This window comes from Pleurodeles waltl, chromosome 3_1 (genome assembly GCF_031143425.1).
Source record: "Pleurodeles waltl isolate 20211129_DDA chromosome 3_1, aPleWal1.hap1.20221129, whole genome shotgun sequence".
NCBI classification, from domain to species: domain Eukaryota; kingdom Metazoa; phylum Chordata; class Amphibia; order Caudata; family Salamandridae; genus Pleurodeles; species Pleurodeles waltl.
In genome coordinates this window covers 581,623,296-581,695,384 of record NC_090440.1, presented here as the reverse complement: position 1 = coordinate 581,695,384, position 72,089 = coordinate 581,623,296, and positions in this window count along the sequence as shown.

Sequence of the window (72,089 nt, the reverse complement as noted above, 5' to 3'; positions counted from 1 at the left end):
AGAACTGCGCAGCATCAATTCCGCAATGGGTACAATCGTGGTGGCACTCAACCAGATTGTCACCACATTGCGGGACCATGTGGCCCCCCAAAGGGCCCCTGCCACTAGCATGGAGGAAGAACAGCCCACCACCTCCGCCGGCGCTAGTGGTCAGGAGGCCCCGACACAACAGCAACGGGCCACCCGGACCCCACCCCCTGCAGAACATGAACCACCCCGCAAGAAAGGCCTGAGAACTAGGAAGAAGACAGAGTAGGATGTCAAGACCCCCGCCATGCACGGATCCCCCCGGATGTCATCCCACTGTCCCACTTGTTCACCCTGCCCAACCTTGAACTGCCCCTGCTCCACCTTCCACAGGCATATGGACAATGCACCTGTGCGAACGAGAGTCTGGACTCTGCCATGGACATGCCTCCACCATCACCCATCACCCTTTTTGAACTATACACCAATTTTTGCACTTCAGTAAACACAATTATTGCACAAAAACCATCTGGAGTCTGCTATTTATTTTTTTAAACCAAATGTATTCGATATAACCAACCAAAAATGTCCAATTACATTGTGATGACAACATACCAGTGTCACACAGCGGTAGTCCATGGGGAAATAAACCAGAGGGCACTCCATGGGGACCAGATCACTGAAATAGGAAGGCAAATTCACAACTAAGTTACCATACATTGGGGTGAAAGGTCAGACAGTAGAGAGCCAGTACTGTTACAGATATAATAAAATGCAGGAGTAGATTCTTGCCTGTGTGTTACTGGAAATACTGCAGTATCACTCTGTCCTTGTTGTCTGTGTCGTCCTCTTCGTCTTCCTCCTCTTCACTCTCCGCAGGCTCCACAGCGGCCACAACACCACCATCTGGACCATCCTCCTGCAGGAAAGACACCTGGCGTCGCAAAGCCAGGTTGTGAAGCATGCAGCAGGCCACGATGATATGACACACCTTCTTTGGTGAGTACATTAGGGATCCACCTGTCATATGCAGGCACCTAAACCTGGCCTTCAGGAGGCGGAAGGTCCGCTCGATCACCCTCCTAGTACGCCCATGGGCCTCATTGTACCGTTCCTCTGCCCTTGTCCTGGGATTCCTCACTGGGGTCAATAGCCAAGGCAGGTTGTGGTAACCAGAGTCACCAATTAGCCACACACGCTGTCTCTGTAGCTGTTCCATCACATAAGGGATGCTGCTATTTCGCATGATGTACGCGTCATGCACTGACCCTGGGAACTTGGCATTTAAATGGGAGATGTACTGGTCAGCCAAACAGACCACCTGGACATTCATCGAATGATAATTTTTTCGGTTCCTGTACACCTGTTCATTGTCTTTTGGGGGGACCAAAGCCACATGGGTACCATCAATGGCACCAATGATATTGGGAATGTGTCCAAGGGCATAGAAATCACCCTTCACTGTAGGCAAGTCACCCACCTCAGGGAAAATGATGTAGCTCCGCATGTATTTCATCAGGGCAGACAACACTCTGGACAATACCCTTGAAAACATAGGCTGAGACATCCCAGATGAAATGGCCACTGTAGTTTGAAATGATCCACTAGCCAAAAAATGGAGTACTGACAGCACCTGCACTAGAGGCGGAATCCCTGTGGGTTGGCGGATGGGTGACATCAGGTCTGGCTCCAGCTGGGCACACAGTTCCTGTATAGTGGCACTGTTGAGTCTGTAGGTGAGTATGACATGTCGTTCTTCCATTGTCGACAGGTCCACCAGCGGTCTGTACACGGGAACATTCCTCTGTCTCCTCGCAAGTCCCAGCGAACGGTGCCTAGGAAGGACAACATGGAGCACAGAGTCAATCAACCCACAGGTAAGTTCCCACAGCCTGCACAGTACACGAATCTCTCTGGATTGAATGGCTCGTATGAGTGTCGATGCAAGGCCTAGCCATGTGTGACGCAGTAGGAATTAAGCCATGTGGGCCCTTGAAATGGCGGCTGCCTGACCTGTGAAGTGTGACAATGTGAAGTGAGGTCATTGCGCTGGCGTGGCACGCTGTGGCGGTAGGCGGTCGAAGACCGCGGCGCAAAGCAGCATTGGTTAACATTGAACCCTATGGGTTTCAGGAGCCAATGACGATGTGCGCCGGCGGTCGCGGTACGCACCGCCGCAGTACGCACCGCCGCGGGGGTGACCGCCATTTTCTCTCTGCTTAATCACACGAGACCTGAGCATCCACAGGAGAGGACCTATACTGCAAGTGCTGCTGTGACCTCAGTCTGGAAGTGACAATGGCTGCTGCGACTGGGGAAAGGGCCCCCGCCTTCAGTTCCGAAGAGTTGGAGAAGCTCGTGGACGGGGTCCTCCCCCAGTATGCGCTACTCTACGGTCCTCCAGACCAACAGGTGAGTACACGGGGGCCAATGCATAGTGGGCAATGCCTGTGATGAGTGGGGTGGATGTACGATGGAGGGGAGGGGAGCGAATTACGAATGCATGGCACGACAGATGAGAGCATGTGCCACATGGCAAGTTTGGGGAGGGGGGGCCACTCACATCGAGCATGCAGAAAAGTGATGATGTTTCTTTTCCCCCCCTGTACATGTCACATAGGTCAGCGCCCATCAGAAGATCGATATTTGGCGTGCCATCGCCAAGGACGTCCGGGCCCTGGGGGTCCACAACAGACGGGGCACCCACTGCCGCAAGAGGTGGGAGGACATCCGCCGCGGGAGCAGGAAGACCGCCGAGGCTCTGCTGGGGATGGCCTCCCAACCTAGGAGGGGTGCCAGTCGTACCTTGACCCCCCTAATGTCCCGGATCCTGGCGGTGGCCTACCCCGATTTAGATGGGCGCTTGAGGACATCACAGCAGACACAAGGGGGTGAGTACCAGCACATTCAGCTATATTTGCGTGCAGTGGAGGTGCCTAGGTGGGGGGAGGAGGGCTGTGGGTATCCCTAGGCCAGGGCGATTTCTGTAGGCTAGGCCCCTCCGTGAGGTATGGTCCTGTGCCCCCGCCCCCCACCTCTGTAGGGTGCCAAGTAACGCTATTCATGGACCTGTGTATTCTGTGTGGGCAGTTGTCGCCCATAGGCTTGTAGGGCATGTCCCAGTGAATGAGTAGTGTACCCCAAGTGCGCAGCGTAGTGCAGGGGGCTTCTGTGTCTGTCCTCTCCGCCAACGGTGTCCCCAATGCATGCACTCAACTTGTCTTTATTTCTCCACCCCCCCCCCCATTTTCTTTGTTTTTCTGTGAATGTGTGCATTAGCATCATCAGGCGGAGGAGAAGTGGCATCAGCGCAAGAGGGAGCTGCATCTCACATGGCCCCGGAGGGCCATGCAACGGACTCCGACATGACCAGTGAGACGGAGGGTGAGGGGGGCTCCACCACGGGGACCCGTGCAGACGTCAGTGACACCGACACGTCCTCGGATGGGAGCTCCCTTGCGGTGGCGGCAACATCCGTGCCCACCGATACTACAGGTACAGCCGCCACCCAGCGCACCACCTCCGCCCTCCCAGCAGCCCCTCGGCCTTCGGCCCGTGCCCGCACGGCCAGGAAGGCGGCCATCTCCTTCACCCCAGGCACCTCAGGCCCTGCCCCAGTCACCCCTGCTGCCCTCAGTGAGGAGGTCATTGACCTCCTGAGGACCATCATTGTTGGGCAGTCTACCCTTTTGAATGCCATCCAGGGTGTGGAGAGGGAGGTGCATCAAAGCAATGCATACCTGGAGGGCCTTCATTCGGGTCAGGCTGCCCAGCAGCGATCGTTCAACGCTCTGGCCTCAGCACTGACGGCAGCGATTGTCCCGGTCTCCAGCCTCCCTCTTCTAACTCCCTCCACCCAGTCCCACTCCCCTGTTCCTCTGCCTATCCCATCCACACCTACAGACCAGCCTGCACACACCTCAACACCCAAGGGAAGCTCATCCAGACATAAGCACCACAGAACACACAAGCATTCACACAAGCAACATACAGATGCAGACATGCCAACAGCCACTACCTCCTCTGTGTCCCCCACCTCCTCGTCTCCCTCCTACCTCCCTGTGACGTCTACACTCACACCTGCATGCACACCACCATCAGCCAGTACACCCATCACCAGCACACCCTCCAGACCAGTCCGCACACGTGCAGTCACCACCCCCACTGCCATGTACACGTCCCCTGTGTCCTCTCCCAGTGTGTCTGTCACCCCCGCTTCCAAACCACACAAACGCAGGCAGGCACCCAACCAACAGCCATCCACCTCACGTCAGCCTCCAGCCCAAGCACCTGCACCCAAAGACACCAGACTTGACTCTCCTACAACCACATCCTCTTCCTCCACTCCCATACCTACTCCAGCTACCCTTCCCATTGCTCCTAAAAAACTATTCCTCTCTAAACTGGACCTCTTTTCCTCACCTGACCCACCCCCTCCATCTCGTGAGAGTTCCAAAAACACCTCAGCCACCACCAGCCCAGCAACTCCCAAGAACGTCGTGCCTGGTTTTTGGAGTCCGCCCTTTCCTTGGGCAGGGACATCGGCCAGCAGCAAAGCACAGCCAGCCCCCCCCCCCCCTGGGAAGAGGAGCAAAAAACTGAAGGGCAGGCGCGACAGGCCTGATACGCCTGCCCCCAAGGAGGGTAGCCTTGCACCGTCACCTGCCACATCGGGTAAGGGAGCCAAGGGCCACGGAGTGTCTGCCAAGGAGGGCAAGGGCAGCAAAGCGCAAAAGGCAGGGAGCAGCCGACCTGGCCATGAGGGCCCCACCAGCCCCATTCCGGGGGTATCGGAGGAGACCCAGGGCCCCAGGACGCCATCACAGGAGGGCCGCGCAACGGAAAGGTCCGATGCTGACTGAGCGGGAAGTATTGGCCAGGTGTGGTTCACTCGAAACACAAGACAGGCACCGCTGAACAGGGCCCCGCCGTGAGGAGCACCGCTGAACAGGGCCCCGCCGTGAGGAGCACCGCTGAACAGGGCCCCGCCAAGACAGGCACCGCTGAACAGGGCCCCGCCGTGAGGAGCACCGCTGAACAGGGCCACGCCGTGAGAAGCACCGCTGAACAGGGCCCCGCCAAGACAGGCACCGCTGAACAGGGCCCCGCCGTGAGGAGCACCGCTGAACAGGGCCCCGCCGTGAGAAGCACCGCTGAACAGGGCCCCGCCAAGACAGGCACCGCTGAACAGGGCCCTGCCGTGAGAAGCACCGCTGAACAGGGCCCTGCCAAGACAGGCACCGCTGAACAGGGCCCCACCGTGAGGAGCACCGCTGAACAGGGCCCCGCCGTGAGAAGCACCGCTGAACAGGGCCCCGCCAAGACAGGCACCGCTGAACATTGCCCCGCTGTGCGGAGCACCGCTGAACAGGGCCCCGCCGTGAGAAGCACCGCTGAACAGGGCCCCGCCAAGACAGGCACCGCTGAACAGGGCCCCGCCAAGACAGGCACTGCTGAACAGGGCCCCGCCGTGAGAAGCACCGCTGAACAGGGCCCCGCCAAGACAGGCACCGCTGAACAGGGCCCTCCTGTCAAGCACTGCTCCGCTGGGCCCTCATCTCAAGCACCGCTCCGCAGGGCCCTCATCTCAAGCACCGCTCCGCTGGGCCCTCATCTCAAGCACCGCTCCGCTGGGCCCTCCTGTCAAGCACCGCTCCGCTGGGCCCTCATCTCAAGCACTGCTCCGCTGGGCCCTCATCTCAAGCACCGCTCCGCTGGGCCCTCATCTCAAGCACCGCTCCGCTGGGCCCTCCGGTCAAGCACCGCTCCGCTGGGCCCTCATCTCAAGCACCGCTCTGCTGGGCCCTCATCTCAAGCACCGCTGGTCCATTGGCAGGCCTGGTTCTGTGTCGGGCAGGGCTTCACGAGGCACTCTGCCCACCATGCCTCCTCCATGACCAGTGGACTCTGTAATCCACCTGATGGACTGTGGCTTTGCACCCCCCAGGATGGAACAGTGGGCAATCCACCCACTGTAGAGACTTGAGAGACTGTGGCTTTGCACTCCCCAGGATGGCACAGTGGGCAATCCACCCACTGTAGAGACTTGAGAGACTGTGGCTTTGCACTCCCCAGGATGGCACAGTGGGCAATCCACCCACTGTAGAGACTTGAGAGACTGTGGCTTTTCACTCCCCAGGATGGCACAGTGTGCAATCCACCCACTGTAGAGACTTGAGAGACTGTGGCTTTGCACTCCCCAGGATGGCACAGTGGGCATGGAGGCCCTTCGTGGATCTGGCATCGTGGACTTATGTGGCTGAGGTGCCCCCCCTTCCCTTCCCCCTGAGGTGCCAGTATTTTATTTTTGTGATGCCCCAGCAGTGTTCTCTCCAATGGATTCGATCTCGTGTGTGGGCTTTGCCCATGTGTTGCTGCACATTGGCCCACGGACATTTGAACTTTGCAAAACTGTGCCGGACTTTTGCTACTTGTATATATATAGTTCTAGATGTGTAATAATTCTTTATATATTGCTAAGTTCGCTATACTTAATTATTGCTATAATATAGTTCTATTTTTACAATCATTGCCTTTTGTCTTAGCATTTTTGTTTTGGGGGTTTGGGGGTGTCACTCTGACTTTTTGATCTGCATTGGTGTGTAGGTATTTCGGTGGGGGTGAGGGTGGGGGTGGGTGTGTGGCGTATGTGTGTCCGTAACCTTTCCTCCTCCCCCCTCCCCTGTGTCGTAGGTGCAGTACTCACCGTTGTCGTCTGCGGCGACGTTCGTGATCCTGGAAGAAGAGCAGGAAGGCAATGGCTGGGAGGATGTGGAGTTCCGGTTCCATGCTGTCCCGATTCCGCGTGGAGTGTGTCGAGGTGAGTGTTTTCCATTGGAAATGTCTGTTTCCGCCGTGTTTTTATCGGCGGGGCTCCCGCCCCGGAAAAGGTGGCGGATTGGTGAGTCGTGATAGGGTGGGCGGTACATTGTCTGCCGTCTGGCTGTTGGCGGTGACCGCCGCGCTGTTGGTTTGTGCCGCCGTGGCGGTCGGAGTGTTAAAGCGGCGGCCCGTGTTGGCGGTTCCCGCCAGGGTCAGAATTCCATTTTTTGGACCGCCAGCCTGTTGGCGGGTTGGCCGCCGCTTTAACACTGACCGCCAGGGTCAGAATGACCCCCTTTATCTCAAAATAACTGATGCCAAATGTTCAGCAGATTGTTTCAGAACTTTGGTTGAATCGGTTAATTTCATAGAGCTCTGGTTTGGCAAATGCATTCCTAAGGTTAAATATAACGAAGTGTTCTATACAAAATAGACAGAGATTTGATCTTAAAATTAACAGTACTACTTTTAGCACTATCCTTTGCTTCTCTGCAACCTTTTTATTACCGCCATACACCATTATTCTAACTCCGAAATCCAGACTAAACAGATACTATTTAAAAGGCAAACGGCTACTCAAATTTGTTCCTAAAAAAAGGTGAAAGGAATTACACTTTTCTATAAATATGCGGTGACTGTGACTTTAGACGCCTCTCCCTGGAGAGAATGCGTATGCACTCCCACCGGTGTGAAAATAGGAACCCGACAGCAGACTTGACTCACTCTGTAGAAGATTCCAGAGCATCCCTCGGTGCTTTCGCTGCTTACTCAGGTAAAGGTCAGCGCGGAAACTCTGTTTCAGAAAAACAGCAAAGATGAAAGATAAGGCAACATCAGGCAGAGCGCGGTGCAGAAATAAGAACCCATTTCAAGGTCAGTGCTAAGGTTAACAATAAGAAGTAGCGCCAGCCCTTTTCGATTTCTCAAGACGGATTAAGGTGCTACTTTCAATTGTATTAAATGTTAAATATTAAATATTTTGTTTGAGGAGGTTAAAAAAACACATTATTTTAGCTAAGAAATTGATAGGTTTAGGAGAGCAGCTGTGTCTACATTCGTTTCCATTCTTAGAATGTAAAGTGTATTTTTTATAAACTACTTTTATTACTTGGATAGATTAGAAAAATTAGTAAAAATGATTTATGTAGGTCATTGCGGGTAGTTAAATCAAACTCCACGTGTTTAGCAGCACTTAAAAGTTAGAAAGTATCCCTCTGGTCTGATTGCATTCCCATTATTTAAACCATTCTAGTTAGTACAATTGTTATTTTGGGATTTGGAAATACTACCACGAACGGATGTTCCAAATTTTGCGATGCTTATGTAGACAGCCTCGCTTTATTTTTTAGTTCTTTAACCCCTTGACTGCCAAGCTTTTTCCCCCCTAAGGTGTTAGGCCTTTTTTTGGCTATTTGGGGCAGTTGGCGCTTAGGCCCTCATAACGTTTTTTCCACATAAGCTACCCACCCCAAATTTGCGTCCTTTTTTCGCTACATCCTATGGATTCTAGAGGTCCCCAGAGTTTGTGGGTTCCCCTGAAGGAGGCCAAAATAGAGCGAAAATTTCGTGTTTAAAAAAAAAAAAAAATGGGAAAAAAGGGCTGCTGAAGAAGGCTTGTGATTTTTTCCCCTTAAAATGACATCAATAAAGGGTTTGTAGTGCTATAAGCAACATCTTCCCAGCTTTCAGGAACAGGCAGACTTGAATCAGAAAACCACATTTGTCAACACAATTTTGGCATTTTACTGGGACAGACCCCATTTTTACTATTTTTTGTGTTTTCAGCCTCCTTCCACTTAGTGGCAGAAATGGCTGTGAAACCAATGCTGGATCCTGGAAAGCTAAACATTTCTGAAAACTAGAAATAATTCTGATTTCAGCAAGGGTTCATTTGTGTATATCCTACAAGGCTTTCCTACAGAAAATAGCTGAAATAAAACAAATATTGAAATTGAGGTGAAAAAATCAGCATTTTTTTCCATGTTTTACTCTGTAACTTTTTCCTGCGATGTCAGATTTTTTAAAGCAATATATATTTACATCTGCTGGACTCTTCTAGTTGGGGGGATATACAGGGCTTGTAGGTTCATCAAGAACCCTAGGTACTCAGAGCCAATAAATGAGTTGCACCTTGCAATGGGTTTTCATTCTATACCTGGCATACAGCAATTAATTTGTTGAAATATAAAGAATGAAATATAGGTATCAAGAAAACCTTTGTATATCCCAAATTGACACACGATAAGGTGTTGAGAATCAGTTGTTATTTTCACATCTCTGAATTCCGGGGTGCCCATACTAGCATGTGAATTACAGGGCATTTCTCAAATAGACGTCTTTTTTACACACTGTCTTACATTTAGAAGGAAAAAATGTAGCGAAAGACAAGGGGAAATAACACTTGTTCTGCTGTTCTGTGTTCCCCCAAGTCTCCCGATAACAATGGTACCTCACTTGCGTGGGTAGGCCTAATGCCAGCGACAGGAAACGAAACATGGCACATCACAGTTTTACATAGAAATATGATGTGTTTTTTGGAAAGTGCCTAGCTGTGGATTTTGATCTCTAGCTCAGCCGACACCTAGGAAAACCTGTGCACTTTTGAAAACTAGACACCTAGGAGAATCCAAGATTGGGTGACTTGTGGGGCTCGCACCAGGTTCTGTTACCCAGAATTCTTTGCAAACCTCAAAATTTGGCCAAAAAACACTTTTTCCTGACATTTCGGTGACAGAAAGTTCTAGAATCTGAGAGGAGCCACAAATTTCCATCCACCCAGCGTTATCCCAAGTCTCTCGATATAAATGGTATCTCACTTGTGTGGGTTGGCCTAGTGCCCGCAAAAGGAAATGCCCCAAAGCACTATCTAGACACATCATAATTATCAAATACAAAACTACCTGTTTTTGCTGGGGGGGAGGTAGAGGGGAGCACCTTCGTTTTTGGTCCTGGGCTCAGCAGCCATATAGGGAAACCTACTAAACCCAAAAAAAATTTTAAACTAGACACCTGAGGGAGTCAAGGGTGATGTGACTTGCATGGATCCCCCAGTGTTTTTTTACCCAGAATCCTCAGCAATCCTCAAATTTAGCTAAAAAAATCAAATTTTTCCCACATTTCTGTGTGGGATCACCACACCAGGACAAATTTCCTACCACCCAAACATTCCCCTCAGTCTCCCGGTAAAAATGATACCTCAGTTGTGTGGGTGGGCCAAGTGCCGGTGACAGGGAAGAGCCAAAAACATGTCAAAATTGAGGGGGAACCATAGCGGGTCCAAGAGGGCAGTTTAAAATAACAAATTTTTAGGCTGACAAGTGGGGCACAATTTTTATTCTGATAGATGCGACAATGCTGAGTGGTAGGAATTTTGTGGATTCCTGAAGATTCCGGAAGGTTCCATCACAAAAATGTGGGAAAATGTGTGATTTCATACAAAATTGGAGGTTTGCAGGGCACTGTGGGTAAGAAAATGGTGCGAGTGCATGTGAAGCACACCACCCTGGACTCACCCAGATGTTTAGTTTTCAGATGTGTCTAGGCCTTGTGGATTTTTCTACATGGCAGCGTCCCAAAGTCCAAAAAGTGCAGCCCTCACCATTCCAAGTGGGGCGATTTTGAGAGTTAGACAAGCTCTCATGGCCCAAATGTAAAACCAAAACCCAAAATAATCAAATGTCCTCTTGCTTGCCGTGGGATAACATGTGTTAGTATGCAGGGGGGAGCTGAAAGACTGTTACCCCCTTCAGTTGGGCTGGGGCATAACCATGCCCATACTGGTTGGTAGCCACCACCCCACTATTTTTTTTTATTTTATTCCCTGGCATCTAGTAGGCTTTCTGCCCCCCCCGGGGAGTGGATCGGGTTTAATTGCCCCATCTGCCCACCGGTGGGCAGAACAACTTTGGCCCCATTTATTTGGGGTGAAGGTATGGCCATACCCCCACCCTCTTTTTTTTAAAAATAAATCTTCCCTGGTCTCTGGTGGGCGTTCTGCCAAGGGGGCAGATATGGCCAACAGTAATGTGCCCCCATGGGGAGTGACCCTTGTTCAAGGGGCTGCCCCCCCAAACAAAACGCACACATACACAAACACCAATCCCTGGTGCCTAAGTGGTTTCTGCCCCCTCTGGGGGTAGATCGACCTAATAGAAATAGGCCGATCTGCCCCCAAGGGGGCAGAAATGGCCTAAAATAAATTTGCCATCCAGGGTAGCAACACTTGCCTAAGGGGTTGCTCCCCTTGCGTGAAATTGGCGCAAAAAAAAATCCCTGGTGCCTAATGGTTTCTGTCCCCCTTGGGGGCAGATCGGCCTAATAAAAATAGGTGGGCAGAAATGGCCTATAATGAATTTGTCCCCCATGGGAACGACTCTTGCCTAAGGGGTCAGTCCCGTTGCGTGAAACTGACCTAAAAAAAAAAAGGGGGCCAGAAATGGCCTAAAGACAATTTGCCTCCCAGGGGAGCGACCCTTGCCTAAGGGGTCACTCCCCACATATTGAAAAATAAAATAAACCAAAAAAAGATCCCTGGTGTTTAGGGGTTTCTCCAAGGGGCAGATTGGCCAAAATATAATAGGCCGATCTGCCCCCAAGGGGGGCAGAAATGGCCTTAAATGAAATTAATTTGACCCCGTGGGGAGCTCCCCTTGCCCAAGGGGCCGTTCCCCTCATGTATAAATACAACAAAAAAAATCCCTGGTGTCTAGTGGGAATTTCTGCTGCCCGATCGCATCGCGATCGGCCTGCAGAAATGCAATGAGAGACATGAAAGGCCTTTCATGTCCTTTCATGCCTCTCTCGCCCCCTCCACTAGATCGGAGAAGAAGTGCTTTTTCATTTCTCTTCCGATCTGCGCTGGAAGCTGAGCTTCCAGCACAGAGGGGGCAGCCTCTGATGAGGTCAGTGCGCGATTGCACGCTGGGTTGGAAGGGGAAGCAATTCCTCTTCCATCCCTGCCCAGGGGAGGGGGTGCCAGTCCCATGTGGGGGCCCATAGCAGGATGAGCTGTTCTCGTCCTCGGCACCAGAGTGCCACGGCCAAGGGTGAGATTAGCTCGTCCTGGGCAGCCAAGGGGTTAATAAACGAGCATTTGCCTTCAGTCATCGGGCAAGGTGTCACTCCGAAAAGACACTCTACACCAATGTAAAAAGTAAAAGGCCACTTCAATAGCACAGGTATGGAATAGGAACCTCCCCAAGTCCCGAGGCAAACTGTTATACAAAAGTAAATGCTTCACTAAACAATTCCTCAAAAATCTCACTTCTTACAAAAAGCCCCCCTTATTACCCCTTATCCTTTACACACACACACACACACACCTGCGATACTGCTTTTGCACCCACTGACGTCACCACTCGCTCCACTGTCACCATCACCCAGTCTATCCACCTTACTCCTTGACAATAGCCTGACCTCATTGGACTATGCTCCTTGACAGTTTGAGTCCCACATAACAACAATTGTCCTGTTGACACCGCTTGACAGAAAAAATCCAGACCTGACTAACAACAGCAGTACAACAGACCTGTGGCATCAAAATAATCCCATAAATAAAGTAAAAAACAATAGATCTCACCTGCAGCTAAATAGGTCATTGCCCCCACAACCTATTTAAAACACAGCACTGCAGAAAGTAACAAATGGACCCACATTGCCCCCAGAACACCAAATAAGAAACTGAAAATTAGAGACAAAAAGGAGGGGGGTAGACACCTGACACTGAGATGCTCCTCGGTGTGAAGACAGCTACGAGACCATCCCACAACTAACCCCCTCTTAAAATGCCACCCATTTCTCTATTCACTTTCCTTCTCTGCTTCTGTATTGCATTGGGCACCTTTCCAAATCGCCTTTGCACCAACTCCATCTACACCATATGTGTTCCTGCTCAAAGATCCTTGAGCCTGGAGAAATCTGCTTTCATTGCTTTCAGCAACCCCATGCTATGCCCTCTGATAAGCTCTTCTTGTGACTGCTGCCACCGACTTTTCAATCAGATCAAGGATCATCATCTCGGGGTTCCCAGAAGGCCTGTGACATCTTGGATCTCTCCTCCTGTGCCACTGGTGCTAAACCATGGAACATTTGCCACTGTGAATGACGTAATGCATCTGTGATATTATTATCTACCCCAGATAAATATCTTGCTCTAAAAAGAATGTTAAACTCCAAAAATGCCAATATTAAACCCCTCACCAACTGCAGCACTCTCTCATCTTATGCCTTTTGAGAGTTCACCAATGCCACCTCTGTCTGATTGTCCACCCTGAACGTGACTTTCTTGTTAGTTAGCAGTTTTCCTCACAACCACATCATTACAACAAGGGGAAACAATCCACAAAGGCAATGCTCCTTTTTCAGCCATCCAATCCTCTAGCCATGACTCTGCCACACAACAGGCATCCCAAAAAAGACCAAAATACATGAAAATCTGCACCATCAGGAAAGTCTGCACCTGCCGCAACCAGTAATCCTGACAACACGGTCCCACCGTTAAATTCTTTCAGAAATGTGATTCACATCTGTAAATCCTCTCTCAAGTTTACTTTGAAGCGCAATCTGTTTTTCCGTTAATGTGAGACCAGGCAAAGTAAAACCTAGTCCCTTGCAAAAAGCTCTCCCCAGTCTAACTACCTGACAAACAGATTTCAAGTGACCCAAAAACAGTACACCTTCTTCAATTCCAGCTTTTTGTCGACAACTGCTTTCTCCAGTAACTGTATCATCACCTGTACTTATTCTTGAGACAAACGGATCTCCATGCCTACTGAATCCAAGTCAATTCCCAGAAAAGTCAAACTAGTCAAAGGTCCCTCCCTGTCTTTCTGGAGCCCAAAATACTCCCTTGTTTCCCAGGACCACTTGAAAAGCTGCCAGAGCTTCTCCACATTTTCCAGAGTCCAACTTACTCACAAAAAGAAGACCATGTAAGTGGTAGGTTACTCTTTTGAAACCATTTCAGAACTAAAGAAACACTGCAAAAAAGGTGCCAAATAGTACAAGCAAAAAACAAGAAGGTAAACGGCCAATCAGCAACATACTGTCAACAAATATACCACCTTCGGACTGTAGTCCCACAGTGAAAAATCCTCTGGGTGCATCGGCAAAAGCTGAAAAGCGGATTTGTGCCCTCATTATGAGGATGGCGGTAAATCCCGCTTACTGCGGCGCTGACGGGCGCCAGACGAACCGTTGCGGAGACGAATATCCGTGCGTCATATCATGACACACACAAACCAAACCGACAGAATACTGCCACAAACACATATCTGCCAGACCAAAGGTCAGTGTTAAAGTGTCGGTACTACCACCCATACCGTTATGCCAACAAAACAACGGCAACCACATTATGACCCACGAATCACCACGGCGGACATTCAACGGCAGTAAACGATTGGCCTTATACACCAGTGCAGTCTGAATGACCACCCAAATACAAAACCACACAACATTGGCCAATACCAAAAACACACACCTGACACTGATACAGACGCCACACCCACCCACAGCACTATAAAACACACACCTACATTACCCACAACCCTTTACGAACACCAAAAATTGCCACGAGACAGACACGAATATCACAAAGACAACTACAACTTGACCTCTTCCATCCCCCTCCCCCTCCCCCTCCCCCTCCATCCCTCCTGTCTTGCCTGTAAGAGCAGGGTCCCAACGACCCAGCCCAGCACCTCAGCCAAACAGTCTGCCACTGCTCCTATCAAATCAACAGCTGCTGGCACAAAGGGGCCTCAGAGTGTGATGGATGCCACTCCTACTGTGAGCACACCTCCGCCTCAGAAAGGGAGGAATAGGGTGGTGAAGCTCAAGAGACATGAGAAGGGACAATGGAGGCACCTCCTAGTCGTGGAGGCAAGAAAGGGAAGGTTCCCACTCCACCCCCCAAAAAAGGGAAGGATCCCACTCCACCACCCAAAAAAGGGAAGGATCCCACTCTACCACCCAAAAAGGGAAGGTTCCCACTCCACCAACAAAGAGAGGCAAGAGCCCCCCTCCACCAGAAGTGGGCAAGGAACCCTCACCTCCAGCTGAGGAAGGCAGGGTAACACCTCCACCAGCAGTGGGCAAAGATCCCTCACCTCCAGCTGAGACACAGCAGCCCTCACCTCCAGAAGAGGGCATGTAGGTCACCCTCAAGGGACTTTCATACAAGGATCCCCCTCCAGAACTAGTGGGCAGGTTCCCACCTCAGAGATTGTGACCTTGCACTCCCCAGCAAAGAGAAATGGGCATGGAGCACCCTCCAGAACCAGTGGGCAAGTTCCCAACTCAGAGACTGTGACCTTGCACACCCCAGCAAAGAGAAATGGGCATGGGGCCCCCTCCAGAACCAGTGAGCAAGTTCCCCACTTAAGCTGAGGTGCCACCCACCGCCCTTCCCCTTGAGGTGTCTGCCCATTTCCAACATGATGTCCCTGCACAGTGTAGTGCGGATATTGTCAGGAAACAAGTTGGGGCTTGGACTGTGCCCTGTGGCCATGTGGGCCTTTTGTACTTTGGACTGGCCATTTGCACTTTCTGGACATTTACTCCCATTTTTATTTCACATAGACAATATGGTGGCTGTTGGCATCAAATTACAATATGAGTTAAACCTGAATGTGGTTCTTGCATTATTATGACGTGGGTCCTGTGACACTGGTATTCCTCTGCAGCTGGTTGTGTGTAGGGTGTGTGTTGTAAGTGTGTGTCTCACTCCCCTTTTCCTCCCTCCCTCCTTTGTGTGCTAGGCAGCTATACTCACCGTTGCCGTCTTCGTCACAGTTGGTGTTCCAGGTGGAGCATGGTGTAGAAGAGCATCGGGAAGACTTGCAGTTCCGGTTCCATGGCGGCGTTGGTCTTCTCCTTGTCTCTGATGGTAAGTCTTTCGATTACTTTGCAGTGTTTCCGCCAGGCTTTTGATGGCATTGGTACCGCCTCAGAAATTGTGGCGGTTTGCTATGTCATAATATGGTGGACGGTACCTTGGCTTCCGCCTGGCTGTTGATGGCTGCCGCAGTGGTCAGTGGTGTTAACACCCTGCCGGTTGGTGTGGGACATTGGCTGTCTATGGGAGTTATCACCGCCATGGTCATAATTTGGCAGTAATTACCGCCACTTTAACAGTCACCGCCATTGTCATAATGACCACCTTTATGTCTTGACTTGGCCAGTTCTACACCTTTCCCACGTCTTACCAAAACAACAGTATAATGAACTGAAGCAATCTCACACCAGAGTTCTCTCCCGCTATGAAATCATTGAAAGACCCTGTGGCCAAGATAAATGATGAATTAGTTGGAACTCACCTTGCTGTTTCTTAGGAACTACGTCCAGTAGGGAGATAGTAAAGTTCTCCAAAGGCCATTCTGCAAAAGAACCACTATTGTACCTTCTTTCTCTTCTTTCAGTAATTTTTTCCCTCTCCGCTCTGTGTTTAAATCAGATAATTTTAAATTATTGGCTTACCTACACAACCTTAAAACCTTCTTTGAAACCCCAAAAAAGTGACCTTGCTTCCAAACTCTGTGGGTAAACTGTAAACAATAACTCAGGTCTTCAAATTTAACTAGAGTAGGCCCCTTTTCCTCAATCAGTTTGCTGGCCTCTGCCTATATATTGCCCCCGCCAATTGTACAGGAACTGTTCCATGCATAGCATGATCGGATGCATTCCTCCACAGTTGGAACAGTCATACCTAAATTTACATTTTGTTATTGTTCACATCCTTCTAATAAATGACCAACAGGCTCCATTCAGTTGAAATTGTCCTCTTCCTGAAAACTGCACACTAAAATGGGTGGGGTTTCACTGAAAGGGCTTATAAGATATTGGTAGCATACTTGCAGTATGAACCAGGAGTATAGGTCTAGCAGGCGTCAACCACTGCATTCACAATTCGTTATCCACCATACCCCATTCCTTGCCAGAATTTGCTGCTGTCCGTGCCCAGAACTCTTCACCATACCTGGACCATGCAAAACCACTGTGTAGGAAATCGGGTTGGAGGGTGTGCAAACCTACTCAGACAGGAAACACAATTCCTGTCAGGGTGAAGTCATAAGTAAACCCCAAATTAACCTGTGCTTCACCCGCTGGTAGTTTGGTACAAACCAGTTAGGCTAAACCTAGAAACAATGTGTAAAGTGTATATGTAGCACTTCCAATGGTAATAAAGTGAAAAGACAACACAAGAAAATTCCCATGCCAACATAGAAAAATAGAGTACAATATAATAAATTATTTGACACCAAAACAATAAATATTGAATCAGTAGAACCAGAGATATGCAATGGTAAAGATGAACCCTTTTGCTGCCAGGCCTTTTCCCCTTAGGTGCCAGGCCTTTTTTTGGCTATTTGGGGCAGTTTTGGGGGAAGGCCACCCTAAGGCTGACAGGTCTAATACACTGTAATCCGTTTGTGCCCTGAGCACCACATCCATATGCTTAAAAAGTACAATGCATCGCTCCTGGTGGCATTCACAGTACACACGTCTCTATTTTAGAAATGCAGAGATTCCGTTTTCAATTGTGGCCTTGCCAGTTCCCTCTCTTTTTCCTTTGATCCTTCCTTCCCTTGAATTTCTTTGTGTAACAGTTTGAATACATCCACAAATTCCTTCTCCCAAATGTTTTCCTGTATTGCTTGTGTCTAATGTGCACCCAGCAGCATTGAAATACTCATCTATAGCATTTTCCTATTCTCTACAGTTTTTCCACACCTTTTCCTTAGCCACCAGCCCATCTGCCCCTTTGATCTCCATCATGTTATCTTTAGGGGCCTCAGCTTGATCCTTGTCCCGGTTACCATTGTCTAAGCTACCCTATAGCTTACCAAATTCCATGCCAGTACTCTTCTTCTTCCCTGTGTCACCAGCTGGTTACTTCCCTTTTTCAGAACTTTTACCAACACCCACCGACACCACCCGTAATACCTTCAGCTCTCCGATTACCCTCCTCCTCAATTCTCAACTCCTTAAATCTATTCCTACCTGAATGTACAGTCAACCCCACATCATGCAGCAAACCATCTGCCTTCTGTATCAGTGGCAACTCCTCTGGCCCATAGATTGTTCTCTTGGAACACTGTAAAACACCAACTCTTCACCCTTCTTTAGATGCATCCGGTACCTCATGTTTGCCCATCCTGTGGTTTTACCTCCACACTTCTCATTGTCCTGCTATCTACTATTTCATCCTCCTCTAATGATTGTTCATCATTAAAATCCAGCTCCTTATCAGATGTTTTACTTCATGCTCCATGCAGATCTGTAGTCATTCTTGGCATCTCCCAATCACCAACTTCCTCATCATCCATGTGAAAAAGTCTGTTGCACCTTTTTGCTCAGGCAGGCCACTCCAGAACCCTCCCTCACATCAGCCCAAAGCCCACACATTGCTCCGGATGTGACCATTAACAGGACCCATCTGCTGACCTCTTGAACCAGCAATGTTGATGAGTTTCTGCTCAGCCCACCCAAATTGAGCATCACATCACACCTAGCAGTCCCACTAGCCACATAACTCTGTCCCAGTCCCACCTAATCTCCACTATCTGGCCCACACCCATTACCCTGGCCCTACATCCCCGCCATTACCTGTCTGCACGGCCAACCGTGTCAGTAGTATTCATTCTGATAAGTGGTTTCGACCACCTGATGGTACAGTAACCACTTTGGTAAGTGTTACTGCTCCGTTCCAAAATTTACATCTATGAGCCTTGTTCAACATAGAGCTTTAATACCACTCCTCCACAGGTATTTATGGTTCAAAAACCACTGTAACCCCTTTGTCAAATGCCCTTTCTGTCCTCTATCCACCACCTGTGCTTTATGCCCTTTTCTTCCCGAACTGTTATCACAATTCTTTCAGAGCCTCAGAGTACGTTATGTTCATTGTCAAATAATCTCTGTAAGTGGAGGCCTCTATCTTGGGCGCTGGCAACACGGTTTCCTCTAGTATGTGATGCACACTTTTGGGAGTTGGCAAAGCATCCACCCTCTCCTGGCCAGAACTAATAACCATGCTCTTTGGGCGTGTTCGCATGGACACTCCTGCTCTGTCCCACATACGTGCTCCCACAGAGATCCACCCATTCTATGAGATGACAGGGCCACACCACAATGGACCGCTGACTAGAACAGCTTATGCAGATAGGTCAGCTTGGTCACTGAGAAAACCATGCAAACTTTGAGTGAAGTTGTGAATCTCCTCTCAATTCTGAGATCAAGCTCCCCTTTGTAGCTTACATTTTATTTTACTACACGTGCAATGGTGAACACTAGATCACCGCCATAGCCACCCACTCCACAAATTGATGCATATGGCAGTGTAAACCCACCAGGGCTGCTCAAGAAACCCCACCCAAAATAAGTCCTTCCTACCTTTATGCTGCAGCACCCGCAGTGCTGCCTCCACCTTATTGACCCTGGCCAAAATAACCTAAAGGTATGTTTGATACTATAGAAAATACACCTAATAAATTGAGGAAACCATTCTGCCTAGACACCTGACACTGACCTGCCTTAGGTGTGACGACGCCAAAGAAATAGTCTCATACCAAACTACCCCTAGGGCCATTGTTCTGAGCTCCAGTGTTTTGCTATAACCTGTTTTGCCTAAAGAGCTCCTGTCTCTATCACTTCTTTTTCCCTTTCTGAGTTCATCCAGGATTCCGAATATCATTTGTTTGGGCTGGAGACTAATTTGCCTTTCTAAAACATATGAAATCGTTCCAATGTTTAATGTGAATTGTATTCATTGTTAAAGTATAGTCGAACAATAAAAGATGTTTAGTTATTGTACATTGCTATTGTTAACTGAACAAATCTGTACTGTGTTCCAAATATGGCATTTGGTACCCGAAGAAGAAATTGCACTTCTAATGATAAGAACAGAAAAATAATATTCCTGTGAAGATGTTAATGTTGTGACTCACAAACATAGCACACCTCTGTTATGAGCGCCTGGAGAATGTGTCAGCCCCATTCTGAGAAATCCAGACCAAATGGAAGTGATGATTCCAGCTATAAAATATCATGAAGCACTTCACAGGACAAATGTACTATATCAGGATACTTTTTGAAATCACATTGTAAAATAACTGGGATTCAAGTAATAAATTAACCCCTTACGTTTTTAAAACTATTGTCTATGTCAATGGCTCCCACCCTTTTTACTTCTGTAGACCCCCACTTTATCATTACTGGAACCTGGGAATCCCCACTGAATCGTTATTGGAATCCAGGGAACCCCAACTGGGTCATTACTGGAAGCTGGGGTCTCTGGCCTAAACATTGTTGATGATTTGAACCACAAAACAATACTCAAAAAACAGAAACAAGCAATTCATAAAACACATACCCAAATGATAGCACATTTTATTTAACTTGCAAACAAATATTTATTAGAAAAATAATTTTAGTAGGCAGGTTAGAGCTTTTCTAAATTTAATTGAATTTACCCATTATCTATACTATATTTTGTTTGATGCATGTGCACTGCTCCCACGAATCACCTGGGAATACTAATTTAATTTTTAGCCTCCAAATTTCAAATTCCTTGACATTTACAGTATGTTTTAAAATGTTCAGTTGTACATTTAGCCACTTTATTTATATACACTTTATTAATCTGTTACTATTATTCCCGGACCCCCTGAGGAGGCTTTATGGATCCCTAGTTGCCCTGGACCACAGGTTGAGAACTACTAATCTATGCGAATCCTTAATAAGGTTGACAAACAATCAGAAAATGGTAAAACAGAGCAAAAAAAATATAGTTGATTTAGGTTCCCAGAGTGAAAGAAATATCTTAATTAAAATAGTTAAAATAGAATGAATTGTGTTTGAGAACTCTGGTGAATAAATCATTTGTTAATGCACTAGGTCATCTATTGTTGCATATTGTAATTGAGGACTACATTTCAAACTGAAATATGAGAAATAATTCAAACATTAGTTAGTTGTGTATTTAAAGTGTACAAGAAAGCAGCAGCCTTCCCAAAACAATCTGTGTCTACTGGAGCTAAAGTGACTTACTTTCTCCATGGTTGAGCCTAACAGGAGGTGAAACGCTTCAGATAGGTAAAGTTACATGTTTCAGCATCTGGAGAATGCCTTGAACAAATGCTGATGAGGATGCTTTTCATGAAAGAAAAGGTTCTGCCTGGTTGAAAAAGACTTGTCAGCTTAGTTTACAGTGGGTTTAAATTCCACCCATTGCTTGCTTTATTGTCACTTTTGTTTGCTAGCTTCTTGTTCAATGGCCTGACTTCTCCATAATGTGTTTGTCCTTCCCCTGGAGCACAGCCTCTTTATTTTTGTCCTCTACTGCTCACTTTTAGAGAACTACACGTTTTTTGTTTTGCTTAAGCACTTCATGAGAGCGCATGTGTTTTCTAGTTATCTCCCTCATGTGCTTCTCTCACACTCTGTGTTGTTACCTCTCATCCATGTGCTTCCATCGTGCTCCATGTTGCCCTATCTCGCTAATGTGCTTCTCTTTTTCTGCCCTACACTCTCTGTTGTGCTCTCTCACTTGAGTGCTTCCCACCACATATTCCTCTCGCTGGCCCCTGTGCTTCTCGCCTGTCTCCCATGTTGCTTTCCCTCATCTCCTGCTCTCCCCTTGCCCACTCCCCTTTACTTCCCATCCTTGTCGTTCCTCTGTTGCCATCACCCTTGCTGTCCTTTTTTTAAGTTAAGTTTTCAAAATGTTTATTTAATTTAAAAAATGCCTTAACACTACTTTTTTTAGTTCCTGATCTATTTCTTGCTTCGTTTTGGAGGTTCAGGCATGTGTGGTCACACGTATGTGTTCTGCTTTCCTGCTCTTATCTCATGACCGAGCTTACAGAACCTCTCTGGAATGCACTTCTGAGTTTAAAGAAGACATTTATTGTTATTATTACTTCACCACGAGGTTCCTGAAAGACGAAATTAGTAGATTGGCAGCACACGTTCAAAAGTAGTCGCAGCAATGAAAGCAAAATATATCAAAGTACTTCTCAGTTCCAATGTACACAGCAAATACATGTGATTATATTATAGCATAACTTCAAAGCAAAGCCTAAAAGTCAAAATTGCATCACCGTAGGGCAAGGCTGTAGGGTCTATAACTCGGAAAAACACAGCTTGGTCTATCATGTGGAAAAACACAGCTTGGAAAAACACAGCTCATCTGCAAAGTCTCAACTGCAATGTCTAACTCCACGTTAAAGCCAATAGGCAGCTAACCTAAATACCAAATGTAATGTCTAATGTCATGTTAAAGCCAATAGGCAGCTAAACTGAACACAACATGTAATGTGCTACTGGTGAACATTGAGCAACTAATATGCGCAGTGGTGAAACACAAAGTCATTGGTCAAACACAATTAATAGCATCACAATATGTGCGCACTTACCATCACACATGCGGTCACATACAAAATGACACCTCTGGTCATTGTGCTTTTTTCTCCTTTTGGTCATAGGTTACAGCAGTGGCATTTTTGCTGATGCTATAAGAAAAGGCATTGACAGAGACCATTGTCCTAAATAATGAGATCTTTTGGCTTTGCCAATGCTTGTTGGGTCATAGCCTCAATTTTGCAGTCCAATAGGTTTTCTTCTCCGCCAGGCAATTTAACTGATAAGTGCATCTTTGTCATGGGCTCAAGACAAATTGATTTGTCTGTAGATGCTTCTTCTGCTCCTTTAATAATGATGGGGCAGGGATTTGTTCTTGAACTGGAATATCTTAGGCTCTGAATAGAGAGTTAGGAGGGTTAGATAGTGATGCTGGCAGAGAGCTAGTTTCAGCAATCAGGAGCCTTGTGTTTGAAATCTCTCTCACATTTCACTGTATATTGTTTCAGAGATGGTCATTTTGTGGAATGAAGTGATCCAGAGTGGTTTGTTAGAATTGCCATGTTTACTTTATCTGATTGTGGTTCGAGGGTTTGCTTTTCAAAAATTAGAATGTAAACCATATTAAGGAGGTCTTTTAGCATGTGACAGGCCAGGTGTTAAACATATGGGAAGGGGAATATAGCAGGTTTTCTGGCCCGCCGTGTTCCAGTGACAGACCTCCGCCAGGTTTGACAGGGCAGTGTGTCTCTCTGCCCAATAGGTACACAGGAAGGGGCAAGCCTGGAGTATATGTATGAGGTCTGCTGGGTCGTTGTCGTATATGGGATAACTAAGGGACACCGCCGGAAATATCTGGTTCAGTTTTTGAGGTGTAAGTTAGGCCCTTTGAAGTAGGGTGATCTGGATGAATTTAAACCGGGAATTATTTGAGATTGTTGTGGGATATTCAAGAAGGAAACCACCATTCCTTGTCATGAAAGACTCAACCTTTGTGCAAATTTGGACAGTTAATTGAACATGGATAGAGTGGAGCAGAGTCTAGTAGAGTGGCATAGACTGTAGTAGAGTTTTTTAGAATGGAGTTCTATAGAGAGGAGGAGAGTACACTTGAGTAGGGCAGAGTGGGAGTACCTACACTGGCGTGGCATAAAGTGTAATAGCAAAGAGTGGAGTAGCCTAGACTGGAGTGTTGTACAGTGGAATGGCAAAAAGTGTAATAGTCTAGTAGCATACACTGAAGTGGTGTACACTGAAGTGGTTTAGACTGGAGTGCTGTATTGTGGGGTGTGACAGAGTGTAATAGCATATAGTAGAGTAGAGTTTTGTACAGTTGAGTGCGATTGACTGGAATACCATAGAGTAGAGGGGTAAGATTGAAGTTGCGTACAGTGTTGAAGCTTTGAATGGAGTGTCGTACAGTGGAATAGCGTAGAGTGAAGTGCAGTGGAGCGGTGTAGAGTAGAATAGCATAAAGTGGAATAGGGTAGAGTAGAATACATTAGAATGATGTGGCGTACAGTGGAGTGGTGTAGACTGGAGTATTGTACAGTGGAGTAGGGTAGAGTGAAATTGCATATATTGCAGAGGCGTTCAATAGACTAGCATAGAGTGGAGTGGCATACAATGGAATAGCGTAGAGTGGAGTGGTGTACAGTAGAGTGGCATAGACTGGAATACTGTATAGTGGAGTAGCAGACAGTACAGTGGCATACAGTGAAGTGGTGTAAACTGGAGTGGCGTACACTGGAATGGGGTAGAGTGAAATAGCACACAGTGGAGTGGCGTAAAGGGGAGTGGTGTCCAATAGAATGGAGTGGGGTAGAGTGAAGAGGCATACACTGGAGTGATGTAGAGTGGAGTAGCATACAGTGGAGTGGCATAGAGTGGAGCAGTACAGAGTGGAGTGGCATCCAGTGGAATGGCGTAGTGAGGGATAGCATATACTGGAATAGCTTATGGTGAAGTGGCATACAGTGAAGTGTTATCCACTGAAGAGGCTTAGAGTGGAGTTGCATACAGCGTAATAGCGTAGAATGGACTGGCATAGAGTGGAGATGTGTACAGTAAGAGCGTAGAGTGAAGTGGCATAGAACGGAGTGTTGTACAGTGGAGTGATGTAGAGTGTAATAGTGTATAGTGGAGTGGTATATAAAGGAGTAGTGTAGACCGGAGTGGCGTATGGTGGCATGGGGTAACATGTAATATCATACACTGGAGCGTAGAATGAAGTGACGTACACTGGAGTGCCATACAATGGAGTGGCATTGAGTGGAGTAGCGTACAGTGGAATGGCATACAGTGGAATAGCGTACTGTGGAGTATTGTAGAGTGGAGTGGCATACAGTAGAATGGCGTACAGTGGAATAGAATGTAGTGGAGCAGTGTCCAATGGAGTGACGTAGACTGGAGTGGCATGTATCGGTGTTGCATACAGAGTAATAGTATAGACTGGACTGGCATAGAGTGTAGTCTCTTACAGTGAAGAAGCATAAAGTGAAGTGGCGTAGAGTGGAATAGCGTATAGTGGAGTGGCTACAGTGGTGTGGCAAACGGATGTATGTGAAATTTAGCAGGAGGTGGATTATGATGTGCAGAGGAACGCAAAACAGCGGGGCCAAACCTGGGTGCCTTGCATTCCTTTGTAAATCTGACTTTAATATTGCATTGCCCATGCAACACCATGAGCTTTACACAAGGGTACCGCAATCCAATAATGCAGCTGGGACTTATATTTTGGGTCATGGTATAGGATGATAACTTTGCAGTATATTGTGGTACCTGGAGATGACAAGACATTATGGGGGTCATTCTAAGTCTGGCGGGCGGCGGAGATGACCACGGTGAGTACCGCACCTAGCACACAAGGGGGGGGGGAAAGAGAGTGACACACACATACAACACGCAACACCCCCAACAACATACACACAAACAGATGCAACAACATTACATATCCACCCCGTAACCCTCAGGAATAACGCAAGGACAAAAGGAATAGAGTGTAATAATATAAATTGTGAGAAATACGTCCTCAAAGCACAAAACAATATCTACAATGTATGCAAATGGAGGGACACTGCCCAGTCCAAATTGTCTGTGGCCCACAGGGCCATATCACATAGGCCAAGGCCCCACTTGACTCCTGCCGCAATACGGAGAGAACACTGCTGGGGCATCAGTTCGAAAAAACACAGGCATCTCAGGGGGAAGGGGGGACACCTCAGCCGGAAGATGGTATAACGCCACTGCTCCTGGAGGGGACTTCATGCCCACTGCTTGGTCCTGGGGAGTGCAAAGCCACTTCTCTCAAGTGGGTGGTTTGGCCACTGCTTGGTCCTGGGGAGTGCAAAGCCAGTCTCTCAAGTGGGTGGTTTGCCCACTGCTTGGTCCTGGGGAGTGCAAAACCACAGTCTCTCAAGTGGATGCCTTATTCCAGTGGTTCTGGAGGGTGCTTTGTGCCCTGTGATGCAGATCTTGGAGGGTGCAAGGTCACAGTCTCTCACCTGGGTGTCACACCTACAGTTTTTGCAAGGGCAAGGACCCACTACAGCCCACAGAGGCATGAATTCACACTGCCCGCCAGCGGTCACGGCTGCTCAGTGGTGGTAGTGGGGGTGCTGGCGGTGGTGCTGCCTGTGGTGGGGGGAGGCTCTAGCCCTTCCCCCGCAGCCTTGGACGGCTGCCCACTGGGGCTGCTACTGCTGGCAGTGGTGGTGGCAGTGGTGCTGGTGGCGGTGCTGGCAGTGGTGCTGGCGGCTAGGCTGGCGGCGGTGCGTGGAGGCTCCAGCCCTTCCCCTGCAGCCTCGTACGGCTGAAGTGCCATGGCTGGTGTTGTGTGCCCAGATGCTGCTCCAGCACCAGGCTCCATATCCATCCTAGATGCGCTATCTGTGCCTTTCTCATTGTCCTTGGCAGCTGGTGTTCCCTTCCTGTCCTTGCCAGCTGGTGTTCCCTTCCTGTCCTTGCCAGCTGGCGTTCCCTTCCTGCCCTTGCCAGCTAGTGGTACCTCCTTGCTTCTGTCAGCTGGTGGTACCTCCTTGCTTCTTCCAGCTGGTAGTGACTCCTTGCTTCTGCCAGCTGGTGGTGCCTCCTTGCGTTTGCCAGCTGGTGCCCCCTTTTTGCCCTTGGCAGCTGGTGCACACTGGCTGTGTGGACGGGTGTCTTCACGGTCACAACAGCAGTGGCTGTAGAAACGACAATGGCCGTGGACTGGGTGGCTAAGGTGCTAGCCTGGGTCCAGACCACTCTAACCCGAAGTGAAGGACGGGGGGGAAGGGGCAGGGAATAGTTCAAGGGTGGAGAGGAAAAGCTTTTTAGGGACACTCGGGCTGGAAGAGGGTGAATGTTTGGGAGTGGAGGAAGAGGGAGTGGTGGTAGGATGTGTCTGTCTGCTGTGTTTGGGCATGGGCTGGATGCTGTCATGAGGTGGATGGCTGTTGGGTGTCTGAGTGCTTGCGTTTGTGTACCTTGGGAGGAGGGGGCACAGACACAGTGGGAGAGGATACAGGGGACGTGTGCATGAATGTGGGGGTGGTGACTGCCAGTGAGGGGCGTGTAGTGATAGGCGTGATGCTGATGGTGAGAGTGGATGAGGATGTAGTGCATGCAGGTGTGAGTAGAGACACTACTAGGAGAGAGGTGGACAACGAGGAGGAGGGGGACACAGTGGATGCAGTGGATGTTGGTGTGTCTGCATCTGGATGGTGCTTGTGTGAGTGCCTGTGGGATGAAGTGTGGTGCTGCCTGAGCCACTTCTGTGTGTTGATTTAGGTGCATGCTGGTCTGAAGGTGTGCTTGGGATAGGCTGGGGTTGAGGGGAATGGGACTGGGTAGAGGAAGTTGGAGGGGGGAGGCTAGAGACAGGGACAAAGGCTGCCATCAGGGAGTTGGCTAGAGCCTGGAATGATCTCTGTTGGGCCACCACGCCAGAGTGAATGCCCTCCACGAATGCATTTGTTTGTTGCAATTGCCCTGCCAGACCCTGGATGGCATTCAGTATGGTTGACTGCCCAACAGAGATGGATCTCAAGAGGTCAATAGTCTCCTCACTGAGGGCAGAAGGGCTGACTGAGGCAGGGCCTGAGGTGCCTGGGTCGAAGGAGATGCCCACCATCCTGGGTGAGCCGGTACGGGAAACACGCTGAGGGACTGCTGGGAGGGTGGTGCTGGTATAGGGGTGGCGGCTATACATGTAGATGGGGTGGCCACAGAGGTGTCCGCCACCGCCAGGGAGCTTCCATCGGAGGAGGTGTCGCTGTCAGAAATATCCCCTCCAGTCTCGGCCGTGGAGCTCCCCTCACCCTCCAGCCCACTGGTGCCCTCACCGTTGGTGGATTCGGCCTCATGGGCCATGTGGGATGCAGCTCCCTCTGTCGCTTGTGCCTCTGCTCCTCCGCCAGATTATGCTAATGCACACAAGGACAGGGTGAGAAAACAAAAGGGGGGGGAAGAGACAGGGGATATACTTGATCAATGCCAGCAACAACACCACCGTTGCCGTACACAACACACAGAAAACAGCCCTATGCACTAGGCCATGCACTACCAGTTACAATGCTAGTCCCCAGGCCATGGAGTACAATGCCTACCGCCAATAGCAGCACAGCTGAAACCCACAGGACCCTGCCCAGTAGGAGATGCCCACTAGCATTTTGGGGTTGGAGTGCATCAGACCCTGCCCATCATGGAACCTACCCTCCCATGTTCGTCCTGGCCTAGGGGCACCTACAGACCCACATCCCCCACCGAGATAACATCTCAACATGCGCAATTTTCTGAATCTGAAACTGTACTCACCCCCTTGCGGCTGCTGTGATGCCTTCAAGCGCCCATCCAACTCTGGATAGGCCACCACCAGGATGCGGAACATCAGGAGGGTCAGGGTCCTGACGGGCACCCTTTCCAGACCATCCCCAGCTGGGCCTCGACTGTCTTCCTTGCCCAGCGAAGCATGTCCACCCACTGTTTGCAACCTTGGGTGCTCCGCCTGTTAAAGACCCCCAGGGTCCGCACTTCCTTGGCGATGACATGCCAAATACCCTTTTTCTGATGGGTGCTGACCTGCTGAAAAAGATACATAGAAAAAGGTATGAGTCATACTGCCCGGCTGTTACACTCATGGCCCACCATATCGCTCCCATCCCCTTATGCACATACATTGACCACCAGACATGCAGCACTCTGCCCAGGTCCCCTCAGCCACCCCCCACTTACACGAGGCTTACACACACAGCACTCCATGCATTCATGCCCCATGCATCATGCTCACAATGTACTCACCTGTTGGTCTGGAGGACCATAAAGTAAACGGTGCTGGGGTAGGACCCCATCCACCAGTCTCTCCAACTCCTCCGAAGTGAAGGCAGGGGCCCTTTTCCCAGACACTCGAGCCATGGTCGTTTCCAGACACAGGTCACAGCAGCACTTGCAGTGTAGGTCCTCTCCTGTTGAAGGTCAGGTAGCAAGTGAGTGAACAGGTAGAAAATGGCGGTCACGTTTGCGGCGGTGCGTACTGTCACCGCCGGTGTACATCACCATTGAGTACTGGAACCCATAGGCCCAAAGATAACCAATTAGGTGTTGCACGGCAGTCATCGACCGCCTCCCGCAACTGCGCAATATGCCAGTGGAATTACCTCATTTCCACTTGTCCCTCCACACAAGTCAGGCGGGCGCCATTTCAGGGGGGAACACGCATTGGCACCTAACTGCGTCACAGCACTCATAGGCACATTAACGGAACTACACGTTCACATATTGTTTCTGTCACAACATGCAAAGCATTTTACTCTGAGGATATGTATGAATATGGCCATCTGCTCACCGTTTTTCATCCTAGAGTTCAGCCGCTGCAGATGAATAGGAAATTGAGACATAACCCTGTGTACAGACCGCTGGTGGACCTGGCAACAATGGAGGACAGGCACATTATCCTCACCTACAGACTTGATAGGGCCACAATGCAAGAGTTGTGTGCCCAATTGGAGCCAGACCTGATCTCAGCTATCCGTCACCCCACTGGGATACCTCCTCTTGTGCAAGTCCTATCAGTGCTCCATTTCTTGGCAAGTGGCTCATTGCAAGCGACAGTGGCCATGGCAGCAGGGATGTCACAGCCTATGTTCTCAAACGTGCTGACCAGAGTGTTGTCTGCCCTGATGAAACACATGCACAGCTACTTTGTTTTCCCCCATGTGAAGGAATTGACCACAGTGAAGGCTGACTTCTATGCACTGGGAAATATCCCCAACATCATTGGTGCTATTGATGGTACACGTATTGCCTTTGCCCCCACCTGGAGAAATTAACAGGGTTTCAGAAATCGAAAGAACTTTCACTCTGTAAATGTGAGGGAAAGTGTGCCTGGCGGACAAGTACATCTCCCATGTCAATGCTAAGTATTCTGGGTATGTGCATGATGCCTATCTCTTGAAGAAGAGCAGCATCCCATATGTGATGGCTCAACTCCAGAGGCACCGGGTGTGGCTAATAGGTGAGCCCATGTCCCACCCAGTGGATGTTGGTATATGGGTGTTGGGTTGGCCCTAAGAGTGAGTGTCTGGCTAAATGGTATCCCTCGGTATTTGCAGGTGACTCTGGTTACTTCAACCTCTCATAACTACTCACCCCAGTAAGGAATGCCAGGACAAAGGCAGAAGAACGTTACAATGAGGCACATGGGCGAACAAGGAGGATCATTGAGCGCACCTTTGGCCTCCTGAAGGACAGGTTCAGGTGCCTCTGTCTGACAGGTGGATCCCTGTGCTGCTCACCCAAGAAGGTCTGCCAGATCATCGTTGCATGTTGCATGTTGCACAACCTGGCTTTGAGATGCCAGGTGCCTTTTCAGCAGGAGGATGAGGCTGGAGATGGTCATGTGGCAGCGGTGGAGCCTGTAGACAGTGACAAAGAAGAGGCAGAGGAAGAGGATGTGGACAACAGAAAAACTATAAAACAACAGTACTTCCAGTGACACACAGGTAAGACACTGTAATCTCACCTTCCATTGCTGTTTTGTGAAGTGATTTTTTTCTGGCTGGCTGCTGTTTCCACTACACAGCCCACTTATTAACATGTCTATTTGCAGATATTTGTGCCCTCCAGTGGCTCCTGATGTATTGACTGCAGCGCATTACAGGTCATAACTATGTTTACATCACTGTACTGTCTATTTGCAAAGTCAACAGATTGTTAAACAACTACATCCTTAAATCATTTGACATACTCCATACGTGTTTATTCCAAGGGTGCTTATTTCAGTGCTGAGAAGTAAATGGGGATGTGCAGTGGGCTTGGGTGATGGTGGAGGAGAGTCCATGATAGGGTACAGTCTATTGGTATCACAGGTGCATTGTCCAAGGGGGCATAGGAAGTGGAGCAATGGCGATTCAAGGTGGACAGGGTGACAGTGTGGAACAGAAGGGTGACAGTCAGGAGAGTCTTATTTCCTGGCTGGGGTCTTGGTAATGTTCTCTGGCTTCTGCCTGGATTGCAGGGACTGTTTGCGGGGTGGTTCTCCTTCTGCAGGGGGTGGGATGCTGGTGGCCTGTTGTTCCTGTGGCGGGGCCTCCTGTCCACAAGCGTTGTTGAAGGTGGAGGGCTGCTCATCGGTTTGGCTAGTGTCAGGGGCCCGCTGGTGTGCCACTGCCTCCCTCATGGTGTTGGCCATGTCTGCCAGCACCCCTGCAATGGTGACCAGGGTGGTGTGGATGTCCTTCAGGTCCTCCCTGATTCCCAGGTACTGTCCCTTCAGCAGCCGCTGGGTCTCCTGCAACTTGGCCAGCATCTGGCCCATCGTCTCCTGGGAATGGTGGTATGCTCTGAGGATTCCTGCAAGTGCCTCACGGAGGGTCAGTTCCCTTGGCCTGTCCTCCCCCTGTCGCACAGCAGTCCTCCCAGCTTCCCTGTTGTCTGTGCCTCTTTCCCCTGAACCGTGTGCCCACTGCCACTGACCCCAGGTCCATTATCATACTGTGTTTGTGGGATCCCTGGGGTCCCTGTAGTGGTGGACACACTGCTGATTGATGTGTCCTGGGGACAGTGGTATGGGCCCACTGGGTGGGTGCTGTGGTGGTGTTTCCTGAGGGAGGATGCTCAGTGGTGGTATGGGACTTTGGCTGGGTAACCGACTGTCCAGAGATCCCAGATGGGCCAGGTTGGTCATCCATATCCAGGCGTGCAGAGCTGCTGTCATCACTGTGGGCATCTTCTGGGGGTGGACTGGATGTTGCTGGCACCTCCTCTCCAGTGACATTGTGTGGGGATCCAATGGTTATGTAAATGCAGTGTTGTTGTTTCTGCGTGTGACATATGGTGCATGAGTGTATTTCCCTCTATGGTTGTTATTACCAAGGAAGCTTTGGCTTGTGTGAGTTGTGATTTGGTTGACTAAGTGATTGTCACTACTGTGCATGATGTGGTGATGGGTGTCCATGCAGGTATGTAATGGGTGTCCATGCATTGGTGTTGCATGCAGGGCTTGGTTGTGGGAGGGGTGGGTTGTGATGGTGGGGTGTGTGGGAGGTGATGGAAGTGAGGGTGAGGGTGGGGGTATGTGATGGCATGCAGGTAGGGGGGTGAAAGTAGATAAGATTTGACTTACCAGAGTCCACTACTCCTGCTACTCCTGCCAGGCCCTCAGGATGTATTATTACCAAGACTTGCTCCTTCCATGTTGTTAGTTGTGGGGGAGGAGGTGGGGGTCCACCGCCAGTCCTCTGTACTACTATCTGGCGTCTTGCAACCACAGAACATACCTTGCCCTGTAGGTCATTCCACCTCTTCCTGATGTCATCCCTGGTTCTTGGGTGCCGTCCCACGGCACTGACCCTGTCCACGACTCTCCGCCATAGCATCTTCCTTGCAATGGACGTCTGCTGCACCTGTGATCCGAATAGCTGTGGCTCTACCTGGATGATTTCCTCCACCATGACCCTTAGCTCCCCCTCACAGAATCTGGAGTGTCTTTGTGGTGACATGAGGCTAAAGCATCAGTGCAAGATATACTATCACAGCTTGAGTACCAGGAAGTAATGGAACCCTGCATCTCTGCAATGGATAACACTTTATTTTCTGTAGCAAAACCTGACCATTCATACTGAAAAGGGTGGTATTACAGACACTTAGGGCCTCATTCTGACCCTGGCGGACGGCGGAGGCCGTCCGCCAGGGTACCGCCGCTGAATGACCGCACCGCGGTGAAAAGACCGCGGCGGCCATTCAGACATTTCCTCTGGGCCGGCGGGCGCTCTCCAAAAGAGCGCCCGCCGGCCCAGAGGAAATGCCCCTGCAACGAATGAGCAACAATGACATGCAAAAACTGGTCTGCCACCGGGGGAGCCAGGAGAACCAGTTTGTGAACCACTCCTGCTCAGGTGCACCTCCCTTCTCTCACATGTCTCTTTGCAGTTGGTGGGGAGTGATAAAGTCCCATTGTACATGTCATTGCCAGGCACGAAAGTGCAGCAGAATGCACTAATCTTCTCAAACACCCCACCCTCCTTTGCAGTCGTGAAGTCCAAAGCACACCGATGTTGCATCACCATGAGGCAAATGGCTCCTAGTTCTCCTTTGTTGGCATTAAGGCTAAGCTCATTACTGTTCATCATTTTGAGCAACTCCCACTGTGTTATCTGCACCCAGCCGGCATCTCCTTTTGTCTGTAAGGTGAAAAAGGGTATAGACCCTCCCACTAATACTTGAGCATCAGTGAATAATCTAAACTACTCAAGAATGTCCTTGTACTGAGACCAACCAAAATAATCAGCAGCTCTTCCCCTTTCAGCCTGAATCATCAATGTTGTTTCCTTCCTCAGGGCTGTGGTGGAACAGTTCAGCCAGATCTTCTCGGAGGATGTCCAATGTTGGGGTATGTATGGTGATGAGGGAGCAGAGGCCACACCATCCAGGGACAAGCTGGGTATAAGCGAACTCGCCTCACTGCCAGAGATGTCCATCAGCATGGTGATGCCCCATTGTAGATCCGGAATGTGAAGTATCATGCCACAATTCTCATTCATGGCAAATGGAAGGTTCCTTTGCCTCTGAAGCATAAAAATACAATATGAGTTTCTGTACAATTAGGGGTTTTCCCTTCTCTTCTATCCATGTGAACCTGTCTGCCTTGGTGTCCCAGATCTCCTGACGCGGGGTGTCTGTGCTGTTGTTTAACCCACCCCTACGAGGCCCATTCCCATTGATTTCATTGAGGTGGATGGCCCTCGCTGAAACTCCAGGTCTGGGGTCCATTTGTTTTTAACAAAGACAGCCTCAGACATGCTAAGGGTTTCCCTAGGACCGCAGATGGAAGCGGGAGCGGACATGTTTTTGCACTGGTTAGGTGATCTAGCTTCCTCCAAGAATCTCTTCTCTTGAAAATCCCAGTGCCAGACGGTGTCCTCCCCTTTCTGGCATCCTGTCCAGCTCAGTTTGGATGTCACTAGGTTGGGTGAGAAAATATAGTGCTGTATGATTGGTCTCATAGTGGGTCATATTTACTACTACCCTATGGGGCTCTACCATAGTAGGTTGCAGTGTAGCTTTCATTCTGTACAGGTACAGATGGAGGGGACATTTTGCTTTTTCACGGGTTTCCTCTTGGGATAAGTACAATCTATCTACACCTACTGTATGAGGTATCAGCGAACAGACATAACATGACCCGGCTGATGTCTTAGTGCCCAAGGTGGTCATGTGCTGATGATACCATGGCCCTCATTTTAACATTGGCGGTAAAAGCGGCCTACCGCTGTGGCGACGGCCGCCAAAAGACCATCGCCGCGGCTACCATCCGTTCGCCAAATTATGATCACAGCTGGATTTCCACCACAAGAAGGGTGGAAACCCGGCTGTGGTCATACTGGCGGATGGTGGTAAGGTTGCGCTGCTACCACCAGCCGTGCCACACCAGTAGCCCGCCGCCAGCCATATCATGACACATGATGAGGCCTGACGGTGTTCTAGCGGCCGCTGCTGGCGGTAGCAGCCCCCGTTTCGTTCCATGCTGGATGCAGGTGTTGGGCTTCCAACAGGGGAGGGGGTGGGGGTGCTGTGTGTGTGTGAGGTTGTGTGCATGTATGTGTGAGTGTGTGTGTGAATGCGACTGTATGTGTAGTGTTGTGTGCGTGGGTAAGTGCATACATGTGTGAGAATGCGTGTACAAATGGAAATGTGAAAGTGTGTCTGCATGTCAGTGTGAATGTGTGTACGGATGTGTGCGAGAATGAATGGATTCATGCGTGAATGAATGCATGTATGTCAGTGTGAGTGAGTGTGTGTATGCGTGGTTGCCAGTGTGCGTGTATGGGGAGGTGAGGGATCGGAAGGGGGGGGAGAGTTTGGATGGATGGGTCGTAGGGGGTGTCTGGGGAGTGATTGGGGGGATGGATGAGCTTCCTACTAGTGACAGGGAAGGAGTTCCCTGTTACTGGTAGGGCCTACCGCCATGGATTTTGTGGCATTGCAAATGCCACTAAAACCATGGCGTTAGGCAGGCTTAAAATTCCGCCAGTGGTACAGTAGCGGCCGCCAGGCTGGACATTGTTATCTCCAACCGGCAGCTTCTACCCCCATGGCGGTAGGAATGGTAAATTGGAGGAAATTGTTTGAAATACATGGATGTGGTAGCATCCAAAAGCAACCAGAGAAAGTATAAACGCAATATTACACATAACTTAGGCATCATTGTAGTTGTCTTGTGGTTTTCTCAGTGACAGTGACAAATTATTGTTAAACAGTTTGGAAAGAGTCCTTGGGGAAAGGTGTAGTACGGGATCCCATTGGGGTATGAATGTGAAAAAGGTCCTTGGAGTGTGTTGTGGCTCTTGATCCTGCTGATATTCTGGTGCTGCCGCTGAGAAGATGATGGTCCACTGTAGGGGTGGTACACCTAACTGCTTGGCTGCAGACCTGTTAGGCAAGAGCTATGTTTGGTCGTTAAAAGAGAAAAACATTGCACATCTGTATGTTGCTAATTATTCCTTAAAGAATTTCTGTGCTCTTCATGTATTCAGGTGCGGCACGGGGATGGGTGGCCTCAATCGAGATACCTGGTTCTGAATGAAATAGGTTATTTATAAACATTACATTTTAACACATTGTTGGGTCTCCCCCCTCTCCGTGCTTGGCTAAGTATACAGTATGATGACATTTTTTCCAGGGTTATGCTCATGTAACAGGTGGTTTTTAGCCTTCTAATTGGCGCTATGTTGGCGTTACCAGCCCTTTGGCACTCGGTTGTGTGCAGTGGGCAGTGCCAGCAGCACAAGGTGGTGTTTCTGCCTTACATGTTGGGGGGATGCAAAATGGGGAGGCCTCTCACACTGAAAGTTTGTCGGTAAACACAATGTGCACCCTTCTGGGCTCAGCACGTGGCAAGCTCCGTGATCCTCCCAAGTGGCACCAGGTGTCCTAACTACTACTTCTTTCTCGTGGTTTCATTTAGGCTAGCTTGGGGCTTCTTCATTTTTTAATTGGGCATTTCCCTTGACCTCTGAACTCTATTGTGTGTATTGGGGGGGTCTGAGTGTTTCTCCGTAGTCCCTGTGTCTCTCATCTGCGGAGTGTGATACTGGAATCATTGCTCCCTTCAATTAGTATGAGGCCTTGTCTGTCGCCCTATTTCTAAACCTGTTGTGGAGGTGTGCTTACACCTTTGTTCTGCTCTGCTCAGGGCTGCAGTGGATGTTTTGGACTCCTCTCCTTTGCACCCCTCTCTCCCTTGGACCATATCATTTTTGGCCTACTATTCCTATTAGGAAGTCCTGAGGGCAAGGAGGAGACAGAAGACATTGCTGTGTGGGGAGTTTGGAGCAAGGCCGGGGATGCACCGGAGTTCTGCCCACATTATGGAAATGTACTGGGGTGACTGGATATCCTAGTGAGCCCCCATTCTACTGACTCAACGTTGTGTGGTGCCTTGCTAGAGCTCATGTAAACGTTATGTGAATTTGCTACCCGGGCGCACGCAAGGCCTGGCTTCTTACACAGGAGGACAGCTTTGTTTTGGAACAAAATATGGGGGCCCTCTTTTGGCTGGTGGCCGCCGAGGACGCTGTTGCTGCTGGGGCTATGCGGCAAATACATTTTGGTCCCGGCTGGGGGTCCGAGAATGGGGACCTTTTGACTTGGTAATAGGAACCTGTCACACTTTGCAAATGTGTTTGAGGACCTGGGGTGCCCACCCTTTAAGCAGCGGTTGGGGAGCCGCTCTGCCCCTCTCGGTCAGACTGCCCTGGGGGACAAGCAGCAGAGCGGAGCCCAGGCTCTGGTGGGACCCCAAATGACGAACTCTGGTGTGGACTCCTGATTGACAACCACCAAGCAGCCCAGGAGTCTAGCGCGTATACCTGGTCACCAGCCCCACTATCAACCCTGACTGTTCCAAGTACAAGTAAAAAGTTGAAATCCCTACTGTTATTCTAATTTGCCTTTTATTTTGAATCCTACTGCAGTGAATTTTAAGAGGTGCTCAAAATGTATACTTTGTATTGGGTGGTGGTAGGGCTTACTGCACATTTGCGTTCTGTGTCTTCATGAAAATATTGCTTTCCCAAACAGCTACCGTTCCCTGTTGCGGCTGTGGCCCTGATCCATGATAGGCCTTGTTCGCCTGTTGTGGTTGCTGATGCCATGCGCTGGTTCAATTACCTGACCCCAGCTGCTGTGGTGTGGTAGTGGATTCATTTTTATGAAACTGACTATAAGGTGCTACTATGTTTCTCCAGGGCTTCATTCTGTGGGTGGGAGTTCTGTGGGGCTGGTCTTGGCTTATTGATTTCTGCACATGGTGTGCCCTTAGCCAGCATCTGTTGGCCATGTGGCCCATCCTGTGGCAATAGTAGCGCTGTATGGTGTTTGGCTGCTGTCAGCCACCCTGGTTTCCAGCGTTCTTGGCCATTTTGGAACCCTTGAGGATCCAGCGGTGTAGGTCCCTTCATGACTGTGCCATTTGCATGCTTGCTGCCAATGTGGCCCCCCTCAAGGGTGGTCTTCCTTAGCTTATGTTGACCAACTTAGCATTGTCCCTCTGGGCCTGTTCCTGCTTCTCTTTATATTTCTTTTGTGTCCTTTTGTGGAAGTTCAGTATGTGTGCCTGTATTTCACACCAGGGTTTAGTTTCTATCCCTACTACATTGTCCAAACCACTGTGTATGACAGAGGGCAGCTCCTTTTTAAGGATGTTATAAAAAAACAGTGACTTGAGGGCCTGTATCTGTCCACGGCTGCCCTGGCTTCTGTCTCCACCATTCTCTCATCCTATCTAGGAAGTCTACTATAGTCTCTCCAGGTTTCATGGTTTCTGCCATCAGCCTACCTACGTCTGGGCAGTCAGGGAATATTTCCCTCAGGACTGTCAATATATGGTGCCTATAGGAATTAAATGCGGGCCGTCGTGCTTTGATTTGGTCAATCGGACAGTCAGGGTGCGAGCGCGGGCAAACACAGTGTTGATCTGCTCACTGACAATGCTGTTTAGGAGACTCTTAACATTGGCGATTGCTAGAGTGATCATTATGGTGTTTTTCCCAAAGCATTAGACCAATTTCTTGGCAGCTTGGTTCTTAGCCCCTCTTTATCCATCTGGGCCCATGGCACATAGATGGTCCCTGACATGCCTTTCTGTAATAGCGGGCATAGTCTTACTCCGGACATCTCTACTGGTTTTCCTTCTAACCCGCATTCCCATCTCCTCAGACACTTCTGCACTTGGGATCTCTGCTGGATACAATCTTTGGCAATTGCTGTGCCCGCTGGATGGAAGGATCCCTCCTCCATCCAGGGTCTATCGGACTGATCACTTCTCTCGGTCCAGCGAGTTAGCAGGTGAAAAAGGTTTGGGCGAATATTTCACCTTCCTCCTGAGCAACTATGTCCCTTGGTGTTGGTCTACCTGTCTTCCACGTTTGGGGTGAAAAGCAGAATTCTATCGCTGCTCTTCTTGTGTGCATGCATTTGTGCCATTTTGGTCACCCTGTGTGTGAGCTGGGTCCGCACCAGGCTGCCTTGGTCCCTAATCTCCTGGTCAGCCCTATTCTTTGCTGGAAAGTGGTGAGTTACGGACCCCCATTAAAAGTTTTCCTTCTGACTCTATCTCGGATTCTTCCATGACCGGGGCTCCATACTTGCTCCTGCTCTCCTCAGGTGGAGGGAACGCTACCATGCTCTAATGCAGGGCTTCCAGGGCGCAAGCTCTCTCTCTCTCTCGCCTTCGATCATGCCTTCGATCATGCCTATCCTCTGACTTCCATTTAGATCGCCTCCTTTGCTCGGAGGTATGTGTTGTCTTTCTAGGTTGGGACCTGCTCTCTCATGCTCACTCTCTGTGGTTTCCTTGGATAACTGAGCGTACCCGGTGGTTCCCTCCTCACTACCAGATCTCAGAAGACTGGGTCCTCTTCCCTCACTTTCGCTATCTAACTCACCAGCCAAGACAGCTACAAATCTTCCCTTCACTTACGTTCATTCCCCAGAACCAGCAGGGGTGTATGCTTCCTGCACCACTGAGGCTCGGTTTGCCGACCCCGACAGATGAGGGGTCGAATTTCAGGCATTCTAGCGCTGGACTGGGGTGGTGCCAGGAGTGTAGGGGCCTGTGGTCTTGATGATCCACCATACCTAGGCATAGCAGCCTGCTGTTTGGTGGGGACCCCTTGAGCTCCTTTGACTGATGGGTGAGTGTATGCCAACACAGGGATAGCAGGCCTTTGGTAGAGCACCTCCATACCTACATATGGTGGAGGCGGTGCAGATGCCTTGCTTACTGGTGATGAGTCAACATTATCGGTATGGACTTCCTCGAAAATGACCCAGAGCTCTGGCAGTGCATTCTTTTTGTCCATCTTTTGCCCTGTATAATTTGTACGTATGTCCTTGAGTCTGTGATTATATTAGTGTTGAAGGTTCCCTCTTTAGGAAAACGTGTGACTCTTGGTATGTGCGTGTAGCTTATAGCAGAGTTTGCGGTTTGTTTAATTAAACATTATGGTCCTCATTACAACCCTGGTAGTTGGTGATAAAGCAGCGGTAATACTGCCAACGGGCTGGCGGACAAAAAATTGGATCACGACCACTGCGGAAACCGGCAACATAGACAGCCACTTTAACACACCAACCGCCACGGCGGTAGCAATAAACACCACGGCGGTCACCGCCAACAGACAGGCGGAAGACAATGTACCGCCCACCGTATTACAACGCACCAATCCACCAGCTTTTCCGGGGCGGTACCAACGACATCAAGAGCAAGACGGAAAACGTACACTGAAGGGGAACTACTCACCTTTCGACACTCAACGAAGAACTAGGATGCCATGGAGCCCGAGGCGATGACGACGGTGAGTACTGCACCTAGCACACAGGGGAGGTTGGGGAGGAAAAACAGAGTGACACACACACACATGCAACACGTAACACCCCCACCCTCACCCACAACACCATACACATTAACAGATCCAACAACATCACAGATACACCCCGTAACCCCGTGGAAGAACGCAAGGACAAAAGGAATTGAGTCAAATCTGTGATATTTAGAAAATGCATATAAAGTTAACGATTGCAAACAACTGTATATACAAATATGTACAATATGTACAGATGGCCGTACACTGTCCATTGCAAATGTCTGTGAACCAGTGGGCCAAAAAATCATGGGTGAAGCCCACACTTGACTCCTGCCTCAAAACGGAGAGAACACTGCAGGGGCATCACGTTGAAAAACACAGGCACCTCAGGGGGAAGGGGGGCACCTCAGCCGGAAGGTGGTACTACACCACTGCTCCTCGAGGGGGCAACATGCCCACAGCAATGTCCTGGGGAGTGCAAAGCCACATTCTCTCAAGTCTCTCAAGTGGGTGGTTTGCCCACTGCTTGGTCCTGGGGAGTGCAAAGCCACAGTCTCTTAAGTCTCTCAAGTGGGTGGTTTGCCCACTGCTAGGTCCTGGGGAGGGCAAAGCCATAGTCTCTCAAGTCTCTCAATTGGGTGGTTTGCCCACTGCTTTATCCTGGGGAGTGCAAAGCCACAGTCTCACAAGTCTCTCTAGTAGGTGGTTTGCCCACTGCTTTATCCTGGAAAGTGCAAGGCCACAGTCTTTCAAGTGGGTGACATGTTCCACTGGTTCTGGAGGGGGCCTTGTGCCCAGTCTGCTTCATCCTGCTGAGGATTGGGTGAGTGGATGCATTTCTCCACTGGTTCTGGAGGGGGCCTTGTGCCCAGTGATGCTGCACCTGGGGTGTGGCAGTTCACATTCCCTCACCTGGGTGTCTGAGGCACGAGATGTGCAGGGAACAGGTAGCATAATACTCCATGGAGGCAGAGACAGACTCCATCCTGCGCGACTTCGGCTGCAAACTGCTAGTAGTGCTAGTGCTGGTGCCTCAAGTGGTGGGTGCAGGGTCCAGGACGTCTCCTGCAGCCTTGGACGGCTGCCCACTGGGGATGCTGCTGATGTCCGATGTAGTGGCAACAGCTGGGCATGTGGCGGTGCATATGGTGGTGCAGGTGGGAGTGCCTGTGGCGGTGTCTGTGGCGGAAATGCTGCCGGTGCTGCCTGCGGTGCTGGTGCTGGTAGTAGTGGAGGGAGACACCAGTCCGTCTCCAGCAGCCTTAGACGGCTGCCCACTGGAGATGATTCTGGTGACTGTCGTGGCAGCGGCGGTGCAGGGGGCGGACTCGGTGGTCTCTTGCATTGGTAGGTGGCACACTGCCAGCCCTGACGGGTGCCCCTTCGATCCTCTCGGACTTGCAGGGACCACAGAGGACGCACCCCATGGGGTACAATGCCTAATGCCAGCATCTGCACACCTGATACCCTGCCCAGTAGTAGTTGGCCACTTGTACCATTGGGGTAGGAGTGCTTCAGAGCTTGCAAACAAAGGACCTACCCTCAATGATCGCCCTGGCCTAGGGGCACCCACAGCTCACATCCCCCACCCAGCTAGTTCCTAAAGCGTGCAGAGTCAGCTTTCTGAATCTGTACTCACCCCCTTGTAGGTGCTGTGATGCCCTCAAGCGCCCATCCAACTCCGGATAGGTCACCGCCAGGATGCGGAACATCAGGGGGGTCATGGTGCGAGGGGCACCTCTTCCATGTTGGGAGGCCAGCCCCAGCTGGGCGTCCGCCGTCTTCTTGGTCCAGCAGCGCAGGCCCTCCCATCTCTTGCGACAGTGGGTGCTCCGCCTGTGATAGACCCCAGGGTCCTCACCTCCTTGGCGATGGCACGCAAAATACCCTTTTTCTGGTGGGCGCTGACCTAGAGGGAAAAGACAGTGGAAAATGTAAGTACTCACTCGTCCGGACCGTCATACTCATTGCCCACCAGTTCCTACCCATGACCTGACGCACATACACTGACCACCTCTCATGCAGCATTCAGGCCAGGACGCCTTAGCACCCCACCAAGATGTGCCTTACATCCACACCACTCAAAACAGGCATTACTCACACATCCTGCTCACAGTGTACTCACCTGTTTGTCTCCAGCTCCTCCGCAGTAAAGGCAGAGGCCCTTTCCACAGACACTCTAGCCATTGTTGCTTCCAGACTCAGGTCACAGCAGCACTTGCAGTGTAGGTCTCTCCTGTTGATGGTCAGGTAGAAAGTGAGTGAATAGCTAGAAAATGGCTGTGACGTCCGCGGCGGTGCGTACCGTAACCGCCGATATACATCGCCATTGGCTCCTGGACCCATAAGGCCCAATGATAACCAATGCGGGGTTGTGTGGCGGTCATCGATCTCCTACCGCGACGCAGCACAATGCCTGCGCAGTTACCTCATTTCCCCTTGTCCCTCCTCACAGGTGAGGCAGCTGCCATTTCAGGGGGGCACATGGCATGGCACCTAACTGCGTCACAGCACATATTGGCACATATACTGACTCTCAAATTCACACACTTCTTCTGTGACATAAATTCTGAAACAGTTGTGCTATCTATGTGGTAAATGATCTTTCTGTTCACCGTTCTCCTCCATAGGCTACAACCGCTGAGGCAGATGGTGAGATTGTGGTATTCTCCGGTGTACAGACCCCTGGTGGACCTGTCAACAATGGAGGACAGACACATTATCATCACATACAGACTTGATCGTGCCACAATCCAAGAACTGTGTGCCCAATTGGAGCCAGACCGGATGTCAGCCATCCACCAGCCCACAGGAATACCCCCTCTAGTGCAGGTCCTGTCAGTACTCCATTTCCTGGCAAGTGGTTCCTTTCAAACAACAGTGGTCATGGCATCAGGGATGTCTCAGCCAATGTTCTCCAATGTGTTGACCAGAGTGTTGTCTGCCCTGCTGAAACACATGCACAGCTACATCGTCTTCCCCTAGGTGGAGGATTTGGCCACAGTGAAAGCTGACTTCTATGCCCTGGGACATATCCCCAACATCATTGCTGCCATTGATGGTACACATGTGGCATTTGCCCCCCCCCCGGCAGAAATGAACAAGTCTACAGGAATAGAAAAAGCTATAATTCAATGAATTTACAAATGGTGTGTTTGGCAGACCAGTACATTTCCCATGTGAATGCCAAATATCCTGGCTCTGTGCATGACGCCTATGTCTTGAGGAATAGCAGCATCCCTTATGTGATGGGGCAACTCCAGAGGCACCGGGTGTGACTATTAGATGAAGCCAAGTTCCCCACACAGTATAAGTTGGGATCTGAGTATGGGATTGTCCCTAAGAGTTAGTGTGTGTCTAACAGTTGTCCCTCAATATTTACAGGTGACTATGGCTACCCCAACCTCTCATGGCTACTGACCCCAGTGAGGAATCCCAGGACAAGGGCAGAGGAACGTTACAATGAGGCACATGTGCGAACAAGGAGAATTATTGAGAGGACCTTTGGCCTCCTGAAGGCCAGGCTCCGGTGCCTCCATCTGACAGGTGGATCCCTGTACTACTCACCCAAGATGGTGTGCCAGATCATCGTGGCATGGTGTATGTTGCACAACCTGGCCTTGAGACGCCAGGTGCCTTTTCTGCAGGAGGATGAGCCTGGTGATGGTCTTGTGGCAGCGGTGGAGCCTCTGGACAGTGAGGAAGAGGAGGCAGATAAAGAAGATGTGGACAACAGAACAAACATTATACAGCAGTACTTCCAGTGACATACAGGTAAGAGACTGTAACTCAACTTTACTTTTCAGTAATCTTTTGGGCATTGTACATGGCAGCCTCTTACCCTCTGTTTATGGCCACTGACTACTCCCTTTGGATTCCCTTTTTTCAGATCTGTGTGCCCCATTCTGGCTCCTGCTATATGTACTGCTGCTCACCAACTGTCATACATTGGTATAATTCAATGAACATAGACGTTGCAATGCTTTGAGAATGTTGTAAGAATACATCTTTCCAATCATTACACTGACTCCAGTATGGTTTATATTTCAATGGTGTTTATTTTTTGTGCTAAAATAGTATGGAGGTACGTGCAAGGGCAGGGGTGATGGTGTAGGAAAGTCCAGGGTAGAGTCCAGTCTCTTGGTATCACAGATGCATTGTCCAAGGGGACATAGGAAGGGGAGCAATGGCAGTTCAAGGTGGACAGGGTAACAGAGTGGGACAGAAGGTTGACTATCAGAAGAGTACTATTTCCTGGCAGGGGTCTTGGCAATGTTCTCTGTCTTCTGCTTGGATGGGGTGCTGGTGGCCTGTTGGTCCTGTGGCGGGGCCTCCTGTCCACTAGCGCTGGCAGAGGTGGAAGGCTGTTCCTCGGTTTGGCTAGTGTCAGGGGCCCTTTGTTGTGCCACTGCCTCCCTCATGCAAAAACAACAAGTGATGGACGGAATGCTGAACATTGTCAAACACTCACCCCCAGTCATAGATCTGGGTTTAATCCATCGTTCTTTTGCTCACCATGCCACCCCAGTTTGGACCCAGCCATATGCAAATCAGTCTTGACCCTGTTCCTCATGGGAACAGTCCAGACCGAACTGCCAAGCCAGGTCCTCACTGGACCGGAAACAAGCATCCTGGGACCGGTTTCGGGGTTTCACCCCTCATCAGCCAGGCTAGCTTGAATCCAGTGGCATGGGAAGCACGGGACCCACGTCTGGGCATACCCTTCCCACTTAGGGCGACAAAGCAAAAACAACAAGTGATGGACGGAATGCTGAACATTGTCAAACACTCACCCCCAGTCATAGATCTGGGTTTAATCCATCGTTCTTTTGCTCACCATGCCACCCCAGTTTGGACCCAGCCATATGCAAATCAGTCTTGACCCTGTTCCTCATGGGAACAGTCCAGACCGAACTGCCAAGCCAGGTCCTCACTGGACCGGAAACAAGCATCCTGGGACCGGTTTCGGGGTTTCACCCCTCATCAGCCAGGCTAGCTTGAATCCAGTGGCATGGGAAGCACGGGACCCACGTCTGGGCATACCCTTCCCACTTAGGGCGACAAAGCAAAAACAACAAGTGATGGACGGAATGCTGAACATTGTCAAACACTCACCCCCAGTCATAGATCTGGGTTTAATCCATCGTTCTTTTGCTCACCATGCCACCCCAGTTTGGACCCAGCCATATGCAAATCAGTCTTGACCCTGTTCCTCATGGGAACAGTCCAGACCGAACTGCCAAGCCAGGTCCTCACTGGACCGGAAACAAGCATCCTGGGACCGGTTTCGGGGTTTCACCCCTCATCAGCCAGGCTAGCTTGAATCCAGTGGCATGGGAAGCACGGGACCCACGTCTGGGCATACCCTTCCCACTTAGGGCGACAAAGCAAAAACAACAAGTGATGGACGGAATGCTGAACATTGTCAAACACTCACCCCCAGTCATAGATCTGGGTTTAATCCATCGTTCTTTTGCTCACCATGCCACCCCAGTTTGGACCCAGCCATATGCAAATCAGTCTTGACCCTGTTCCTCATGGGAACAGTCCAGACCGAACTGCCAAGCCAGGTCCTCACTGGACCGGAAACAAGCATCCTGGGACCGGTTTCGGGGTTTCACCCCTCATCAGCCAGGCTAGCTTGAATCCAGTGGCATGGGAAGCACGGGACCCACGTCTGGGCATACCCTTCCCACTTAGGGCGACAAAGCAAAAACAACAAGTGATGGACGGAATGCTGAACATTGTCAAACACTCACCCCCAGTCATAGATCTGGGTTTAATCCATCGTTCTTTTGCTCACCATGCCACCCCAGTTTGGACCCAGCCATATGCAAATCAGTCTTGACCCTGTTCCTCATGGGAACAGTCCAGACCGAACTGCCAAGCCAGGTCCTCACTGGACCGGAAACAAGCATCCTGGGACCGGTTTCGGGGTTTCACCCCTCATCAGCCAGGCTAGCTTGAATCCAGTGGCATGGGAAGCACGGGACCCACGTCTGGGCATACCCTTCCCACTTAGGGCGACAAAGCAAAAACAACAAGTGATGGACGGAATGCTGAACATTGTCAAACACTCACCCCCAGTCATAGATCTGGGTTTAATCCATCGTTCTTTTGCTCACCATGCCACCCCAGTTTGGACCCAGCCATATGCAAATCAGTCTTGACCCTGTTCCTCATGGGAACAGTCCAGACCGAACTGCCAAGCCAGGTCCTCACTGGACCGGAAACAAGCATCCTGGGACCGGTTTCGGGGTTTCACCCCTCATCAGCCAGGCTAGCTTGAATCCAGTGGCATGGGAAGCACGGGACCCACGTCTGGGCATACCCTTCCCACTTAGGGCGACAAAGCAAAAACAACAAGTGATGGACGGAATGCTGAACATTGTCAAACACTCACCCCCAGTCATAGATCTGGGTTTAATCCATCGTTCTTTTGCTCACCATGCCACCCCAGTTTGGACCCAGCCATATGCAAATCAGTCTTGACCCTGTTCCTCATGGGAACAGTCCAGACCGAACTGCCAAGCCAGGTCCTCACTGGACCGGAAACAAGCATCCTGGGACCGGTTTCGGGGTTTCACCCCTCATCAGCCAGGCTGGCTTGAATCCAGTGGCATGGGAAGCACGGGACCCACGTCTGGGCATACCCTTCCCACTTAGGGCGACAAAGCAAAAACAACAAGTGATGGACGGAATGCTGAACATTGTCAAACACTCACCCCCAGTCATAGATCTGGGTTTAATCCATCGTTCTTTTGCTCACCATGCCATCCCAGTTTGGACCCAGCCATATGCAAATCAGTCTTGACCCTGTTCCTCATGGGAACAGTCCAGACCGAACTGCCAAGCCAGGTCCTCACTGGACCGGAAACAAGCATCCTGGGACCGGTTTCGGGGTTTCACCCCTCATCAGCCAGGCTAGCTTGAATCCAGTGGCATGGGAAGCACGGGACCCACGTCTGGGCATACCCTTCCCACTTAGGGCGACAAAGCAAAAACAACAAGTGATGGACGGAATGCTGAACATTGTCAAACACTCACCCCCAGTCATAGATCTGGGTTTAATCCATCGTTCTTTTGCTCACCATGCCACCCCAGTTTGGACCCAGCCATATGCAAATCAGTCTTGACCCTGTTCCTCATGGGAACAGTCCAGACCGAACTGCCAAGCCAGGTCCTCACTGGACCGGAAACAAGCATCCTGGGACCGGTTTCGGGGTTTCACCCCTCATCAGCCAGGCTAGCTTGAATCCAGTGGCATGGGAAGCACGGGACCCACGTCTGGGCATACCCTTCCCACTTAGGGCGACAAAGCAAAAACAACAAGTGATGGACGGAATGCTGAACATTGTCAAACACTCACCCCCAGTCATAGATCTGGGTTTAATCCATCGTTCTTTTGCTCACCATGCCACCCCAGTTTGGACCCAGCCATATGCAAATCAGTCTTGACCCTGTTCCTCATGGGAACAGTCCAGACCGAACTGCCAAGCCAGGTCCTCACTGGACCGGAAACAAGCATCCTGGGACCGGTTTCGGGGTTTCACCCCTCATCAGCCAGGCTAGCTTGAATCCAGTGGCATGGGAAGCACGGGACCCACGTCTGGGCATACCCTTCCCACTGGGTCCAAACTGGAATGGCATGGGCAGCAAAAAAACGATGGATTTAGGCCCAGATCACTGTACTGGGGGTGAATGTTTGACAATGTTCAGCATTCCGTCCATCACTTGTTGTTTTTGCTTTGTCGCCCTAAGTGGGAAGGGTATGCCCAGACGTGGGTCCCGTGCTTCCCATGCCACTGGATTCAAGCTAGCCTGGCTGATGAGGGGTGAAACCCCGAAACCGGTTCCAGGATGCTTGTTTCCAGTCCAGGGAAGACCTGGCCTAGCAGTTCGGGCTGGACTGTTCCCATGGGGAACAGGGTCAAGACTGATTTGCATATGGCTGGGTCCAAACTGGAATGGCATGGGCAGCAAAAAAACGATGGATTTAGGCCCAGATCACTGTACTGGGGGTGAATGTTTGACAATGTTCAGCATTCCGTCCATCACTTGTTGTTTTTGCTTTGTCGCCCTAAGTGGGAAGGGTATGCCCAGACGTGGGTCCCGTGCTTCCCATGCCACTGGATTCAAGCTAGCCTGGCTGATGAGGGGTGAAACCCCGAAACCGGTTCCAGGATGCTTGTTTCCAGTCCAGGGAAGACCTGGCCTAGCAGTTCGGGCTGGACTGTTCCCATGGGGAACAGGGTCAAGACTGATTTGCATATGGCTGGGTCCAAACTGGAATGGCATGGGCAGCAAAAAAACGATGGATTTAGGCCCAGATCACTGTACTGGGGGTGAATGTTTGACAATGTTCAGCATTCCGTCCATCACTTGTTGTTTTTGCTTTGTCGCCCTAAGTGGGAAGGGTATGCCCAGACGTGGGTCCCGTGCTTCCCATGCCACTGGATTCAAGCTAGCCTGGCTGATGAGGGGTGAAACCCCGAAACCGGTTCCAGGATGCTTGTTTCCAGTCCAGGGAAGACCTGGCCTAGCAGTTCGGGCTGGACTGTTCCCATGGGGAACAGGGTCAAGACTGATTTGCATATGGCTGGGTCCAAACTGGAATGGCATGGGCAGCAAAAAAACGATGGATTTAGGCCCAGATCACTGTACTGGGGGTGAATGTTTGACAATGTTCAGCATTCCGTCCATCACTTGTTGTTTTTGCTTTGTCGCCCTAAGTGGGAAGGGTATGCCCAGACGTGGGTCCCGTGCTTCCCATGCCACTGGATTCAAGCTAGCCTGGCTGATGAGGGGTGAAACCCCGAAACCGGTTCCAGGATGCTTGTTTCCAGTCCAGGGAAGACCTGGCCTAGCAGTTCGGGCTGGACTGTTCCCATGGGGAACAGGGTCAAGACTGATTTGCATATGGCTGGGTCCAAACTGGAATGGCATGGGCAGCAAAAAAACGATGGATTTAGGCCCAGATCACTGTACTGGGGGTGAATGTTTGACAATGTTCAGCATTCCGTCCATCACTTGTTGTTTTTGCTTTGTCGCCCTAAGTGGGAAGGGTATGCCCAGACGTGGGTCCCGTGCTTCCCATGCCACTGGATTCAAGCTAGCCTGGCTGATGAGGGGTGAAACCCCGAAACCGGTTCCAGGATGCTTGTTTCCAGTCCAGGGAAGACCTGGCCTAGCAGTTCGGGCTGGACTGTTCCCATGGGGAACAGGGTCAAGACTGATTTGCATATGGCTGGGTCCAAACTGGAATGGCATGGGCAGCAAAAAAACGATGGATTTAGGCCCAGATCACTGTACTGGGGGTGAATGTTTGACAATGTTCAGCATTCCGACGTGGGTCCCGTGCTTCCCATGCCACTGGATTCAAGCTAGCCTGGCTGATGAGGGGTGAAACCCCGAAACCGGTTCCAGGATGCTTGTTTCCAGTCCAGGGAAGACCTGGCCTAGCAGTTCGGGCTGGACTGTTCCCATGGGGAACAGGGTCAAGACTGATTTGCATATGGCTGGGTCCAAACTGGAATGGCATGGGCAGCAAAAAAACGATGGATTTAGGCCCAGATCACTGTACTGGGGGTGAATGTTTGACAATGTTCAGCATTCCGTCCATCACTTGTTGTTTTTGCTTTGTCGCCCTAAGTGGGAAGGGTATGCCCAGACGTGGGTCCCGTGCTTCCCATGCCACTGGATTCAAGCTAGCCTGGCTGATGAGGGGTGAAACCCCGAAACCGGTTCCAGGATGCTTGTTTCCAGTCCAGGGAAGACCTGGCCTAGCAGTTCGGGCTGGACTGTTCCCATGGGGAACAGGGTCAAGACTGATTTGCATATGGCTGGGTCCAAACTGGAATGGCATGGGCAGCAAAAAAACGATGGATTTAGGCCCAGATCACTGTACTGGGGGTGAATGTTTGACAATGTTCAGCATTCCGTCCATCACTTGTTGTTTTTGCACTGCCTCCCTCATGGTCCTGTCCATGTCAGCCAACACCCCTGCTATGGTGACCAGGACGGTGTAGATTTTTGTGAGGTCCTCCCTGATCCCCAGGTACTGTCCCTCCTGCAGCCGCTGGGTCTCCTGTAACTTGGCCAGTACCGTGCCCATGGTCTGTGGGAATGGTGGTATGCTCCCATGAGTGCCCGTGGAGTGTCGGTTCCCTAGTCCTGTCCTCCCCCTGTCGCACAGCAGTCCTCCCAGCTTCACTGTTGTCCTGTGCCTCCGTCCCCTGAACCGTGTGCCCACTGACACTGACCCCAGGTCCCTGATCGTCCTGTGTTAGTGGGATTGCCTTGGGTCCCTGTAGTGGTGGACACACTGCTGATTGATGTGTCCTGGGGACAGAGGTATGGGCCCGCTGGGTGGGTTCTGTGGTGGTGTTTCTTGAGGGGGGAGGCTCTGTGGTGGGTTGGGACTGTGGCAGAGGAACCGACTGTCCAGAGGTCCCTGATGGGCCAGGTTGGTCATCGTGATCCAGGCGTGCAGAGCTGCTGTCATCACTGTGGGCCTCTTCTGGGGGCGGGCTGGTTGTTGGTGGCACCTCCTCTCCGGTGACATTGGGTAGCGGTCCTGTTGGGATGCAAAAGCATTGTTATTGTATCTGTGTGGGCCATCTTGTGCAATGGGTGTGTTTCCCTGTATAATTGTGCTTTCCCTGTTGCCTTGGCCTTGTGTGAGTGCTGATTGTGTGGGCTGGGTGAGTCTCTCTACTGGGCATGCTGTTGTGATGGATGTTCATGCAGGGCTGTGATAGGTTTCCATGCATTGTTGTTGCATGCAGGGCTTGGTATTAGGATGGGTGGGTTGTGATGGTGGGGTGTATGTGAGGTGATGGAGTGATGGGAGTGAGGGTACGGGTGGGGTATGTAATAGCATGCAGGTAGGGGGATGATAGAAGTAAAGAGTTGACTTACCAGAGTCCAGTCCTCCTGCGAGGCCCTCAGGATGCATGATCGCCAAGACTTGCTCCTCCCATGTTATTAGTTGTGGAGGAGGAGGTTGGGGTTCACCGCCAGTCCTCTGTACAGCAATCTGGGGTCTTGAAACCACGGAACGCACCTTCCCCCGTAGGTTGTTCCACCTCTTCCTGATGTCATCCCTGGTTCTTTGATGCTGTCCCATGGCATTGCCCCGGTCCACGATTCTCCGCCATAGCTCCATCTTCCTAGCAATGGATGTCTGCTGCACCTGTGATCCGAATAGCTGTGGCTCTACCCGGATGATTTCATCCACCATTAACCTTAGCTCCTCCTCAGAGAACCTGGGGTGTCTTTGGGGTGCCATAAATGTTGTGTGAGTGATATGTGTGAGGTGATATGTGGGGTGATGTGTTGGGGTGTATACTGTGATGTGCGTGGATGGTGTATGGGTGATGGTGTTCTGTGCCTCTGATTAGGTGTGTGCTCTTTGCTTGTCTCTCTGAGCTTGGCCTCTTTTTTGTTGTTGTAAGGGGTTGTGGGTAGTGTTGGTGTGTGTTTCATAGTGTTGTGAGTGTGGGGGTGTGGTGTGTGTATGTGTGTCAGGTGTGTGTGTTTTGAATTGTCCAATGTGGTATGGTTTTGTAAGTGTATGTGCATTTTGAGCGCGGCGGTGTGTACCGCCAATGTTTTACCGCGGTTGAAATACCACTGCGTTGATTCGTTGGTTGTGATACTGTGGACGTATTCCTGTTGGCGTGACGGTGTGGGTTTTGCTATCGCCAGTAATCACTGGCGATCACCAGTATCACAGTTATCACTGACCTTTGGTGTGGCGGACTTGCGTGGGTGTCTGTATTGTGGCGGTATTCTCTGGGTGGGTCATAATACCCGCGGTCACGGTATGTTGGCGGCCGTCTGCATGGCAGTAAGCGGGATTTACCGCCAGGGTTGTGATGAGGGCCTATGTCTGGGAGAGCTATGCCAACAATGGTTACTATCATCCACATTATCGGCTGTAAAAGAACAATTTAGGCCCTCATTATGAACTTGGCAGTAATCACCGCCGACCGCTGTGCAGACGGTGAACAGAAGACCGCCAGTGGTGGTGGACTGCACACCGCTGAATAACTGATGCCAAAAAGACAAACCTCCAAAAATCCTGCAACCTCCACCCACCGCAAGGGTCAACAACGCCCGAAAGGCAGTACACCCCACCCCCGCCATGCAGACAAATCCTCCGCTCACCAAATAATGATGCACAAATCAGCTTGGCGAACAGTGAATGCTGAACGACCATTTGCGGTACGGACCCCCCGGCCAGCAATGGGAGCCACAAACAACAAATGCACACATTGGCAAGTTTGAAACCCACACACCTGACACATCCACAACACTATAAAACACTCACATACTCACCCCACAATCCTTTGCAATGCCACAATACAACACACATACACTGAACTCAACATCACACAAGTCAAACACCCAACCACAAAACAGCACCCTCACCAATACACCTATAACACACCACCTACAACACACACCATGGCACCCCCTAAACACCCCTGCTTCACAGACAGGGAGTTAAGGACCATGGTGGACTTAATACTCAGGGTTGAGCCACAACTATTCGGGGCACAGGTGCAGCAGACATCTGCGGCCAGGAAGATGGAGCTATGGCAGAGGATAGTCAACAAGGTCAATGCAGTGGGAACCCCTCCACGCACAAGTGGCATCATCCGGAAGAGATGGAACGACCTGTATGGGAAGGTTCGGTCTATTGCATCCAGGCATAACATCGCCGTAAAGAAGACTGGTGGTGGTCCCCCACCTCCCCCCCCGAATACACTGACTGGGAAGAGAAGGTCCTGGCTATCCTGCACCACGAGGGCCTCATCGGATTCACTGGAGGACTGGACTCGGGTAAGTCAACTACAATATCTTCATATTCACCACACCTATAATGCATGTATCACCCCATCCCATGACTACCACCAGGACCCCATCCGCTACCCAGTCCACAACACCCACATCCAAGTTCCCTGCATGCCCAGAATGCCACATACAAATCTCCATCCAGAACCCTGTGCACAGTCACCTACCCCTGCATGAAATCCCAGTGGCACTACAGCACCAACAATGCACCACCACCCCCCACCCCAGAAAATGAAACAAATATAATGTACACGAAGGGACCATGCAAGCCACTGCAGGGAAATATAAGCATCAAATAGTGCAGACTGGTGTAGCAATTTCTGAAAAAGTACAGGACACCCACATGTCTATTCTCCCACACACATGCACCACCAACCATGCCACCCGGACGGAGACGTCAAGGAGTGCCAGCCCTCTACCTGAAGACAGATGCCCCCTTCAGGAGAGGGCAGAAGGATATCTGGACACAGAGGAAATCCTTGGCCCATCACAGTCCTGGACTGTCACCCTCCAGAAGCCCCACGCAGGATACCACTAACACCCCTACCACTTAGCCACCATCAACAGCTCTGGCCAAACAACCCCACACCAGTGTCTCCCAGTCACGGACTGGCTGCCCACATGTACAGAGGCCAGACTCTCCAACCACCAACAGGCAGGATGATGAAGGGCCAACTGCAAGTGGGACTGCCAGACCTGTGCAGGGGACACAGGCACAGGGGCTAGGGCCTGTGGGAGGGCATCAGTGATCCAGGGGGGGTGGCCAAAGGATGGATGCAACAGCCCAGGAGGTGATATCTGAGTTCCTGGGAGCATACCAACATACCCAGGACAGGATGTGCCAGATCTTGGCCACCCTGGAGCAGAATCAGAGGCTGCAGATAGCATACCACCAGGAGGCCATGGAGCAATGGAAACTCAATGCCACCATGGCCTCCATTGCAGGGGTGGTGCAGCACCAGTACCACAGCTAGCCTGAGTTCTACACCCACCTGCAAGGCCTTACCCCTAGCCAGGACACTGCCCTGCCATCTACATCTGCAGCATCTACTGGACTGGTGCCTCTGCCAGAGGACACACAGGAAACCAGCACCCCTACCCCTGCAGCCCAGCTGTACCTTTGCAAACGTGCCCTCAGACCCAGATATGCCACTGAAACACCAGCCAAGACCAAGCCCAGTGCCAGGAAGTGACTCTGCCCTGAACTGTCTCCCTTGTGTGCCACTAAGCTACCTTGTTGACATGCCACTGCCATCACACCCTCTTCCAATGGCCACATGGACTATACCCCAGTGCAACCAACAGCTGAGCATATGTACCTGAGTATGTTTTTTCACCATGTCCCCACTCCCTTTCACTGTCCCAACAATTATGTATATATTGCCTTTGAATAAATACACCTATGTACTCAAATCGTATGTCCCTCATCAATATGAGATATCAATTGTGATTGTATATGCATTGGCCAGTTACTATCATAATCAGATTTTTAATGCAGGAGGGGATCCAACGGACTGTAGTGTCTGAAGTATGTCACACTGTACCTAATATTGGTTCCCTGGCACATGCCACTTCAGTCATCATTTAGCATTGCCACTGACAAAAGACAACACAGTACTTATTACATGAGACAGACTGTAACTATGCAGTGAAGACAGCAGCATCATTGAACAGTACCTTAGAGTCACTGGAAGTATAGCCGGATTAGCTGGGTCCTGGAGTAGAGATCTTCACCATCTTCTTCCTCCCCATCACTCTCATCCCCTCTCTGAGGTTGCAGGGCTGGTTGAACAGCACCCTCCTCTTCCAGAAGTGAGACAGCTTTCCTCACAGCCAGGTTGTGCAGCATGCAGCAGGCCACCACTATCTTACACATCGTGTCAGGGACATAGCACAGGGATCCCCCAGAGAGATGGCGACAACTAAATCTTGCCTTCAGGAGTCCTATAGTGTGCTCTAGCACCCTCCTAGTACATTCATGGGCCTCATTATAATTCCTCTCTGCATCTCTCCTGGGATTCCTCATAGGTTTCAGGATCCATTGCAAGTTGGGGTAGCCAGAATCACCTTCAAAAGTGGGTGAAAGAGGACTTGAACAAACTGCCTTTACTTGCATACAGCCTGGCTGTCAGCTATGTGACTGATCCGGTGTCATACACACTCACCTATGAGCCAACCTCTGTCCCCTTGTAGTTGTCCCATCATGTGTGGCACACTGCTGTTTCTCAGGACAAAAGAATCATGGACTGATCCTGGGAACCTGGCATTGACTTGTGATATGTACTGATCAGCAGTACACATCAACTGTACATTCACCTTCCTAGGATCCGCACCCTCACCCACCACCCACGCACGTAACCTGGGCTTCATCCTGGATTCCACACTCAGCATGACTCAGCAGGTCAATGCCATCTCCTCTTCCTGCTACAACACCCTCTGCCTGCTCCGCAAAATCTTCAAGTGGATTCCCATCGAAACCAGGAAAACCGTCACCCTCGCCTTGGTCAGTAGCCGATTGGACTACGGAAACGCCCTATATGCAGGAACAACAAACAAACTCCATACAAAGCTGCAAAGACTCCAGAACGCATCTGCCCGCATCATTCTAGACGTCCCACACTGCGACCACATCTCACCCCACCTCAGAGACCTACACTGGCTACCAGTATCAAAGAGGATCACCTTCAAAACCCTCATCCACGCACACAAAGCCCTCCACAACACAGGTCCTGCCTACCTCAACGACAGACTCACCTTTCACACCCCCACCCTCAACCTTCGCTCCGCCAACCTCGCCCTCGCCTATGTCCCCCGCATCCGTTGCACCACCGCCGGAGGAAGATCATTCTCTCACCTAGCCGCCAAAACCTGGAACTCCGTGCCGCTGCACCTCCGCCTGACCAGGACCTTCTATCATTCAGGAAACACCTTAATACTTGGCTTTTCGACCAGTAGCTCTCCCCCCCAGTGCCTTGAGACCCCACCAGGTGAGTAGTGCGCTCCAAAAATCCTTGATTGATTGATTGATTCATGGAGTGATAGTTCTTACGATTCCTATACACCTGTTCATTCACTCTTAGGGTAATAAGAGCTATATGGGTTCTATCAATGGCACCTATCACATGGGGGATATTAGCGAAGGCATAGAATCCAGATTTTATGGCAGCAAGCTCAGCCCTTTGAGGAAACTGGACATAAGTTTGCAAGTGGTGAACAAAGGTATCCCGGAATTTGGACAGGATGAGGCTGAACATTGGCTGTGAGACCCCTGCAGCCATGCCCACTGTCACTTAAAATGAGATCGTGGCCAAAAAATAGAGCAGAGATAGCACTTGCACAGTTGTAGGGATAGAATGCTGATTCCGATTGACCGGCTTCAGGACAGGATCCATTAATGCACAGAGGTCATGGATTGTAGCTCTATTGAGTCGGTAGGTGATAATGATGTGATGTTCCTCCATAGTGTTCAGTTCTACCAGGGGTCTGGAAACAGATGGGGCCCTCCCTCGCCACATGAGTCTGTACCTATGGGGGAGGAAAGAACACATTCTGAGTGTCAACATGCACTTGCATCACATGATGTCACTGTACTTTTCAAAATGCGTCACATAGGTAATGCACACAAACGGAAAGAATTAGGTACATCGTCATGCAAATGTGTGCTGAGGTTCTCTGTCATAATGGCATCACAGTGTGGACACACTTCCAACCATGGGTACATGTGGGGATAATAGAATCATGTCAACAAGAGACGAAGGGGAAAGAGAATGGGGCCATGGATGAAGACCCCGGTCAGGCTATGGAGACGTGGTGGAAGCAAAATGGCAGCCTCCTGCCATCCAGGTATGGTAGAGTGGAAGTTACTTCCTTCCGCTGGCGTTAGTCGTCATGGTGGAAGACGGTGTTCCCCGCCGTGCACCTGATCATTGGATTACATGGTTGTCATTGGGGAACCTGAGCGAATCATGATGGCCGGCGGTGGTGACGGTGCACACCGCTGTGGTATCTACCGTCATTTGCCAGACCCTTGACGCTGGACTCCTGATTCCCGTGAAGGGTAGTACCCCACTGCGTGTGCTGCTGTGTCCTGACTCTGGTCCCTGAGATGGCGCGTGTCACAGGGGAACGGGCCCCGGCCTTCACCATGGAGGAGCTTGAGAAGCTGGTGGACGGGGTCCTACCCCTGTATGCGAAGTTGTATGGGCGACCAGAGGAGCAGGTGAGTTGCCATCTGTCATCTGTAAATGTGTGTGATTGTGGTGGATACCTGTATGCATGTGTGTTCGCCCAGCATAGGTTGTCTGGCACGTTCTGCCTGTAATTTGTTCAAATGCATGTCCATAATCGCCGTTCAATATGGAACGGCATGGCATTTGTGTACGGGGCACCCATAATGACGTCTGTTTCTTTGCTCTGTGTGTCCCATGCAGGTCAGCGCCCATCAAAAGAAAGGCCTGTGGCAAGCCATCACTAAGGAAGTGCGGACCCTGGGGGTCTACAACCGGCAGAGCACCCACTGCAGGAACCGGTGGGAGGACCTGAGGTGCTGGGCCAGGAAGACCAGACAGGCCAACCTGGGGAAGGCCTCCCAATGAGGAAGGGGTGCCCGTTGGACCCTGACCTCCCTAATGGCCCGTATTCTGGCAGTGGCCTATCCGTATTTGGATGGGCGCTTGAAGGCAGCACAGCAGCCACAAGGGGGTGAGTAGCAACACGGTTGTGATACCAATTTGATGGTTGAATTTGGGTGCTGTGGGATGTATGCATTGTAGTGCCAGGCACGTAGACAGGTGTGTCCTTGCAGTCCTGCCCCCTCCAAGTCCTTGGGATGGTGTAAGAGCAAGTTTTGGCAGGCTCTATAGGCCTATGGGGGGTCCCCTGTCTGTCATCTGGTATTCATTGTGGCCTTATGGACTTGTAAGTGCATTGGGTGGGCATGGTCTCTCATGGGTGTACTTCACACAGTGTATCAGGGTCGTTTTTAATGGGGGTTATTTGGTGTATTCTGGGGTCATGCCCACTAGTCAGGGGCACATTCATAGCATATGCTGTTTCTGCTGAGGGTACGTGCATGACCTGGGTGGGAGTGTGTGTGACCCAAAATGAACATATATTCAGGATTTGACATAGTTCTTTCTTGTTTTGTTTCCCCACACCTGTGCTCTTCTGTCCTTTGTGTACATTAGCATAATCTGGCGAGGTTGCTGAGGTACCAGTGAGTGTGGATTCAGCAGCTCACTGTTCCAAGGAGGCAGAGTCGACCGACGCCAAGGGGACCAGTGGGTTGGAGGGTGAGGGGAGTACCACGGGGGAGGCAACTACCACTGGTGGTAGTGACTCTGATACCTGCTCCAATGACAGCTCCCTGGTGGTGGTGGACCCTACTGGGCCCATCCATTCTTGGTCATCTTCCGCCACCCCCATGCCATCACGCCCTCCCAGTTTCTCCCCACTGATTTGCCCGTGCCTGCTCACCCAGGAGGTTGGGCATCTCCTTTGCCCCAGGCACCTCATCCCTGCCCCAGTCAGCCCTGCTGCCATCACAGAGGAGGCTATTGACCTCCTGAGGACCACCTCTGTAGGGCAGACAACCATTGTGAATGCCACCCAGAGGCTAGCATCCCAGATGCAGCAATGCATACCTGGAAGGCATTCATGGTGCCATGTCTGGCCTACAGAGATCTTTTCAGGCTTTGGCTTCCTCTTTGATGGCAGCAGTGTCCCTGGTCTTTCCATCCCCCCTCCCACCACCTCTACCCCTTCCAACACCCCACTCCCTTTTCCCATCCCATGCACACATACAGACAGCCATGCATACAGATCAACACACAAGAAGCACACACCACAGGCAGGCACACACCCAACACACCAAAGCACACAAACAACATCCACTTCCTCTAGTGTGTCAACCTCCCCCACCACCCTGTCTGTCACCTCACCATGCACACCCATACGCACTGCACCCTCAGTCACTGCAGCTGCCCCCATTCATGCAGTCATCATAACATCTGACATCCAGACATGCACCCCTGACACCACACCTGTACTCACCACTACTACATTTACAGACACTTGCAGCACACTCACGAGATCTGCAGACACCCAGACAACATCCGTCTACACTGGCAGCCTGTCTTCTCCCACTGTGTCCACCCCCCCTCCTCCCAAAACACTCAAACGTTCGCATACAACCATACCACACACAGTAACCACACATCAGCATACTATATACTATACAGGCACCTGCATCCACATCTGGCACACCTACACCTGGTACGAGCACTCCCTCAACCTCCAATCCCAGACCTGCCTCGAAATCCCCTCCAACTGCACCTAAGAAGCTTTTTCTATCATGTTTTGACCTGATTGAACCCACTGGCCCACCCTGTCTTTTCCCTAAACGTGCCCATGTCCTTGCCCAGTCCACTCCTTCCTCATCTAAGTCTGCCCCAGTCCGCCCCCTTCCCATTTCCGTGCCCCTTCCCCAGGTCCCTCTGTCACCCCGCGGTCAAGGCCCACTCCCTCTCCTTCCAAGGGCAAGCCCAAACCCCCTTCACCTCCCAAGCCTAAGCCCCAACCCCCCCCTTCCAGACCTAAGCCCCAACCCCCCCCCTTCCAGACCTAAGTCCCCACCCTCACCCCCACCCCTGCCACCCCCTGCCCCTGTTCCTGAGGTGCCTGGCTGCCCCATTGATGCCCCTTTCTAGTGGAGTACCCTTTGCACACGTGGGAGTCAAGTTCATGCTATATTGCCCCTTCAAGTAGTTAAGGATGGACTGGCCAATGGCCTTATTTGGACATTAGTTCTGTTATGTAAACCAATTTTAAGTGCCCAGAAGTGCTGTTGGCGCAATATTGTGACGTTGTTCAACGTTTCAATGTGGTGTACAGCATCGATTTTAGGACATCCTCATTACTCACTCCTCATCCCTACTTCTCATCCCTGCTTCTCACCCATCATCCCTACTTTTCATCCATCTTCCCTGCTTCTCTTCCATCATCCATACTTCTTATCCATCATACATCATCCCTACTTCTCATCCATCATCCCTACTTCTTATCCATCATCCATCATCCCTACTTCTCATCTATCATCCCTGCTTCTCATCCATTTTACATCATCCCTACTTCTCATACATCATCCCTACTTCTCATCCCTCCTTATAATCCATCATACATCATCCCTACTTTTTATCCATCATCCCTGATTGTCTTCCATCATCCCTACTTCTCATCCATCATCCCTCCTTCTCATCCTTACTATTTATCCATAATCCCTACTTATCATCCCTACTTCTCATCCATCAACCTTACTTCCCACCCATCACCCCTACTTCTCATTCCTGCTTCTCAGCCCTACTTCTCTTCCATCATCCCTACTTCTCTTTCATCATTCCTACTTCTCATCCCTCATTCCTGCTTCTCATCCCTCTTCCTTCATTCCAACTTCTCATACCTCATCCATCAGCCCTACTCCTCATCCATCATCCCTACTCCTCATCCCTCAATCATACCAACACATTTTCAGTTTTGTGAGACACACCTTCACACTGATTGCTTGGCAACAGCCAATCAGAGTTATGAGAGAGACCTGCGTTCTATTTCACTGAAAAGAAGCCTTCTCCTTGCATGTGCTGGGTTAAGATGGAGTGGAGGGAATGCAACTTTGTTTTTTGTTTCCAGTGAATTCAAGGCTGTTCAATGTTTACCTAAGCGTTTTTCTGTTTACAGAAGCCTCTGCAGAAAGCTCTGCTGGTTTGGGAAATACAAGGAGCCCACAGTTTGGGCCACAATTCAGCTCTTGGAGAAAGGGTTATACAGATAATTTACAGTGCAACCCAAAACCTTTCTGGTTGCAGTTTCATATGTAGAAAAACATGTTTAAAATCAACTCTGGTGACAGTGCAATCCAGTTCATCCACACCTTTTCTGGTTTCATTTTTTTTTAAAATGTTTAAATCTGAGGCTGCTTTTATTTCTGAGAGCTGTTTTTTTCTTTTCTGAAACCAGAAAGGCTTTCATTGAACTGTAGATGAACTGTATAACCCTTTCTCCAAGATCTGATTTATGGCCCAGAGTGTGGAAGAGAAGGAACCATGATGGAAGAGAAGCAGGGATGATAGGTGAGAAGTAGGGATGAAGTATAATGGGTGAGAAGCAGGGATGATGGATGAGAAGTAGGGATCAGAAGCAGGGATGAGGGATGAGAAGTTGGAATGATGGAAGAGAAGCGGGGATGAGGGATGACAAGTAGGAATGATGGAACAGAAGAAGGGATGATGATTGATAAGTAGGGATGAAGTATGATGGATGAGAAACAAGGATGAGGGATGAGAAGTAAGGATGCTGGAAGAAAAGCAGGGATGATGGATGAGAAGCAGGGATAAAGTATGATGCTGAGGAGCAGGGATGAAGTATGATGATGAGAAGTAAGTATGATGGATGAGAAGTAGGGATGATGGATGAGAAGTAGGGATGCTGGAAGAGAAGCAGGGATGATGGATGAGAAGTAGGGATGATGTACGATGGATGAGAAATAGGGATGATGGATGAAAAGTATGGATGATGTATGATGCATGAGAAGTAGGGATGATGGTTGAGAAGTAGGGATGATGGATGAGAAGTATGGATGATGTATGATGGATGAGAAGTAGGGATGATGTATGATGGATGAGAAATAGGGATGATGGATGAGAAGTATGGATGATGTATGATGGATGAGAAGTAGGGATGATGTATGATGGATGAGAAGTAGGGATGATGGATGAGAAGTAGGGATGATGGAAGAGAAGCAGGGATGATGGGTGAGAAGTTGGGATGATGGATGAGAAGTAGGGATGATGTATGATGGATGAGAAGTAGGGATGATGGATGAGAAGTAGGGAAGATGTATGATGGATGAGAAGTAGGGATGACGGATGACAAGTAGGGATGATGGATGAGAAGTAGGGATGAGGAGTGAGGAATGAGGATGTCCTAAAATGGTTGCTGTAGTGGTGGTATGGTATGCGCATGTGTGTACATTGGTGCAGGACTTTGTTGGCGTGTGTCTGGTAAGTACATCTTGTTATGGTATGTATGGCTTGGGATGTGTGAAGTGTTGGGAATGCATTGCTGGGTGGGTGGGGTGGGAGTGTAACTGTCTTTTCTTCCCATGTGTACTAGGCTGCGGTACTCACCGTGGTCGTCTTCGTCATTGGTCACGGTCCTGGAGGAATATGGCAAGGAGAAGCAGTGGCATTATTTCCAACTCTCGCTCCATGTCTGCGTCAGCGTGTTCTGTGTACCTCCGGTGAGAGTTTACTTTTATATTGTTCATTTCCGCCACACTTTGCCTGGCATTGGTTCCCGCCCCAGAACTGATGGCGGTTTGGTGTTTCATTATTTGGTGGGCGGGTAGGGACTTTCCGCCGGCCTGTGGGCGGCCTCGTCCGTCCTCGTCGGGACTACAGAGATGGTGGTGTGTGGATGGACCGCTACTTGTTTACCTTCATTATTCATTATTTGACGGTCCGGACCACCAGCCTGTTGGCGGTAGTTACCGCCTCTGCCGGCGGTGCGGTGTTTACTACCATGTTCATAATGACCACCTTAGTCTCCTTTCAGAGGATGTTGACATACAAGATTTCTTTTTAGGTCCTGGAAAGGCACGCTCAAAATGTTTCATACATGCTGTATATGATGAAATATGGAAGCTTTTGCAAATGGAAGCAGCTGTATGTTTGAGGCAGATTGATAAGGAAAACATGGAGAAAGCTCTAGCTGTTGTCTATAATGGTATGAATACATTGTGCATCCGGATTTACATTCAAAATAACATTGTCTCATCTGCAATAGACATCATTCAGAAAGACGTCAGTTTTACATCATGGACAGAGTCAGCTTAGATCTATGATGCAGCTGGGTTGAACGTTGCAAGTTTTTGAGAGTGACTGCATGCCCTGGCAGCACGTTTACTCCGAGGAGTTATTTGCCACATTTAATTTAACACAACAACAAGAGATAATGGCTAACAATGAGGCGAGTTAACTTACGCTTAGTATCGAAAAAGTTTAAAAAGTTGTCTTTTACTGTAGTGGAAATTCCATACATGGAATGATTAATCTTCTAATTTCAACATTTCAATTCACTTTGTGTTTAAAACATTCACCTGGTGGCAGATTTGAGTGGTTTGGAGACCGTTACATCCACAAGGTGTGGGAGTTGCCTTTCAATTACAAATGTCTGAATGGCGAGATGGGGTGTTTCTTAGCAAAAGCAAATGCAAGATTTCGGTTAGTCATTCTATGATTTGTAAACAGGTGTCCTTGCATAGCACTTTCAATGTGGCCCTGGCAAACTGGGCCTCTTATCTGAAGGGTACTCCTGTTTCTTTGATTCGCCCAGTGTTTCAAATACTTTTGAATGGTAGTTATTTAATGCTGAATGATGAAGGCTTGCCTGATATGAAACCTGGAATCCCATACGTAATTTCGGTTTTTCAAATTGTAACTTGCTGCAGCAATGTGTTATTCCCGCCCCACTCACGAGATAAAAGTAGCAGAATTGTGGCCTCACATCGCTATTTCAAATGTCCATTTTTACAAGCTGAGCAGACTGAAGGCTCTTATGTTTCAAAAATATGTGGTTCTGACATCAGGCAGAGAGACCTCTGACTTCCAAGTAGCAAGGTCATCTGCAGAGATACAATCCCATTAAGTACCAACTTCCCCAAACAATTAGAAGAATTGGTGAACAGCATTTTTAATGCTTCTAATACTGCTGGAACTGTGCAATTTTTAAGGCTGTTGGTTCCAGTTTCGTTTTTCGTTAGCACTTTCCAGACTGTGTTTGGAGTTATACCTTCAGCCATCCACTCACTATTTTTGAGTGTATTTGGTGGAGTCTCAATTACTTTGGCTCTAATTGGCGATTGCTATTTTTGATTCAATGCTATTTTTGATTCGTAATGGCTGTCCCATCTCAACAAAGCAGAGTGATGGCACTCTCACCAGCCCACCTCTGTCATGAGCATATGATGCAGTATTTCAGAGCTCCACTGCTGGAAGAATTGGAATCAAATTGGTCCCTGTAATTCAGCTCGATTCTCACTTATGTGCAGCTAATTTTCCATTGCTTGTGGTGCCTCTTCAAATGTGCACAAAAAGCGTGCCCTGCTGTGACGCTCGCCCAATCTTTTGACACAGATTTGTTAATGTCCTCGATGAGGGTTAACTCATGGACATGTCCATTGAAACTGCAGTTGTTATGCGGGGCATCCTGTGAGCCCCCCCATGAGGATGTCATGACTTCTTCTACATCTGACACTGCATCGCCCAGATCCATGGCTGAGGCATCTGCACATGTGTGCTCCGTGAATCCTACATCTGACGAGCTGATCGCCTTGTCACCTACTGAAGTGGGGTCCTTCCTGGCTTCTATCTCCATTTATGACATCAGTTTTTCCTGCAGCATCATGATTATTGCTGAATTAGACTTTTGGCATTTTTTATTTAAATTCTAAATTGTCAGAGTTTGGGTTTGGGTCCTGCACTTTGTTCTGAAAATGGAGGGGGGAGGCATTGTTATGGGTCTAGTTTAGAGCCTTGCAAGGGCTCACTTATTTTAGCTTAGGCCTTCAGCCTAGGCCCTTTTACCTAGGTATATTCTATATTTCATGTATTCATTTTATTTCATTTCAGCATAACTTGCTTCTAGCAGGGATATTTTATTTTTCTGATCATTTGCTATTCTGCAAAAGTGTTTATGTTAGTTCTTTGCATTACATTTTCACACTGTACCTTTGCCCAAGGCTATGCATGATAATCTATCTAGTATTGCCTCCACAAAAGTGTGTAGCCAGCCTCAGGCAAGTAATCACGTCAGGCCTGTTTCTCAGAACACAACAAATTTTGTTATGAAACATCATGGAGGACAAAGAAGGTTAGAGTGCCATTACAGCCAGAGGAGACGTCCTATGCTGTGTCATTCCATTGCCACTTTCCTGATCTCAGCCCTGTCTCTACAACCAACCAAGGAGACAGTGGGCAGACCCTTGCTTTTCAGGTATGGGGTGGGTGTTCCTTCCATGGACTAGTACAGGCACAGACAGGCTATCACTTCTATGCTCTTGCTATACGAGTAGGTAGGAAATTGTAGGGGTTTATAGGCATATGCTTGTTGAATTATGTAGGTATTGTTTAACTGCTTCTCACTTATGGTAACCATTTTTATTCTTTTATGTCTAATCATCCCAAATATCAAAGCTCATGCATTTTATCATAGATTGCAGCATTTGCAATAAATACATTGAATACTGAACTGCATCTCTTTGACTGTGGTTGTATGAGACGTGTTCTGAAGAGAGAAAAGGGCTGGATCTGCCAACCACAACTTCCCTGAGGAGTCAGAGTATCGTTTGTTCAGGGAGCCACAAATCACCTTTGCTTCAAGGCTTGGGTGAGGTACTGCTAGCTAACCCGAAAGGGTTAGGCTGGCAGCTACCTAGACAGTGTGGGACCGACTCAGTCCCCTACACAGGATGGCGCTGCCACCCAAAACCAGCAATCTTGGCTCCATGACAAGAGTCCCACAACAAACCTTATAACTTAACATTTACCTACATACAGTATCACACAGAATAATCTGCGCCCCCTAATATATAATACTGCCAAATTTCATAAAAATCCAGCGGATGTGTTTTGCGCTATGTGAAATACAAAAGTCTATGAAAAATGCATTGGATGTGAAGGCTGTTTTGGAACCCCCCTTTTTTCTTTGCACCCCTTTGAACAAACACCGCAAAACTTTCAGCCCTCCCAAAATGAAATGGGGCAGCATTCCACCGCATGCGATTCCACTGTATGCTACTCCAGTTTACGGTGTATACCATTCCACTCTACACCGCTCCATTGAGGGGATGTGGTGCAGCAGGGAGAGGATGTAGTGCAGCGGTCAGAGAGACCACCTCAGGAGCCTCTTAAAACAGAGAGATGGCCCTACGTCACACCTACATCCTTATGCGTACCATCTGTGTCATGCCAAGGGGACCAAGCGGCCAGCAACCCAAAAACCCTGTACTACATCGAGGGGTCAAGTGTACCAGCTGTGTTATGCCCAGGAGTCCAAGTGATTACCCTTCCTGATGCTGACAATCAAGAAAGTGACTTCCTCAGATTATGATTTTTCCCTAGTTTGCCAAAGGGTTCGATCCTCGGTGTCAGTGTCAGTGTAACATCCTGTGATTCTGGGCAAATCACTTAATCCCCTTGTGCCCGTGGATAGTGCCTTGAGACTCTCACAGGTGATAAGGCGCTATATAAATCTACATTTCATTTCACACTCTCCTCTACTCTTTATAACTCCACTCTATCAAAGTCTGCCCCACTTCCTGGCACTCTATGACATTCTACTCTATTCTATCCCTAAACACTCAACTATCCAACTCTATACTCCACTGTATGCCCAGACATTCCAATGTGCAACACTCTATTTAACTATACAACACTTACTTATATGACACAGCACTCCTCTCTACTGTACGAGACCCCACTCCAATTTATAACAGTCTGCTACCTACGCTATGCCAGTACACTCCACTCCATGCCACTCTAGCCTATGACACACCAATACACTCGGTTGTACTTTATTCCACACTATGTTACACCTCTCCCTTGACTCTGCTCTACTGTATGAGACTTTACCTCACTCTACTCTACTATACAACAATCCACTCTACGCAGCTCCACTGTTTCACACACTACTGTATTCTATGCATCTCCATTCTACAACACTCTACTATACTGTAGGCCACTCTGACACTTTACTCCTGTCTATACCCCTTCCCTCCACTGTACAACACTGTACTGTCCTGTATGCCACTGTACAACACTTTACTCTACTCTTTAGTACTCTAGTCCACTACATGACACTGTACACAACTCTTTGTATGCCACTGCATCCCACTTTACTCTACTCTGCTCTAACAAGGTACTCCACTCTGCTCCACAACTCCATTATACGCCACTCCACTCTGTGGCACTCAAAGCCATTGTACTCTATAACCCTGTATGTCAATCCATTGTACCACACTCTTTAACATTGTACTGTACACCACTCAACTTTACAAAAATCAACTGTATGAGACTGTACTCTCCTATAGTATACATCATATTGCAATACTGTACGACACCCCAATGCACTTCACTGTACAGCACAGTAGTCCAATTTCTGACACTTTACTCAACTGTATGTTACACCAGTCCACTTTACTGCACTCTAATCCACTATGACATGCCACTCCACTCTATGACACTTTACTCCACTCTATACTACTCCACTCCAGTGTACTCCCCTCCACTGTATTCCACTGTTCTACACTTTATACCACTCCACTCCACACCACTGTACTATACTCTGCTCCGTGCCGCTCCACTGTTCGATACTCTACGCCACTGTGTGCAACTCCACTCTACAACACTGTGCTACACTCTATGCTACTCTATGACACTCTACGCCGCCTACTACACTGTGTGACACTCGACGTCCTGTCACTTAACTTCTCTCAATGATACTCCACTTCACTATATGACACAGCGCTCCACTCTACAACACTCTCCTCCACTATACTTTATGACATTACACTTGACAATACTCCATTCTATGGCACTCTACGTCACCCTACTCCACTCTAAAACACTGTACTCCACTGTGTGACAGTCTGCAACACCCTACCCTACTGGTCGACATGCAGTTGCACTGTAGAACGTGCTACTCCAGTCTATGATACATGACTCCATTAAATGAGACACTATCGGCCAGATGTAGGTAGAAAGCAAATTGCGAGTTGCAAATTGCGAGTCCTTCCGACTCGCAATTTGCAACTCGCAATTTGCTATGCAGAAAGGTGTCTCAGACACCTTCTGCGACTCGCTATGGGGTCGCAAAGACCCACCTCATTAATATTCATGAGGTGGGTCGCAGTTTGCGACCCCATAGTGAGTCTAGGCATTCACAGGGATGGTGGCCTGCTGGAGACAGCAGACCACCATGTCCGTGACTGCTTTTCAATAAAGCAGTTTTTTTTTTCTATCTGCAGCCCGTTTTCCTTCAAGGAAAACGAGCTGCAAATAGAAAAAATTACCAAAACCTTTTGTTTCGGTTTTTTTCAGAGTAGGCAGTGGTCCATAGGACCACTGCCTGCTCTGAAAAAATAATTTTGTGATCATTCACAAAGGGGAAGGTGTCCCATGAGGACCCCTTCCCGTTTGCGAATGAGTTACCATCCACTTCAAGTTGATGGTAACTGCGAGTTGATTTGCGACCACTTTTGCGGACGCAAATCAACTTACATTGCGGTGCGAGTCGCAAATAGGAAGGTAACACCCCTTCCTATTTGCGAGTCGGAAACACATTTTGCGAGTCGGTTCCGACTCGCATAATGTGTTTCTGCATTGCGTGCGGGCATTAGCGCCTCGCAAACGGCATTTTTCACCGTTTGCGAGGCGCTAATGCCTTGCTACATCTGGCCATATGCCACTACACTATATAACACTTTATAGCACTGCATAATACGCTACTATACTCTACTGTTCTCCACTCGATTCTAATTAGCAATACTCTAATCTATGACAATAGACTTTACAACACTCTCCTCCACTGTAATGTATGACACTCCACATAACAGCTCTCCAGTTACAATACTGGGCTTTATGGTTTCAAACAAATTATTAATAAAAAATAAAAACAAATTGAAATTCAATGAATAAACCAAAGAATAAAGCTTAGTTATAGTTAGGAAAACATATTTTCCCTATGCAAACTTTAAATATTCTAAATCTATAGTTATAACTTTTATTTACAATGTATCCACCACCTCCAAATTATTATTAGTAGCAGACCTCGTTCCACACTGTCAGCGTGCTAACCAGACAACACTTGCTGTACCTCACCACCCTACCATACCATCTCACAAATAATTATACTCCACTGTACAACTCATCACTGTACGAGACTCTCTGCCACTCGCTGCACGACACAACACTTTGTATTCTATACCTTACAATGGTGCCTTACAATGTGATACACTCTGTGCAATTCTACGACACTCTATGACACCCCACTCCACCACATTCCGTTTGTTGACACTCCAGTCGATGACACATCACAGTACATCACCCAGATCTACTGTTTGATACACCACTAAACTGTACAACACGCCGCTCCACACTATGATACTCCACTCCATAATATGACACACCACATCACTCTACTCTATAACACTTTACTCTGCTGTATGCTACATCATGTTTTCTACAGCAATCCACTCTACTCGACTCTACTCTATGACACTAGACTCTATGACACTCACTGTACTGTACTACAATCCACTTTACGACACTCCAATCAATGACACTCCACACTGATTTGAAACACATTTTTATTAAAAAATAAAAAAACATTAACATGCAATAAAATAAACAAAGGTTAGTTAGAAGTATGTTATATATTCTTTTGATACAAACCCAACTTAAAATGCACAAACATTAACATTTGTAAGGTTATAATTAGACCTTCAATTTAAGGTTTACACATCATCCTCAAATTACTATGGGGGCCGGGGTCGGCGGTAGCACCGCCAACAGGCTGGCGGTGCTCCGCCGGGCATTCTGCCGCGGCCAGAAGCGGAAAGCCGGCGGTGTACCGCCGACTTTCCGCTGCCCATGGGAATCCGCCATGGCGGCGCAGCTTGCTGCGCCGCCATGGGGATTCCGACCCCCTCACCGCCAACCTGTTCCTGGCGGTTCCAGGAACAGGATGGCGGTGAGGGGTGTCGTGGGGCCCCTGGGGTCCCCTGCAGTGCCCATGCCAATGGCATGGGCACTGCAGGGGCCCCCGTAAGAGGGCCCCACTTTGTATTTCAGTGTCTGCTTTGCAGACACTGAAATACGCGACGGGTGCCACTGCACCCGTCGCACATCCTCCACTCCGCCGGCTCCATTCGGAGCCGGCATCTTCATGGAGGGGTGTTTCCCACTGGGCTGGTGGGCGGCCTTTTGGCGGTCGCCCGCCAGCCCAGTGGGAAACCCAGAATAACTGCGGCGGTCTTTTGACCGCGCAGCGGTATTCTGCCGGTTCCCTCTAGGCGGGCGGCTCCCGCCGCCCGCCGGGGTCAGAATGACCCCCTATATGTCTTGCACCTCCAAACACAGTCTTGGCACCTGTCTTGCCACACTACATTAACTATAACTCATGCCTTTTTCGTGAACTATTTATACCATTGCACACTACATCAACTATAACATGTGAAATCATAGCATTCATAACAACACATAACCTTTCAAATGTCATTATTTGTCACAACACAGATCATGGTAGAGTAGTGAGTTATAGTTAATGTTGTCAGGTTATGAACTGAAAAGAATGTGTAACAGTGTCTGATACTTATAATAATTTGAAGGATTGGATAAATTGAAAATGAAAGTTATACCTATAGCTTAGGAATTTTTAAGGTTTGTGTAGTTAGATTTGGTTTGTATAGGGAAAAATGGGTTTCTTAACTATAACAAAGCTTTAACCTTTGTTTTTTTCACTAATATATAAAACACACCGAATAGCTCTGCCCTCATTGTGGAACAAAATGTCTCATGGTTAATGTGTTGAGACAGCCTGGCCCATGTACACCTTGGACAAGGGTGCCTCAAAGTCTATACAAAGCCACACACACAGATGAGAAACCTCAGTTGAGGTGTGATCACCTCATTACACAAAATATGAAAAAGTCCTGCCATTTCCCAAACCAAGCAAATTCACAACAGACAAAGGAAATAGAGAGGTGTCACACCATCTCTATGGAGGCAGCTTGTAGTTATATTGTTACTACCTTGGTCATGTGGCAATGGCCACCAAATGAGTCAAATCAAATACTTTGGTGGTCATTATGACATTGACTGATGGAGCAGACTGCTGCGGATGCAGTAATCCGCCTGCCAGATTATGACACACAAACACAAAACTGACAGAAACCAGCTACAACCACAAGTCCGCCAGACCCAACGAAGGCACAAAACTGTTGGACCCACCACCCACACTGCTATGCGGTGGTCAGTCATTGGCGGTGCACACTGCTGTGGCAGAAATGGGCACCCCACACCACTTCAAGCCAACATTGGTTAGAAGAAAAAACCCACACCTGACACATATACACACACCCTACACACCCACCAACAGCACTATAAAACACATACCCACATAACCCACAATCCTTTGCAAACACGAAAAGACTGCCAGACCTTGCTAGGCCAACCCCTAAGAGAACTGTTTACACATACCACTTCTACCTATATATCCGTCACGCATCACACTCCCACACACCCTACCACAACACTGTACACCCTCTGCACAACACACACAACACACAATAGGCATGTCCCCACAAAAGCACCCCCGTTTCACTGATGAGGAGTTGCGGGTGATGGTGGAGAAAATCATCTGGGTAGAGCCACAGCTGTTTGGTGCACAGGTCCAGCAGATCCCCATTGTCAGGAAGATGGAGCTATGGCGGAGGATCTTAGACAGGGTGAACTCCATGGGACAATACCCACGCACAAGGGACGACATCCGAAAGAGGTGGAACGACCTATGGGGGAAGGTGAGTTCCATTGCATCAAGGCACCATGTCGCCATCATGAGGATTGGCAGTGGACTCCCACCTCCTCCCCCACAGTTGACAGCATTTGAGGAGCAAGTCTAGGCAATCCTCCATCTTGAGGGCCTCATTGGAGGGCTGGACACTGGTAAGTCACCATTACTAGCCTACCTCCACCGATACCTGCATGGCTACTGCAAGCTCATCCCTCCCAGCTCTGCATGCACACCAAGCAGCAATGCAAGGACAGCATGTAGAACTACCAAACACACAATCCATCACCATACACTACCAAAGGTGGGAGGACAACACCAAACCCAAAGTGAAAAGTAGAAATGGGGAATATGTGACAGACAATGACCCTGACAAAACACTTACATCCCCACAGGTGCCCCAGCCAATGTCAGCAGCGAGCAGGTGCCACGGCAACCCGGTCCTCTACCAGAAGATGCCCTCAGTGATGACAGCAACTGTGGATGTCCTGAGTTGGATGAACTCCCTGGCCCATCTGGGACCATTGGTCAGTTGGCTTTCACATCCCACAGTCAGTCCACCACATGGCCCTCCCCCTACAACTCCAACACCAAAGCAGCCACTCAACGTCCCCAGTCCCCTGTCCCCAGGACACGTTGATCAATAGTGTGCCCACCTGTACAGTGACCCAAGTCGACACCACACAGGCAAGACGGTGAAGGTCCTGGTGTAAGTGGGAGTGGGTACACCGTTCAAGGGGACACAAGCACAGTGGGCCAGGGACAGTGAGAGGTCAAGTGTGCGCCGGGGAGGCCAGGCCCAGGGAACCGACTGCCCAGGAGGCACTCACACATGTCCTGGGGGCATACCAGAAACCCCAGGACAAGATAGACCAGGTAATTACTATCTTGCAAGAGAAACAGCGGCTGTAAGGGGAACACCACCAGGAGGTCATGCAGCAGTTGCAGGGCTTAAATGCAAACATGACCTCTATTGCAGGAATGCTGGGTGACATGGTGAACATCATGTATGAGTACACAACATACCAAGGTTTACCTTCCACTAGCCAGTCCACTCACCAGCCATCAACATCTGCTGCAGCTAATGAACAGGAGGACCTGCCACAAGACCCACAGGCCACC